Here is a 72,089-nt window from a genome sequence, read left to right as displayed (position 1 = left end):
CCTGCAGGACCCCCTCCTGGTCGAATAACCGATGGTGATTACCAGTTTCACCGCCAGTCTAGTGTATGATCCGGCAGTGAACGCAATTTTGCCCTTCGCCGCCGTGTCATCCGCCAAGCTAGCGGTAAAAGGGTTTTCACTGCCAGCTGCTCATTCTATGTCCGACACCCAGGAAACTGGTAGAGATAATAGTTTTTTCCCATCGGTACCAAGATGGACACGTGCACTATAGTAAGATCCGGAGGTGAAGCAAGTTACCACTATCAGATTACCGTATGAACCGGCGGTGAAGCAACCATTATTTGAATGGACGCACTGGGTATGCTGCTAGGCAAGGCGAGAATTGATGTCTAATTCTAGATTCATCGCATAACAGAGTTCATCTGGTCAAGTTTGGTGTTACATTTTTTGTGAGGAATTAAATTAAAAGCCAAGCAGAAGACAGTACATGTGACCATGTCCCTCTATTAAAAGCCAAGCAAAGGATCCATTTGTGTTGAAATGTTATTGTAACACCACCGTAACACATGTGTGCACCAAATAAATAATTCAATTTGCAAATAAAACAAAGATGACACACTAGTTTAGCTAAAATAATGATAACATCCATCATTGAGGAAATGACATCCTCTGTGAGGCTAGCCAACGCGTTCATCTTGTTGCAGGTCTCTTCCATTTTGAAGAGCCTGCGATCATCAATGTGTAGTAGGATTAGAGCTTTCTTAGTAATGAGATCACTAAAGCAAAAAATAATCCAACAAAGATCCATCAATGAAGTCCACAACTCATACCAAAGTGCAACTTTAACAACCATTAACAATTTTCATGGTACGACCTCATCAAAATTTAGAGTAGCACCACATAGATATATATAACTCAAACTAGAGTAGCAGTTAGTGGAGCTAAATCAAGTCTAACCATCCCACTTACAATCAGTACACTAGCTCAGAGCTTCTTCTAAAGGAGTCAGACAATGATTAAGAGGACTACAATTACAATAGTTTTGAAGGAGAAAGAGGGTGGAGCAGCTGTTAGGTTTTGAAGACAGAAGGGTGGATTTGAGTTGGTTCTTGACTTGAAGGTAGCAATTCCATCTTCATAGGAGTTGTAATTTTTATAACAAGCACCATGAAAACCATGAACTTGTTCCTAGCAGTCAGGCCAGTTGTAGTAAACTCCTGGCTAATGACCATTGAACACAACATAGCAAGGACTCATCTCAAATCTGCACAACCCAAACAGGTTGCCTCAGTTTTCACAAGTAGAATGTTAGTGAACAAGTGGTTGTCATCATCATTGGCATCAATAGCAACATGTGCAGCTTAAACATTAGTGGCCTCAGTTATCTGAATGATGGACACAAAGTATTGATTTGCTTTTGATGCCTTCCTCTTGTTTGGAACCAAATGGATAACTATAATTTGGTTCTCAACAAGGAGAAGACACAGAAAGCAAATATATGAGCTGCATCCTAATACATCCAACAACCATGTAGACATTATTGGCATAGAAATGTGGCCTCAGATATGTTACAAGTTCAAAATAGGTATAATCAAGCAAGCACTTGACAATTAATAGGCCTAGTTGCACACATCCATTTACAGTAAGAACACTAAACATATGCAAAAAACCAACACATCGGTAGAAAACCAACCAGTGCCACCTCCTAGTTCTTTTCATCATCATTGGCCTAACTAGATCTCCAACGCTAGAATGTTTGTTGTATACCTCATGTTTAAGAAATGACCAAAACAGTGAAGCGAACAGGAAAAGGTGAGAAAGGAGACCCATAGATCGGAACTATCTCCTCTGCCACGGCACATAATAGACATGAACACCAATGCCAATATGCTTCATTGGGAAGTCCCCCTACCTAGCCTCCAAAAGGATGTCTGAGCGACCATAGCGCACCGGGATCCTCCGCTACCTTCAATCTCATCTGTTGCCTTCAATCATCGCCTCCATCGAGCTAGGGTTCGTCGAAGAGAAGGGGAATGGGAACATAGAAGGGGAATGGGAAATGGGTGATGGTGGCCTGGTTTTAACGGTTAGGTGCTGACAGTGGGCCACTAGGGGCCCACAAGGGGCAAAAAATTGTATGAAATGGCATAAAATTTTGGAACACGGGAATGAGAATGGAGAAGGGGAATGTGGAATAGGCCACGGTGGCCTGGTTGTAACGGTTAGGAGCTGACAGTGGGCCACCAGGGGCTCACAAGGGGCAAAAAAATTGTACAAAATGGCATAAAATTTTGGAACACTAGGGGCTCGAAATGGACACCTCAGGCTTCACAGGCTCTTTACTTGAACAACGTGACAAGCTGGTGAGTTCGTTAGAGTAGCGGTTTTAATTGAAAAAAAGACAACAATGATCTGATGGCACTGGTTTGCGATTTAGGTCCATTGGCATATGAAACTATGTACATGTGTGTAATGATCTGACGGTGTCCATAGGAGTTAACACAAAATAATATTATCAAAATTTTAATATTATTTACAGGTTGCAGAGCAGAGTTCATAAGCAAGCTACTCCTAATCAGGAGCATTGCTGATGATGTCCGCTACATGCACCACCGCTACCACAGCCTTAGCCGCCTCAATGTATTCGCCTACCATCTTGTAGAGGTCATCCCACAATGACTTTTGCTGGAACCCTGTCTCCACCTTTTTTAGGTCGAGGCCAGATCAGAGCTAGGTGGTGGCTAGGGTCGTGGTAGCCCCATGATGGATGCCATGGGTAACCACCACCACAACCCATGTGGGCAAGGCGCAGAGGCTCTCCTCGAGGTTTGCCCCCATAGGCGACATCGTGTTGACGATGGCGAGTGCCCTGTCTTGTAGCACGTCGAGTTCAAGGCAGCACTCCTCCATGCGGATCATTGCATCATGTGCCAAGGCACGCCACTTCCCCTCTAGTTCATGCGCGGTGTCCAGCTCACCTTGGATGTCGCCCAACTACTCCTAGACGGCAGCTAACTGCTATTGGATGGCAACCCACTACTCCTAGACACCTAAAAAGAGGAGCAACAAAGACCATCACACACTCAAGCCCGGTGTCACATGGAATGCATAATTGAGAAGACACCAATGCTTACCAGTGACCTACGCCTAGGCTTCAATGACCATTGCCTCTACTGCAGCCATCTCCTAGTCGGCTATGGTGAGTGCCGTCTCCATGGCAGAAAAGCACTATCGTAGCCGCTCTAACTTCTGCCTCTCGGTCCTATCCTCGTCCAACTCGACCCTCGGGTGCTTCCTGTTCACCATGGACCAATCTTGAGGGTGGAGTGGAGGGATGGGATCTATAAATTGTGGTTATGTACCCTTGTTCATTATGCTTCCGCTTTTATAGAAGGATTTATGATGAAGCGGTTATCTACGATTACAATGATCCCTCATCTACATCGCTCTTATCAATACGTGTTCATACGGTGTACGTCGGCAAATCTGAACCGCATCATATGGAACACTGACTCAGTGTGTGAGTAATGAATGTCCCAACTTCCAACATTGTCTCACCACTTTCCCTGGGAACCGGTGTCTTCAATAGATCACGAGAATCTTAACTGCTCCTCTCCACTTCTCCATCTTCAAGGGTGGCCTATTTAAGTCGGGGTTGGATGTGCTTCTTGGTAATCCACACACCCCTTTCTCCTTTGATATAGATAGATATAGACAAAGCTCTTGAGCCAACCATCTATATTTTCTTCATCGCCATGGTTCTCATTCTTCAACTTCTCCAATGACAGCACCGGTGATGGAATAAGGTCTTCAAGATTGGCTTTCTTCCGTGTTTAGGGTGTATCAAAGGCTGCTTGTCCTCGGTGCTAGTGGAAGTTTTGGGAAGATATAGGGGGGATCACTGCCTTTGGTATGTCCGAGGGTGCTGATTACACTTTGTAATCATCCATCTCATGGTATTCCCATGGTGGGCTTTATGGGGCTGCCGTGGTGCCAAGGTGTTGCCATGGAAGATAGCTTCCTTGGTGGCCCTCAGTGACTACGCGTTGCCTCAGGGTGTTTGGAGATCAACACACCGAGGTATACTTGATGGAGCTACCGATGCTGTGTGTATCAAAATTCAACGGCTTAGGGCACCAGGGTGATCCTCTCTTCCATTTCCGTGGAGGAGTTAGACACAGGTTAGGTCTTCTTGTGCTTTCTGCTGTAGCCCTTGCCTATGGGGGATGCTAGTGGAAGCTTTGCAAGGTGGGTGTCGCGTTGGCTCTCTTCATTGGAGCACCTACGACTACAACTCTGTCATTTCAAACTCTGCTCCATGCCCCTTCTTGGGTGATGTTAGTGGAAGTTTTGCGATGTCACAGTCGAGTATAGGTTGTTTTCTATACTCGATAGGTCTTTATTGTTGTACACCCAATAGTCTTCGATACATCTTTGTTATTGTACACCTTTCGAATGTAACCTACTGGACTCATGAATAAAGATTTACTTTGTTAACGAAATGTTGCCTCATGTGGTTGTGGTACTTTTAACTGTATATCGTTTCATTTTTTAACATTTGCCTTCCCCACTCGTGTTGTATCATATGTTGTACCATTGTATAAGTTGCTGTTGTTAGGCAACTCACATTCTGGTGTATAATTGCTCGAATAATTTTCTCTCTTGTGTATACACGTGCTTCCATGTACCCTTGTTCGTTCTGCTTCCACTTTTATGGAAGGATTTATGAAGAAGCGGTTATCTATGAGTACAATGATCCCTCATCTACACCGCTCTCATCAATACCCATTCATATGGTGTACGTTGGCGTATCAACTTCAAGTTCCCATGTACACATGCGCCCATCCCTTTGGTCTACCAGATATTGTGAGTCATTAAGTTATAATGCTAGTGAATCTGAACTGCATCATATGGAATGATGACTCAATGTGTGAGTAATGAATGTTCCAACATCCAACACTGTCTCACCACTTTCCCCGAGAACCAGCGTCTTCCATAGATCACGTGGATCTTAACTACTCCTCTCCGCTTCTCCATCTTTAAGGGTGGCCTATTTAAGCCAGGGCTAGATGCGCTTCTTGGCAGTCTACACACTCCTTCCTCCTTATAGATAGATATAGACAAAGCTCTTGAGCCAACCATCTATATTTTCTTCATCACCATGGCGCTCCTTCTCCAACTTCTCTGGTGGCAGCAGCGGTGTTGGAAGAAGGCCTTCAAGATTGGGTACTACCGACATCTAGGCGCAGCAGGGGCTGCTCTTTCTAGGTGCTAGTGGAAGTTTTGTGATTAAGGGGGTTCACTTATTTGGGATAGCTAAGGGGTACTAAATTCACTTTGGTATCCCTGGTTTGGTATCCGATATGCGCAGGGCCGCTAGGGAGGTGATATGTCTGTATGTATAGTTGCCACCTTTTTCCCCTGTGCATTTCTTGTACTGCCACCGATTCTTCAGTCTCGATGCCCTGGCGATCCTCCTTCTAGAGTAGCAGCAATGATGGCAGTGCTTCTCCTTCATGCCTCCTCTTCTTGCCTCTATCTCTCTCACGCTCGTGACCGTGAGAGGTGCAGCAGGGAGGGTAAAGCACCTCACTGAGATGCTAGTGGAAGTTTTGCGAGGTGCTACCTCGTCCTTAGCTTGCACTGCCTATCTCTAGCCTCGACTCTAGGATGTACCTATACTCAATAGTTCTTTGTTATTGTACACCTAGTAGTCTTATTTAGGTCTTTGTTATTGTACAACTATGGAATGTAACTGAAGTTATCAATGAAATTGTTGTGATGATTGTTACTGTGTTGTTCATGTATAGTTTTTTCCTTATAGAACAATTAATAATTGAATGGCTACAATGTGAGCGGTTTACGTAAATCGTCATATCATATGGTGCACTTCTACGCAATTAGATCAAACAACACTGGTTTTTGTAGTAACTAACGGTGATTTGATTTGGAGAATAGGTGTATCATACGTTGTACATGTGCGAGGGTATTTGGGTTATACCCCATGCCCTCTGACTTCCCATGCATGTGTCCTTTGATCTACCAGATATTGTGCATCATTAAGTACTGTTATAGATAAGGATGAAATGTGGCAGGGAATCAAAAGTGTCAGGGAATCAAATGTGACAGGGAATCAAATGTGGCATCATGTTCACCGCTCCGTCACCCGTGATTCGCGTGGGGTGGCCACGGATGTCACAGACCTTGACTGTTGCCTTCCCCACACGCGTCTTGAGGTGTGGCTATTTAAGCCAAGGTTAGGGGAGCATCTCTAGCAAACTCAAATCCTTCTTCTTCCCTTCGCATTAGAAAAATGAGAGAAATGAGAGAAAACACCTTGAGTTGCTAATGCCAACTTCTCATGAGGTTAAGAGGATGACCACGAGCATTTCTCATGAAGCTTTTGTGAGCTGTGCCAAACAAGCCCTGTGAGCTATGCCAAAAAAGTCTCCCATCGCCATGGCCTTGCTCCTGGTCAGCCTCTTATCCTCATCAGAAGTTTGCATCAATGTGAGATGCATTGTGCTATTGCCAACTTCTGGTGAGGATAAGAGAATGTCCATGAGCGTTTCTCATGAAGCTGTTGTGAGCTGTGCAAAACAAGTCTCCCATCGCCATGGCCTCCCTCGTCTTGTATCGACTCAAGCACCACTAGGAGAAGGCCTTCAAGATCACAACTTCTTCCGCCAATACCTATGCGTGGCTATATGTTCGCTCGTCTAGGGTGTTAGTGGAAGTTTCGCGAAGATAGGGAGGAAAGCATGCTGCCATGGTGCTCTGTGATGGCGAAGCAACCACCATGCCTGAGTGCCTCCATGCTTGTAAGCTCCTCCTCCAACCCGCGGTGGACCTTGGCGAGTGGGGCAGTCCATGGGGTCCTAAAACATCATAAACCCATGCCCCGTGCGGCCCCCGTGTATCGATTTGATGACTTGGGCCTTGTTTGGATGTAGTTAGATTTGCATCAACCCATATGTGTTGGGGTGGATTAGAGTGGAACTTGAACTAAATTCCATCGCAATAGACCCGAACACATGTGGACTCAGGTGAATCTGACAACATCCAAACAAGGCCTAGCTTGGTCGTCCGTCGACACTGGGTGATCCTCTCTCATGTGGAGTAATCGACTGAGGGAATAGGTGTCCTTTGTAGTTGGGTTTGGGTAAACCCCATACTTGAAAGGTCTTTGTTATTGTACATCTGGAAGTATTCGATAGGTCTTTGTTATTGTACACCTATCGATAGTAATGGAGTTTGTCAATAAAAAGTTCATTTACCAACTTTATTGTTGTATGTTCGACTCCATTAGATCAGATGACACTGGTTTCCAAAGTAACTAACGGTGATCAGTTTATGTAAACAGCCATATCAAATGGTGGACATGTGTGCTATTAGATCAAACAACACTGGTTCTCTTATTAGTAAGTAACGGTAACATGTGTAAGGGAATCTGAACCGCATCATGTCCTCCGCTACATCACTTTGTAGTAGCGATATATTAACCGCCATGATCTCATACGCAACTCCGCTTGTATTCCTTCCTTCTTGGAGTTCTCCTTATTCCCACAGCAGATCTAAAATCACCAGGAACATGAGGTTGCCTTCTCCAAACCTACTTCTCTCTTAGCCACCGCCATGGTGAAGGGCGAGCCTTCTACAAAGCATGAATGGGAGGGTGATGACACCGTGCCTGTGGTGAAGGAGGATGACACTATGTCCATGGTGAATCAAGATGAAGCTCCGATGGATCCCTTTGGAGATAGAGACGATTGGGCCATTGGCATCATGAGTCAGGCTTTCTTGAAGATCAAGCATGTGCTACCGACCACCGGTCTAGGCACCCTCAACCTACCTTGGGAGGAAAAGGTGAGCAGTTACGTCTTCATATTTCACCAACTCGATGATGTCCTGGAAGGACTAGCAACCTACCTGAACAAGAATCACGCGGACAACATGGAGTACATCATCGCCTGCTACTAGAGCCAGATAGGTGGCTTCGACACTAGCGTCGTGACACAAGGAACCAACACCACCCACAACACCGAGGAGCACTGGCACAACCTGGTTCGTGCCGATGCTGAGCAGGTGGCCAACTGCATTGCTGCTGACGAGGACGATGACATTGATACCAATGATGAGGACGAGGATGAGGACAAGGATGGTGATTCTGATGACTAGGAGTAGAGGTGATTGGTTATTTGTTATTTGTTCAATGACTTGTGTCAATGGTGAAATAGAGTGAGACTGCTTAATTGTCGTGCTACTTGGTGGCACTAGTTTGTCATACTACTTTGTGGCACTATGTGTTCAATTATTTGCATGTATTATCATACTACTTTGTGGCCCTGGTTTCCTCCTCAACTTTGCGTGGTTTAGGTACATGGTCATATAATATGGTACATGTACGCTATTAGGTCAAACGACACTAGTTCTCATAGTAAACAACAGTGATTTGATTTGAAAAATCATCATATCTTATGTTGTACACGTGCGAGGGTATTTGAATCTTCCCCATGGACTCTGATTTCTCATGTATGCATGCGCGTGTTGTTGGGTCCACCAGGTATTGCGCATCATTAAGTCATGTTTAAGATGAGGATGAAATGTGGTAGGGAATCAAATGTGCTAGGGAATCTGAACTGCAATGTGTTCTATGCTGAGTCACCCGTGACTCATGTGGGTGGCCGCGGAAGTCACCCACCTTGACTTTTGCCTTCCCCGCTTGCATCTTGAGTTGGGGGTGGGGCTATTTAAGCAAAGATAAGGGGAGCCTCTCTAGCAAACTCCAATCCTTGTGCCTCCTAGAAAAACTAGAGAAAACCTAGAGTTGCATGTAGTCTCACGTCGCCATGGCCTCCCTCGTCCTGTATCGACTCCAGCGCCGCTGGGAGAAGGCCTTCAAGATTGAGAGGAATGCAGCCAGCGAACGGCCCTCCACCAGGACACCGGTTGTAGTATTACAGCTAGAGCACCGATGGTGGACCTCAGGGGCTAGGGTATTTTGCAATGGTGTTCCTCTCTTCCCCATGGTTTCCTGTGCAGGTTGGTCTCCTCTTGGGGCTCCTTCTCCGCACTAGATTTCATCAGGTATGTGGCAGAGAGCGCTTGAAGGGGTTCTGGTGTCCGCTTGGTACAAGTGACTAGTTTCTTGTGCATAAGCGCAAGCCGCATTCGAGTATGGGTTATCCCCATACTCGTTAGGTCTTTGTTATTGTACATCTATTGTTCCATAGGTCTTTATTATTGTAAACCTGTTTAATGAAATGGAGATTATCAATAAAGAGATACATGACTTTATTATTGGGTAATGTTCGCCTCGTTCGAGTCAGGCAGATGATACAGTGTACATGTGCGCTATTTCATCAAGCGACACGGGATGCCAATGTAAATAAAGGCTATCTGTTTAGTACCATAGGCACATCATATGATATACATGTGCACAATTAGATCCATGGTACTTGGATGCCCTACTGCTGGCGCTCCACCGTGTCATGCGGTCATATGTGTCAAAGGCGCAGAAATAGAATGTTCCAGGCAATAGTAAACCCAGAGATGTTCAAAGTTCAAACTTAAAGTACTTATCTATAGTAGTATGAACATTTTTTGTACAGAACGATGGAGAGGTAGGTTACAATCCAACTACTCACTAGGAGCATTAAGAATGATGTCCTGTACATCCATCAATGTCGAGACGGCCTCGCCCGTGGGCAGAAAGTAGCCGACAAGCTCCTCACTCATGAAAGGACAACCATGGTGGGAAACTAGATCTAGCCCACGCAGGCCCCCACACCAAAGCTGGGCGGTGGCTAGGGCCCCAGCGGCCCCTTAGCGAATGCCATAGTTTGTCACCTCCACGACCCGCGCTGGCAAGGCATGGAGACACTGCTCCATGGTCAACACCTAGGCACCACCGCATGGACGACAGCGACTGCTGCCTCGTTAAGGTCGTCGAAGCGTCGCCTGTTTTCTACCGACAGTGGGGCGGTGACATGGGAGTTGTCGTCGGCATCTCGGCAAAGGAGGATCCCCTCCGTCATCTGTCGGACTAGGTCATCATTGGCCCGATGCAACTCTATTGTCTGCAGGACCAGGTCATCATTGACCCGATGCAACTTCGCTGCGTCAGCCTGCATGTCATTCAACTGCTCCTCGACACCTAAAAAGGTGATAAGAAAACCCTACAACTGAGCACACGACGTCGCATGAATTGAAAGAGTAAGATCGTGGCCAATGCACTACTAGCGAGCTGCGTCTGGCCTCGGTGGCCACAGCCTCTGTCATGGTCGTTTTGCGTTCTGACGCGAAAAGTGCTGTCTCCACGGCGTTGAGGCGCAACTGTAGCTGGTTCGCCTCTCGGCTCTCCTCCACAAGGGTGGATCGGGGCGCCAGTTGTGGCAATGCTGAGGTGCCTACCCCATCAGCGGGGAAGCACGCCGCTAGATGCGCCATGGAGATAGCATAGTACAAAGGGGAAGCATCAAGACCACCAGAGTAAGATGAAATGCAAGATCCATACTTACCCGTACTCCTATCGCATCCTGTCATGTAGGAGGGGAGGACCTCCGAACACCCACTCCTTCGTCGAGTCTTCCCTTGGGCGCTTCTGCCGCTCCGCCATTGGATGAGATTTGGAAGATGGGGTGTTGTGGTGGAGTGCCGAATGAATTAGAATATAATGAGAAGGATGGTAACTGTAACGAGTGTAGAAAAGAATTGTACTTGCTTCCCCGCCTTAGCCTCCGCTTTATAGAAGGATAGGCGTATAATACGGTGCGGTTATCTAGTTGGAGGTGTATCATCCGGCCATGAATTGCACTGTAGCACTTGATCTTGGACGTTGCACATGATGTGGATGACTCATCCCAAAACAATGTGGGTCTATTCCCGAGGTGACCCATGGTGTGGCTGCGTCGGCACGGTTGTGGTTCCTGAGGCATCGCCCAAACGTTCCCCATCATTTCACATTGAAGCAGCGTTGGAAGTTGGACGGAGAAAATTTACTCCACCATAGTAGCAGACATGTAAAATATATAATTAATGTTTTGTTTATTTTTATGATAGTGACAAATTGCTTCATTATCTTGCTTTATTATCATTTTAGTTTTCCTTTGTGTGCGCCCAAAACTGTATTGACGCATGAATCTCTCTATTCTTCCCTTGAAGGCCAAGAACGATGCAGCACCACACAAGACATCACCCTCAGTGAGGTGCTCTACCTTCCATCTTAGAACCCTCATGGTCAAGGGATGCAGATCTGCTTCTTGACTATGAGAAATCCTAGATGGACTATAAAGCACCCAACCTTGAAGTACTTCTCCCAACACCGCTTTGCTGTCGTTGGAGGAGATGGAGAAGGAGCACCTCACAAACTTGCACTAACATAGGTGCTTTACCTTCCATCTCGCAGCTCTCACGGTCGATGGTTGTAGATCTGCATCTCGACCATGAGAGGAGTGAGATGAAACATAAAACACCTAATCTTGAAGGCCAAGAACGACGCAACACCTTATAAAACTTCACCCTCAGTGAGGTGCTCTACCTTCCATCTTGCAACCCTCACACAGTCAAGGGATGCATATCTACTTCTTGACTGCGTGAAAGATTCAAGATGGAATATAAAGCACCCAATCTTGAAGTACTTCTCCCAACGCCGTTGTGGAGTTTGGAGGCATTGAACAAAAGAGCATCCCAACGATTGCACATCATCTGTTAACAAAAGATCTAGAAAGAAGATGTGCAATCATCTAGGTGCTCTTCTGTTCAGCACCTTGCACCACCAGTACTAGGCCGTAGCCCGAGAGAGCAAGGACAAGGAAGAGTGTATCTATTCTAAAAGATTAAAGGAGGAAGAGTGTGTGGAATGAGGCTAAGAGGTGCACCTAGACCCGGCTTAAATATGCCAACCTTGAAGATGGAGAAGTGGAAAGGAGCAGATAGAGCAAGGTCAATAATAGAGCTAAGTGCTTGGCTATAAGCTTATAAGTTATAAGAGGTAAGTTATACAATAGTTGTTCCTTATTTGTCTGTAAATTTTTTTCTCTTTCCTATTCCCTCACAACACTTGCTATTTGGGTCCACTACTGTATATGCATTCGTGCCCAGCTTGGTGCTTGCATGAGAGCCAAGCTATCATCTCTCTCATCTCTTCTCTCCTTCACATCAGCATGAGCTTGGCTATAAGCCTATTATTGTACTCGCTCTTAAGATGCGTGATCAAGGCATTCGACTCCCGTATGTTGCACTGTTTCATAGACTGTTCATTCTGTACAATCCGGTGCACGTGTCGTGCTGCATCAGATTGACTTGTTATAGTGATGTGGTGCGTGTATCTAGTGGGACGCGTATCATCCGGTCATGAATTGCACTGTGGCACTTGATCTTGGACGTTGCACACGATTGCTTAGCCCAAAACAATGAGGTTCGGTTCCCAAGGTGGCCCACGTCAAGGCCGCGCTGGCCGATTGTGGTTCCCGAGGCAATGCTCCAACGCTCCCCATTATTTCACATTGACTAGTATATTGCCCATGCTAACGCTACGGTAATGTCTAGAAAAAAATAAAACATAAAACCAAACAAAATAGCCTCTTCAGGCTCTTGTGATTCCCTTCGACTCAACATCTGTACCCTATGGATTTTAGGACTAACTACTAAAGCCCTCAATGCCATCATCTTCTAGTAAAACCATAAAGTTTTTTAGCACCAATTGGCCCATATAAGATGTAAAGATCTTGCAACATTATTAAAGAATCTCCAATAGAAACATTGATAATCACATATTTATGAAAACAAAAGGAGTACAATATGTATTAAAAATATTTGAGTATACAAAGACCAAACTAATATAAAGGAAAATATTGGAAAAGAAATAAAGTGCAGCATACCTTTATGTTAATCACTTTTATGCTGCTTGGAATTTTCTATATAACAATAGTTATCAATTAGAAGAAATATAATTAACCACACATGAACCTGGGCATTTGACACTCAACAGGTGCCTAAATCAATATCATGGCATCATCACTAACCACACATGAACTTGGGCATTTGACAATAGAGCATTTAGTCAGCTTTCAATTCCACGGTATGATCACAACGAAATTGCATTTGACACTCAACAGTTACCCAATACCCGTACATGATCAGCACCAAATTAGCAGCTAAAGCAACCATCAGAGCATGGAATATGCAAAACAAATCAAATAATTGGAACCAGAGAACAACAGTGCTTACGATCCAATTCCTGATTTCGGTAAGTCCTTGGGCGAGCCCATGGGTGCAGTAGGCAACATCTAATACCAAAGACACGAACGGAAGGAGACATAGATGTGGAAGGAAGGGATTGATGAAGAGAGGACATCGCACCCTGAACAACATTGCCACCATACACATGTGCTAGACAATAACCTGTATGAAGATAGAGGAACAAATTCAAGCAAAAATAGTATGTATGCAAGTATGTATGCAGATTCTTGACGTTGCTATTCCATCTAGAATGTGTGTTATCAAGTAAAGCGCCCTCTAACACCTGGGATCGTAGACAGTAGTGATCTGGGAGGCCAATTACAAATACTATTAAATTTTGCACCAAATTACTACCATGCATACATAAAAAGCTACTTCGCATGGGTTCAGAGATCAGAATCAAGGGAGGCCTGAGAGAGGGAGGGCAGCATAAATCGCATACTCCATCAAGGATCTCATCTATATTAGTTATATAGCACGAGGGAAATTACAAAAATGAAATCATCTGCACCTGTACACAGTCACCTCCATGCCGGTTCAAGAAGTTGCTGCATCTAGATACTAATGCTCAAGTACATGTCCACGCAGTCGCCGGGTGCCACTGGCAGGCCGCGCCTGACCGAGCGGCGTGCCACCGCCTGGAGGCTGCATACGGTCACCTCAGGGTCACCGCTGGTGGACAATGGGGCGCCACCGCCACCAGATCCACCATGGGCTAGAGACGGGAGCTGCCATCAATGACTCTGAGGAAGTGACTGCTCGTGGCGCGACTGATGGTCTCGCCGCCGCCGCTGGAGGAGAAGTGGCCTTCGTGCCCTCGGCGTCGGGCGACTGGAGCGCGTCCGGCCTTCTGCTTGGCCGGCGGCCACGCTGTCAGTGGGCTGATCTCGGAGGTACGACGGCGCTGATGGGAAAATGAGATGAATATATGGTGAGGACGGGTAGGCCGTACCCCGATGGCAGCGCCCCCGGTAGGCCCCCGGCGGCTGCGCCCTCAGCCAGGCCAGCAGCAGCCGTGGCCAGGGCCAGCGGGTTCGCAATGGCGGTAGGGGGCGATCGCGGCAGGGCCAGCTGGTTCGTGAGCGCTAGCAGCGAGCGGGTGTGCCATCATTACAGGGGGCGGCGAGACCTGGCGAGCGCGACCGCTAGGGGAGATCGGGCGCGTGAGTCGCGCGCGGCAATCGCGGTGTTGCACACGGGAGGATGAGGAGGACAAGGAGGTTGATACACTAGGGGTTGTTTGGTTGCCCCTTCTAAATTTTAGTCGCTGTCATGCATAGAGTATTAAATATAGATTAATTACATAGTTTACGATTAATTTGTGAGATGAATCTTTTGAGCCTAATTAGTCTATGATTTGACAATTTTTGGTACAGTAAACATATGCTAATGGTGGATTAATTAGGCTTAAAATTTTGTCTCGTGGAGTACTGATGGATTATGTAATTTATTTTTTTATTAGTATCCGAACATCCTATGCAACATCCTCCCAACACACCTCCTAAATTTTAGTAGCCGGATCCAAACACCCCTAAATATGGACCGTTCGATTTGAGTGGGTAAAGAGAGAATGCCTAAAAGTAAATCTAGACGGTCTATTTTGAAGATGTTGTTTTTCTATATATACTTTTCTGAGTGGATGGAGGGGGGCTTCTCAGCGGGAGACATTTTTTGGTGTGGATCTAGGAAAGAAAATGTCAGTGGATTAGTAGGGTAGATAGAAGCGGAGGGCCGCTCCCGTTATTAAAACGCCCAGTACCAGTTTCTCCACCCGCACACGCCAGGTCCGGTGAGAAACCCCATTCTTCTCACCCTCTACTGCAACTCCGCCACCCACGCCCTCCTCAATCCCCATCGTGTTGCCATGTCGACCTCCCGCTCTCGCTCTCGTTCTCGTTCACCTCCCAACCGTTTGCGCTGTTCTCCGGCACCTCCGTCGCCCTCCCGCTCTCCCTACTCGCAGCTCCCTTCGTCGCCCTCCCGCTCTCCCTACTGGCAGCTCACTCCATCGCCCTCCTGCTCTCCCTGCTCGCAGCTCCCTCCGTCGCCCTCCAACATGCTCTGTGGTTCTCCGGCATCTCTGGCACCATCGACCTCACCGGCACTGACGGTCCTAGCGCGCTCTGGTTTGCCCTCGCCGGCACCGATGGTCCCGATGCCCTCGCCGACGCACTACCCCTCACCGGCGATGCTACAGTCCATTGCTGACGAGGAGGAATCTAGCGAGTAATGAGGACGCCATGCATCGTTGCTAGGAGTTCTATGTATCCGCTTGACGTGTGCCAATTCACACAGGAGCTATATCTAGATTAGCAATCATGACTTCGATCAGTGGGATGTCATTGATCTTATATTGTGAAGTCATGTAGAAGTAGGATATATGAAAATGACTTCCAGCAGTGGGATGACATTGCTCTTATAATGTAATAGAAGTCATGTTATATTAATGATATTAACTCTCCTAAAGTACTAGCTAGTACAATGTTTGAGTTGCCGGTTCCTACATTAGAATGCAAATTTTGGCAACTAACCAATTAGACAGTCGCAAATTTTGGCCACAAGCAATATATTTCGTAATGGCAATTTTGGGTATCAAGTATAAACCAATCAAGTTGATTTGGCAACCAAAATTAGAGTTTCTAAAGTGCCTTGAAAACATGGCAATTGGGTATCAGCGTTTGATACGGACGTTCCTCTCCCTAATTTGGCTGAGTGGAAAACATCACTGCTGGTTTTGGCAAAGTGTCCGCTTCCATTCGTTTGTTCGCAGTCCACGGTGGGACCAATGGTGATGTTTGACGTAGCACCGTCGTCCTACGGTTTTGACCGGCGGTGTAAAATGAACCGGTATATAAGTGCGCGCGGCAAAAACTTTTCCCAAAATTTTTCATTCCCACCTGCTTAGAATGGAGCCGCTCCCCGTTCGCCATCGCCTTGCCCGTCGCTGCCGTTCCGCCCGCTCTCCGCCATAAATCCGGTTCGCAGCGCCGTTCGTCGGCTCCCCCCACCCCGCTCCACCGTTTCTCCGGAGCCGCTTCCCTCTCGCCGTCGCCCTGCCGTTCCACCCGCTCTCCTCCATAAATCCAATTCGTAGCGCCGTTCGCCGACTCTCCCTACCCCTCTCCACCGTTCGCCGGCTCCCCACACCCCCGCTCCACCGTTCGCGGGCGATAGTCGAGCCCGCTATCCGTTTTGCTGGTCGTCCAATTCCATCTCTCCGACTGCCGTTTCCCGCACATCTAAGGTAAACAAACTTTGGATTGACCCTGGTCCCCTTTGAGTCTAACCTATCCTCCACCCTGTTGCAGAACGACAACTCTTTTTGCTCATTGTGTTTGTATTCCATTTAGGACCAATAGTTAAAGATAACATTTTGTAGACCTCTTTTTGGAAGTAGAACTATCATATGGAAACATCTGTCACAGCTTTTAGTTTTCATTCAGTACATTTTAGAGAAAAACTAACGGGCATTTGGTTGTTTTGGACGTCCCCATCATGTGATTTTATGACCGTAAAATATTATCGGCGTTTGTTCTTTGAGCTTCCGATCCATTGCATCTATTTGCATCTGCGTTTTAGTATGTTCTGTTTTTCACATTTGTGAACAATTTGGCATATATTTCTCTGAGATCTACAATCCATAGAAATAATTTGTATTTTTTTCTAAACAATTTGGCATATATTTTGCTGAGATCTGCAATCTATAGAAATAATTTGTAATTTTTTTCTGAACAATTTGGCATATATTTCTCTTAGAACTGCAATCCATAGAAATAATTTATAATTTTTTTGAACAATTTGGCATATATTTCTCTGAGATCTGCAATCCATAGAAATAGAAGTTCTATTATCCCTAAATTACATCACTGTGTCCAATAATATCTCTAAAGAATTCATTGTAAATGTAGTAATAATGTATTATGAATATGTAAAAAGATATTATAAATGCAATCGAGTGCCAGACATGGCCAGAACAATCGGTTTGCTCATATTTTATTGAGTTCACAGCATTAATATGTACTCATCTGGAGCTTGGGCATGCATAACAAGGCTTGCTTTATTTGTGCAGGTCCAAAACACCTTGTACAACACCTTCATCGCAAGGTTCGTCATCACCTATGAAGTTCTTAGTTTGGTTATGTGTACACATATTTGAATAATCTCGGTGGGAGCTTGCTAGTTAGCATCAAGTCATTTTTTGCTATGTCTTGACTTTTGAATTAAATGGGTTGACAACATTGTGTTCTATTAGGACTTGTTCAAGAATGGCAGGAGTATATGCACAGCTCATTTTAAAAAATGCCATTAAGGGGGAACCCCTCCTGTTTTATGCAAAAAAAAACAAGGCTCATTGTGGATGGTGAAAAAGCGACGAGTCGTTCTCCACCGTCAATGGAGCACACACGAAGCAAGCAGAGAGAAATCGCGTGGAGCAGAACCCGAGCTCTCTCCGGGCTTAGGAGTGGACACTGGACCGGATGGTCATGACCGAGGGCGTGCTAGTCAATTTGACCCTGCAATTGATAAGGAGAGAAAGTTGATCAGTAATTTAAGGTGGAATATGCCAGTGTTTGTCCAGACAGTTTCAAATATATGACCAAATGACCAGCAGGAAAAGGCTATCAACTAGAGAGTCGATATCCAGCATGGTCATGATGTAATGTAAGTAAAACAAGCATATCAACAATTATTATTTACTCGGTTACGTGGATCTTAACTTAGTCGATGAACATGAAAACGTGTGAAAGAGGTGTACACATAGGCGTGTAAACATACATATAAGAAAACATACTAGCTTTAACTAAAATATAAACAAATAAAAGCATATAAATAGTCAGTACATCCTCGACAAATAGGGCTATCGGCTAAAACAGACGATTCCGATGATCTTGTTGTATAGCATGCTATCACTCATTCGCTGAGTATAAATAAACCTACAAACAACTAGACTCAATCTACTGTATCGTCAACAGCTCGAGTCGTCTCATGCAGCATTGATAGTAGGACCCTAGATCAGAGACCAGTAGTCGATAGATCTATTTACATAACAAAGAAATCAGGAAGGCATGTTATACGCGTGGAAGCTTAGGCTATCGGCTAAATAACCGATGGAGAAATAGCGGTGGCTTGACGCCATGCCCTTCTTAATAGATAGATTTATTAACCGACAATGTCTAATCTGACACGCTATCAACAGGTCGAGTTGAATGATGTAGCATTGATAACGGAGTCATACCGAATACTGGCGATCAATGAATCTATCTCTTAATAGAACACGACTTCAAACACCCGCCATGTACGATCAAGATCGAGTTAGATTAGTCATCAAACAAGATCTAATATCAAGAATTGAATTCAACTGTGATAATAATCAGCAGACAAGAGATTAAAATAGTAAGACCAATAAATCTCAATCTAGATCGAGCAATTGGTGATATTATATTAAACAGTAAACTATTTAACACAATATCGATAACTTTGATTAATACCAACATTTACAAGAGATCAGTCGTCTGTTGCAGCCTTGTAAAGGTTGATACGAATCGATAACTAATCTATATCGCCATTTGTAAGAGATCAGTCGTCTGTTGCAGCCTTATAAATAATAATATAGATCGATAACTAACTTATACTACGACTTGCAAGAGATCAGTCATCTGTTGCAGCCTCACAAGTAACAATATAAGTCGTGACGGATACTCACAAACAAACCGGAGGTCAGGTCGTCCGATACAGGCCTGCTTGCCCAAAAAACCCATCGAAATCTACTCTACTTCTGCTCATAAGAGTTGGTATGGGTATTTATTTGGTTGATCGATAAGATATGTCTATTACAATGGCTAGAGGTTTATATTTATACCCTGAGCTGACACAAAATCCTAATTAGATACGACGACCTTCCCTACGAGGTACGTAATTTTCTCTTGGTTGCAAATGGGATAAAATATTCTAAAATACTAGTCCAAAAGGCATACGACTGCTCCTTGCTTCGGCCAAATAATCTGCCGACGTACGCATGTATATATTTCCTCTTGTTGAGCTTATCTTTCCTTGCTTGCATCTTCACTGCGTCAGCAACCAAGAGACGTCAATCAAATTCCTTTCCTTTCGTGCATGGACTCAAGCACGGCCTATCAGGAAGCTTCACATCTCCATCAAAGATATGTTAATTCCTTCTATAGGTCGGCCAAACAATATTAAAGTATTTCCTTTCTCAAGTATTAAAGCTGAACTCTCTCCTTCCTGTTCCCTTCTTACTTCCTATTCCAGCACTAGCTGCATATATCCATATATTAACTGATGAAGTAAATAAAATAAACGTGGCCAAATATTAATTGGCCGTACTTGCATGAGTACCTATAATAGCCAAACATCTGGTGATCACCTATACATATATATCCCCTTTGCTTTAATCTTACTCTTCTTCTATCCTCATGATGTACTTTTGTCGTTTCTTGCCATATTGTGTTTTGTGCTCGAATAATAACCGAAGAAGAGTAAATAAATTAACATTCAAGCTGGTCTTAGGTTCAGCAGTTGGCCCATCTCCATACACACACACGCAGGCAATATCCACGTGACCCAATTAATCACGTCTCCCTTCTTTCGCATAAAGTCCAGTTTGCATGTATCTCCAAATATACTAAAGAATATTTTCTGGCCAGCTCGCAAATATCCTTTTCTTGCTTTTGACATCATTGGTTGATCTCCTTTCTAGGGCAAGCTTGCTAAATTTTGGTGTCAACACATGCCCCTCCAATCCGGAGTATGAATTCTTCATGCTTCAAATTGCTTCCAGTCCGGTGATATTCTTTTTCTGAGCCGATGACATCATATTGCAAAAACTGCACATTTGACGACTTGCTTGGATTCAGTGTCTTGGCGGTTCACCTGCTTTAGCCGATTAGGAACTGGCCTCCCGAGCTTTATATAATTATAATAAGGCTTTTACATAGGCTCATTCATGAAAATCAAATGAATTTGATGATTATATGGTACCACTATTGCTTATATGCTTATTTTGATCTAGTGGTAGCATATGACATGTTTGTGAGCTTGTAAACCTAGTATTTGATCTAGAAAATAAGCTATAAGTGTTTAACTCAACATGGTACAAGATAACCCTTATTTGGAGGTGTGAAGAAGCTTGTCCTTGGATCAAACCGAGTTAAATACCTTTAGCAAATGATCTAGATTGAACCAAATTTGGAAAAATGATCCTCACCCCATTGATTGACATTGGTAATCTCAACCTATCTACATTTTGAACATTTGTGGTCATTGATGACAAAGGGGGAGAAAAACAAAGATATTAGTGATATTAGTACATGGTGAGAAAAAACAAAGATATTAGTGTACTAAGATAATGAAAAGACAATAAAAGGGGAGAACTTGACATAGGGGGAGAAATATGACAAAGGAAATGAATCAATTAAAATTTTGAGCACACAAGTAGGGGAGCAAGCTCATGAACTTGTATGGTGCATTTGAATGTGCATTTCATATGTTTGCTTGCACGGCACAAGTTTTAAATTTCAATATACATGCTTGTGTGGTGTATGCTAGTTGTAAGTTTGAATGATAAAATAAAAAACTAGCATGCATAAGTTATCTAGTGATTTCATTTTCTAGTGGTATTAAGCTAACCATGGTGCTAAGGATGGTATATTGGTGCACTCCAATTGGTATCACGCTTCAAAGGTCCATCTTTTATACCTTAGCATCATTTGGTAGACATTGTCTCCTAAATTTCCTATCTAAGCATATGTGCAAGCTACAATCCAAACTCTTAGCGCATATGTAGGGGGAGCAATTGCTACCATTAGGAGTTCATGAAACTTGTCCATATTCTTTTACACATGGTAAATATGCTTGTACAAGCAACATGGATTCAATTGAATTTCAATTCATATCTTTGTTAAAGGGTTGTCATCAATTACCAAAAAGGGGAGATTGAAAGCTCTAGTTTGGTTTTGGTGAATTGATGAAACCCCAAGTGCTAACCTAGTTTATCAAGTGATCATAAGATAGATAGCACATTCCAAGTGGTGAAGCAAATGAAGATCATGACATGATGATGGTGATGCCATGGTGATGATCAAGTGCTTGGACTTGAAAAGAAGAAAGAGAAAAACAAAAGGCTCAAGGCAAAGTTATAAATGGTAGGAGTCTTTTTGTTTTGATGATCAAGACACTTAGTGAGTGTGATCACATTTAGGATCGATAGCCGTACTATTAAGAGAGGTGAAACTCATATCGAAATGCGGTTATCAAAGTGCCACTAGATGCTCTAACTCATTGCATATGCATTTAGAGTGCCACTAGATGCTCTAACTCATTGCATATGCATTTAGGATCTAGTGGAGTGCTAACACCCTTGAAAATGCTTGAGAAAATATGCTAACACATGTGCACAAGGTGATACACTTGGTGGTTAGCAAATTTGAGCAAGGGTGAAAAAGATTAAGTTGAAAAGGAGTTAGTCACGCTAGTCACGCAGTGACCGGACGCTGGGGTTCTACGTCCGGTCAGTGGAAGCATCGAAGACGATGGTGTCGGTCTTCGATCGGACGCTATTAAGGGAGGTGAGCGATTAGTGGGCGAGTGAACGGGCGGCGCATGAAACAAAGCGGGGGAGCAGGTAGCTGAAATGTTCTCCAGGGGCAAACATGTCCGAGTAGTCCATCTTACGGCCTTAGCGACATGCTTTGAGAAAACGGTGGCAAGGCCCAGGACGACTTCCTTTCTAGGTACGGAGGGAGTATTCATGAATACATCAATCCCTTTTCGTGATGAAATCACTTTGTAAACGATGAATTTGTGCAAAAATAAATATGTTCTCAAATTTTGTTATGTCAAACAACTTTTCAACTCTTCTCCCTCTTTTGGCAAAAGAGGTTTAATGACTTTCGATCCTTCCCATAGTTATGGTCGTAAAAGACTCAGAGTGCGGGTGAGTCAATTCTGATCATGCTGGTGAGCAAAGAGACCGTAGCCACTGGGGCGTGGGCTTCCCACAGTCCTACCAGTTATACTCAGATTTTGTCCCCAAAATCCTAGCCCTTAGGACTTACCGTGAGAAAAGAGGAAAAACACAGAGAATGTTTGCAAGACAACACAGAGAATGTTTTTGCAAGGTAAACGTGCTCATACCAGCCCTCGAGTGAGGCCCGACCCCTCGCACTTGCAGGGGGCGGATGTCACGAAAGATTAGGGATTTTGATGACAAAACTAATAAGAGAAAGTATGTGTTTATTTAAGGGTAAAAATGACAGCTGCTCAATGTTCCAGGCATTGGTGAAGACCTCGCCGTCAATGGTTTTCAACTTGTAGGCGCCTGGCCAGAGTATTTCTGCGATGACATACGGTCCCTCCTAGGGTTGGGAGAGCTTGTGGCGGTGCTTGTTGCTCTGCACGAGGCAGAGAACTAGGTCCCTGACAATGAAGGCTCGATCCTGCAACCGTCAGCTGTGGTACCGTCGCAGTGCCTGCTGGTACTTGGCCGAACGTAGGAGGGCGACATCGCGGGCTTTGTCTAGCTGGTCCATGGCATCTTCATGGGATGCCTTGGCTCCCCGTTCATCATATGCTCTGATTCTTCACACACCATAGTTGAGGTCGGTTGGGAGGATGGCCTCGGAACCGTAGATCATAAAGAAAGGTGTGTAGCCGGTGGCCCGGCTGGGAGTCGTCCTTAGGCTCCAGAGCACCATAGGGAGCTCGGTGACCCAGTGTGCACTAAACTTGTTCAACTGGTTGAAGATCCTAGGCTTGAGGCCCTGTAGGAGCATGCCATTTGCGCGCTCGACCTGTCCATTTGTTTAGGGTGCGCGATAGTGGCCCAATCGACCCAGATGTGTTGTTCATCGCAAAATCGAAGGAGATTGGGAAATTGGGAGGGAATCCAAGTGCATTGCTTGAGTGTTTGCATCTAGAGGCATTTGGTGTTCATGTTTCGCTATGGGATTCCCTTGTTACTCTTGGTGGTTGCCACCACCTAGATAGCTTGGAGTAGTGAGGATCATCGAGCGGAGGTTGGTGATTGTCTCCAGCTCCGATCGTGGTGATTGTGAGGGGTTCTTGACCTTTCCCCGGCGGAGAGCCAAAAGGTACTCTAGTGAAATGCTCATGGCTTGTGTGATCCTCATCTTGTGTTGGTTATGCAGCACCCTATTGAAGGTTTAGCATGTGATGCCAATTAGTGCGTGAACCTCCAAGTGAGTGAATCGCCACAACGAGGACTAGCTTGCCGACAAGCAAGTGAACCTCGGTAAAAAAATCATTGTGTCATCATTTGATTCTGAGGTGATTGGTCGTCATTGATATTGATTTTTGTGATTGATTGGTTCATTCCTCGACACGGTGGTATAACCATCTTGCTCACTCTCTTTACATTACCACAAACTAGTTATCAAGCTCTTTAGTGTAGCTAGTTGTGAGAGCTTGTTAGTTTGGTTAGTGTGGCTCTTTAGTTAGCCTTTGAGAGCACACTAACTTAGTATAGTAGCATATCCATTGTGTGGTTAGAAACTATAGAAACTAGAATTGTGGTTGGAGGCTTGCATTTTTAGTAGGCTAGCGCAACACTCGCTTCGCCTCATAATTGTCTAACTGGTTTGCTAAGTGTTGTTGTAGAAATTTTTAATAGGCTATTCACCCCCCTCTAGCCATTAGGACCTTTCTCCTCTGGAAGGCCATGGAGCAAGGCTATCATGGTGGCGATATTCTAGCTTGCCCGGGCGAAGCAAGGAAGGGCTTCATCGTTGGTGATGATCCTTCCGTTCACATCGCGGGCCCTAGCGCTTGCGCCCACTGTCTCTGCGATGTTTGATCTCCCGATCGACCTCTGTGCATTCCTGCACAAGCTGGATTCTGGCTTCTTCGATCTCCCGCTTTTGGGCTCTTAGCTGCTCCACCCCTACGTGAGGTGGGGCCACTGTCTCCCCTTTGGTTCCATCGCCGAGGTTGCCTACCAGGGTAGCCTCCTCCGTAGAGATGCTTTCAACGTGTCCCTCGGGGGTACTCGCCATGAAACATTTCTAGGAGGGGTGATGGCCCCCCTGCTAGAGTTAGAGCCAGAGTCTGACCCCGGCCCCTCCACGAGGAGGCCATGGAGGGATTCCGTGACGCTTTTGATCATCCCCACGAACTCGTTGTTCATGAGGGACGGGATCATGCGCTGTGCCACAAGGTGACTAACGGTCGCCGTGGTGTTGCAGAGATTGAATGGAAGCGCCATCGGGGCGCTCCATGTAGAGTGTTCTAGAGAGAGGGTGAGGCGGCATGGGTTCTCCCTAGATGGCTGGGGTCCAAGGGAGATGCCGGGCTGGCGCTCAAACCTCCTATAGTTGAAGCCAATGGAGAGAAGAGATTGGATGGCCACATGGGCCAACGCCAACTCTCCTCCCGCCGTGACTATGAAGTCCAAGTCACTGAAATGCACGTGTGCACCCGGGACCTAGCTGATTGTGTGGCTAGCCATCTAAGGCCTGATTTAGAATGTGCAAAGGCCCCTACCTAGTGCGTCAACTGTCGGTATTTCGAACAAACACCAACTAGTAAATTTATATTTATTGCGCGTTAGGCTCGGATGGTGTACTAAAGGACACAAGATTTATACTGGTTAGGGCAGAATGTCCCTATGTTCAGTTTGCTGCTACTTGTGTTATCAGTACCAAAAATGGTTCATAGTAGGGGGTATAAACGGCCGAGAGAGGGACAGGTCCCAAGTCTCTGATGAAAAGGTCGAAAGGATACCAAGAGCTTGGTTGCTGCTTGGTTGTGTCTTGTGTGTGGAATTGATCCTGTCTCCATGGGGTGCCCTGCCCTCCCTTTTATAGACCAAGAGGGAGCAGGGATTACAGATGGGAGAAAAAGGAAAAACCAGAGGGTGGAGAAGGTCCTTCAAAGGAGTCGGGTCTTCCTTTTCCCTTATGCCTGCTCTGCTGACATGACAGACCATGTCCGGGATGGTATGTTCGCCGATCCTTATAAGTCCGTGCCCTGGCCTCATTCAGCAAGTGGGTATGTCCCATCCCACATCGGTGGACGGTGCGGCGTGCTAGGGAACCAAGTTGTGACCCTACAGGGAGTAGACGGGGAAGTGACCATATGTCTATCACTATAGACGATGTGAGTTCTCTCCTAGACTGTAGTGGTTGTCGTATGCCTGTGTTAGTATCCACGCCCGAGGGCAGATGGTGGTGCCTACAACACTGTAGGATAAAAGTTGGCGCCTACAATACTATTTGGGCTCTACCATGCCTAGGAGGGCTTAAAGCGCTTGTCCCGTCGTATCCTGACGGTACCTTCTAGTAGGTGCGAAGGGCATGGTCCTCGGTACTATGGTTGACCTGAGTGTCCTATCTTACCATGTGCTCGTCATTATGAGGGGGCAGGGTGTAGATGTTGGGCGGGCCAGAGCTAGCCCCGGAGCTTAGACATCAGGTGAGGTGGAGCCTGATCCAAGATGTCGGGTGAGGCGGAGCTAGCCCTCAGCCGTTGGGCGAGGTAGAGCTAGCCCTCAGGCATTGGGCGAGGCAGAGTCTGCCCTCAGCCATCGGGCAAAGCAGAGCCTGCCCTCAAATGTTGGGTGAGGCGAAGCCAGCCCCTAGACGTCGGGTGTGGCGGAGCCAACCCTCAGCCATCGAGCGAGGCAGAGCCAGCCCTCAGACGTCGGGCGAGACAGAACCTAGCCCTCGGGGGTCGGGCGAGGCGGAGTCCAGCCCTTGGGGGTCGGGTGAGGTGCGGCCAACCTTCGGTTGTATGGACAAGGAGTGTAGTTGCGCTCCCGCTTGTTCGGAAGCATCAATGTTTGATGGTTATTAGCTCCACCTCATTGGGTACCCCGGTATTAGGTCCCTGACACCTGGGTTGGCGCTCTGTCTCACCCAACCCCTCGGCCACACTCGACGCCTGGGTTGGCGCTCCGTCTCGCCCGACCCCTCGGTCGTGCCCGACGCTTGGGTTGGCGCCCGACACTTTGAGTTGGCGATCCATCTCGCCTGACCCCTTAGTCGTGCCCAACGCTTAGGTTGGCGCTCCGTCTCGCCTAACCCCTTGGCCATGCCTAACACTTGGGTTGGCGCTCCGTCTCGCTCGATCCCTCGGCCACACCCAACGCCTGGGTTAGCGCTCCGTCTCGCCCGACCCCTCGATCGTGCCTGATGCTTGGGTTGGCACCCAACACTTCAGGTTGGCGCTATGTCTCGCCCGACCCCTCGGTCGTGCCTGACGCATGGGGTGGCGCTCTGCCTCGCCCGATGGCGACCCACGATCTTACACCCACCAGGTGCGCTCGTAAAACGAGTGTGAACAACCCCTTCACGACTTCATAGAAGTCCCAAAAGGGTTCGGGGGCTCCTATCGGGTTCATAAACCCGGGGTCCCTAATGGGCCCGCTTCCTAGCAAAAAACTTGGCCCAGCAGACAGCATAGCGACAACGTGCACCTCCCTAGTCGGCCCAGTTACCTAACGACCGACCCAGAGAACGATCCGATCTCTAACCGGAAGGCCTAGCCAAGGAAGGAACATGATCCAACTCTGACCTTCTTCTCTGACCGGGAATATGCCGAACCTCTACTTGCAGCTCTTCTCCGACTAACACGGTCGGAACCGACCGTGGACGCCCGCTCGGTAAGGGCCTGGGGATCAGGCGGAGCAGATAAGGTAAGGCGCTCAAGTCAACTATAATACCAAGGACCATACCCTGTGATATCCTGCACACCTGCTGGACAGTACCATCAGGCCATGCCAGAAGGGTACTATGCAACCTTCCAGGCATGTCAGAACCCAAACAGTGTTGTGGGCGCTGACATTTGCCTTACAGTGTTGTGGGCGCCGTCATTTGCCATACCAGGCAAACACGGTAAAGCCTGCCACATGCGTCTGACATAAACAGTATTGTGGGCACTGACGACCGTCTTGTACCCGATAGCGTGGGCAACAAGTTAGGAAGCACACATATACATTCTCTCTCTCTCTCTCTAAACTTGTAAGTCCATCCCCTTCACCTATAAAAGGAGATGCGCTCTCTCCCAACAGAGGACGGTCATTTAGACTCTCTCTGGCTGGCTCTAGACAATCTGAGCATTCGAACAGCTCCATAGCTCTAGAACTCTAAAGCTACATAGAGTTCATACTCCAATACTTAGCGCATATTAGAGCCCCAGTCACTGGGCCTTGAATACCCTCCTTATTCCTACTCGTTTATTACCCCACAGCAAACTTTGAGCACCTGGGCTCAGGAATAAAGTCTCCGACCGACTAAAATTGGACGTAGGGTACGTTACCGGAACCAGTATAAATCCTGTGTCATTGAGTGCTAGGCCACATCCGATCACAACGCACGGCAAAACTACAAATATTTACTTGTTGGTCACTTTTCGCACTGACATAAGTTGTCTTGGAGAGTAGCCATAGAATACATCAAATGGAGATTTTCCCAATGCAGAATATGTTGATGTGTTGTATCCAAATTCTGCCATGGAAATACATTTACTCCATTGTCGTGGTTAGGATCACAAGAATGAACTGTGCAGCGAAGAAATCCTTCCACACACAAATTGAGACGCACTGTTTGGCCATTCGTTTGAGGGTGATATGAAGAGCTCATTATCAATTTAGTGTCTGACAAGAGGAAGAGTTTTTGCCATACTGCCGTGGTGAAAACTCTGTCTCGGTTAGAGATAATAGCCCATGGCAATCCATGAAACCTATATACCTGATTCATGTAAAATATGTGCAATATGCAGTATTATAAATGAATGTGTGATAGGTATAAAGCGCCGATACTTGGTGAGCTAATCCATCACTACCAGCAATGCACTATGGCGATCTGACTGAGGAAGTCCTTCAATGAAGTAAAAACTCGTAATGTCACATGCTTGAGAAGTGATTGGGAGATGTTCAAACAATCTTGGTAACTTGATGCACTATGTTTTCACCAGCTGGCATGTCTGACATTGCTGTACAAAGTGTTGTACCGAATGTTTCAAATTTGGCCAAACAAAAAGTTGTTTAATCCTAGAATATGTTGCACTAATCCTTGAGTGTCCTCCAAGACCACTATTGTGTAAAGCTATCAAAATGTCTCTTTGGGCAGTGGTATTATTGCCCACCCACACTCTTATACCTAAGAACACCATAATGTAACAAATAACCTTTTCCTGATTTTCTAGTGATTCTGCGTGTTCGGTTAACAATTGCTTAGTGAAGGAGTCTTCATCATAACCTTTCTTTCAGCTTCTGAATCCAAGTTGGAACACATGCTGAAATGACATTAACATCCTCATGACATTCACAACATGATAAGGCATCAGTAGCTATATTAGTAGCCCCTTTCTTATAATGTATGAAGATCCATGAGTTTAACCATGTAATTTAGAAGACACTCGTTTCTCAGTCAAGTGTTGTAAGCTCCCATGATCAGTCCTGATGACAAAATGCTGATGTTGTAAATAAGGTCTCCACTTATCAATGCCCGGGAGAATTGCAGGGCACTCCTCATCAATAGAGTCTGGTTACGAAGTCCTAAGGGTTTGCTCAAGTAGGCCATTAGGTGTCACAGAACCGTCCACTCTATAAGAGCACAAGTGTAATGGCAACTGTCGAGATAGTCGTTCTCTCACACTTGAGTATATATAAATCCGGTAGTCCGTCGAGTATCACGAAGGATCTTGAATTAAGCCGCATACAAACAAAGATCATACATGATTCAACATACACACATCACATGTTACATAATGTTCACAAGTAGTTCAACATACATCGGAGTTCAAATATAATAGTTATTACAACATGAGTTTAAATTCAGTAGCGGATGCAACATAGTTCTGAAACACATAGACCACTTAGTTCAAATACATGCTAGTTCCATGACCAAGTCCCACAAAAGCAACATAGGTGAGTCAACATAGAGGGGCCGTGCCCGCGGCCTCACTCCTCGTCTACAGCTAGAGAGAAGCAGTTCTTGTAGTAACCGTGATATACCACGCCATCTGCAACAAGGAGGAATAAACCCTGAGTATGATGATGTACTCAGCTAGACTTACCCATCTTAAACAAAAATAAATTGACACCAAGGAGAATGCAAGGCTTTTCATGGTGGAGTTTGGCTTGACAACAATTTTGCATAAAAGCTTGCTAAAGTGAGCTCTACCACTTTTAATTTGCTAGCGTCAAGTTTATTAGAGCTATTTTAAGCTAAGTTTGCATCTATCCTAAAGCAACCACTTGATTAAGACAAAAGCATCATATTAATAACCATATCCAATTTAGCATGATCAACCACTTACTACGATGCTGGAGCTAGTCAAGTTTCTCACTATCTGGAAGAGACGACGATTCGAATCGATTGCAACCAGCTGAGCAGAAATCCATAACACAAACCTAGGCAGACCAGATCATTAGTCGTCTTAGGTCATTAGCCTTCTACCGTACTCCTACGGGCTACCACTCACATAACACTCTGGCCCAAAGCGGCTCTAGCTACAGCCGTATAGCTACATGACACTTTTCCATCCATCACCTTGTGTGCCTTGCCCCGCCGCGGGAACCCCGCGGCCCTTGACGCCGCTGCTATCCGGAAGCGCGACCGTCCTTTTCTCCCATCTCCATTCGACCTACGCCTTGTTTAGTTAGCGAAATTTTTGACGAAATGGTTCTGCAGCACTTTTGTTGTTATTTGGTAATTAGTGTCCAATCATAGTCTAATTAGGCTTAAAAGATTTGTCTCGTAAATTTCGTCTAAACTGTGTAATTAGTCTTATTTATATTTATATTTAATGCTTCATGCATGCGTCCAAAGATTCGATGTAATGGAAAATCTTGAAAAATTTTGCAAAATTTTGGGAACTAAACGGTACCCTAGTTTCCCTACCTGCATTTGCTATCTTATTTTATTTGCATGTTTATTTCAACTTGTTGGAGCAGGTTTGTCTGAAATGGCCATGATGGCGGAGGCAGAGGTGTGCTGGGTTTGGACTCTATGACGTACAGGGTGTTTTTTTCTATATTTTGTTCTAATTCTGGGAGCTGATTCAGGTGGCTTGGAAGTTGGAACTGATGGATTAGGTTTTTTTTTTTTTGACAAGTTAACTGATGGATTAGTTGGACTTTAAGCATAGCTACGGTATAGAGTAAACCTGGTTGTATGATTTGTTTTCAATAATTTTTTCTCTGTGCGAAGTACACTGTAACAGCGTTAAGCATCAAACATCATTATGCAGATTTGCCTAAGACTACCCACAGTGTGCTCGAGGGCTCGAGGCTGAATAATGCTATTTTTATCGATGGTTGAGAAAACATCTCAACAGCACAATGTTGAGCATCGGTATGTATATGTGGCTGTGGGACCAATGTCAGAAACACATGAGCCTGTTCACTTGTTGGTTTTAACAAGCCCAAACCAGCCAGTCAACAGTATTTTCCTCTCACAAAAAACCAGCACCAACCAATTTAAACCAGCACCAGCCCCAGGCCCAGGATTTCTTTCCTGCGCACGCGAGTGCATCAACGTCGGCTGAGAAAAAAAAAATTACTTCCACCGCGTCGATGAAAGTAGATGACTCAATGTTGACCTTTTTTTTAACGTACCATAGTTTCCGCAGTGGTACTACCCGGTGCTGAAAGAAGAGAGGGTTTCAGCATCAACTTGTACCAACGTTGTGGGTGTAGTATAATTGACTTGAAAGAATACAAAGTAGGGAAAGAAAATATCAGAGGCTCCAAATTTTAAGCTTATAAACACTCTCACCTTTATTTTCTTTTCAGATGTTCTCCTGCATTAATCTTTCGTTTATTCCTTGACAATTTTTGTTTGTTACTGGTTGGGGAACTGCTCAGTGCAATCATGAAGATGGTTCTTTATTTATATTTCAGTTTACACAGCATATAATAGTATTTTATTAACAGGAAGATGGATCTTGAGGTTGAACAAATCACCTTCCACTAGGCTCCGTTCGGCTTGGTGAATCTTGGCTGAAACTGGCTAAAAAAAACTGTTCTGGCTGAATTGTTGTGAGAGAAAAACACTATTCCAGCTGAAAAAACAAGCCGAACAAATCGAATATGGGGTAAGCCGAACAAGCCGAAGTGTCTGATTTATCTTCTCGATGATCACAAAGGATTTCTATTTTTGAATGAATAGAACAAACTCAGTCTGTACGATCCTACAAACTCTTGAAAAAACTATAAAACATAAGGAATCATATGTTATAATCACATCCATACAAATTAGTGTGTGCATTTGTTTCACGTGCTAAAATGAATTTAGGGGCCGTTTGAATCTCTTTATTTTGGAGCATTTGAAATTTACTTAATGAATTATGTTATTTGGCTTGAAATTTGACATTTTATAACATTCTTAAACTCACAAATAAGTCTATCTTAAATTCATAGGGTGGGAAATAGAAATGAATTCTATAAATCACTATACTATTATTCTACTCTCTAACTTATAGCACACTCTTCAACTCACTTCCGTACAGTAGAAATGCGACATATAGGTATATCCTTTGTATACCTAACAATAAATATACAAACATATTGTAATTATTAGAATGAATTCAATTTCGAGGATCAAACCGGCCTCAGTGAAAACTTGTAATACGACACTACCACTGTGTGCAACTTAATGCAGTCTGAAATCCTGCAGAATAACCGGGCAACAAGATGGGGCTAGAGGCTGTAGTGGAGGTAATTAGATGGTATTTGGTTCTTTAGTCGCTTCTAAAATTTATGTCACGTCGAATATTTAGATACTAATAAGGAGTATTAAATATAGATTAATTACAAAACTAATTACATAGATAGAGGCTAATTTGTGAGAGGAATTTTTTAAGCCTAACTAATCCATCGTTATCACATGTTTATTGTAGCACCACGTTATCAAATCATGGACTAATTAGACTTAAAAGATTCGTCTCGCAAATTAGTCGCAAGTTGTGTAATTAATTTCATAATTAATCTATATTTAATACTCTATGCATGTGTCCAAATATTCGATGTGACAGAAATTTTAGAAGGTCCTGCACAACCCAAACAGACCCTTATTCGCTTCCTGGATAAGGCAGTGAAGCCAACGCTTTTTGGCGGCCAAATTTGCCTATGGCAAACGTACAAAGTCATTTGTCGATCTGGTAACGTGCCAGCAGCTATTGGCATGCATGTTGCACCCTTGCAATGCATGTTCACTATGTGACTGAGGAACATAAAACGATTATGATTCCTCGTTTATTCGCTGTGTTCATAGATTTAGCAGTGAGAAAGTCTCCAACCTGTTTGCTGGCTGCATGCTGGCTGAATTTTTTCTCTCCAAAAAATTTTTGGAACAGTATTTTTCTGAAGAAATTTAGAGGCACTACTCGATGCTCCAAAAATGCAGCCGGAACAGTATTTTTCTCTTCAAAAATACTGTTCCGGCTGCAGAAATCATGCATGCATCGAGTAGTGCCTCTACTCTGCATGCAGCCAGCATGCTAATGAAACGATCAAATTCAGATATTAGCAGAAATCATGTCTCAAAATCACTAGTGTTCAGGAAGTGCGAAATAATGGTTTTGGGTAATGGTTGCCTGAATGTCGAGGTGCATGAAATTAAACAAGGGTAAAATGCCACTTACTCTATCCAAAGAATACAACTAATATAGCACCTATATTCAGTGTAACCTAAGGTAATCCCAGATTGAACACACTAAAGCCATGTTCAGTTAATCCCCATTCGAAACAAACTGGAGACTTGCAGGAGATTCAATCCCCCAAAATTGAAGAGTAACCGAACAAGCTAATGGGATTGAGAGATTTCAATAGCAAATTCCATTTCCACAAATAACAGACCACCATAACATCAGCATCAGTGCAAGATAAACAAGCAGGTTACCGAGCGACCGAACAACTCTCTAGGACTACGAACAAGCATAATGTTACCAACATGCCAGTGCCACCAGAAGGAAACCAAGACAAGCACAAATCCTACAAGCAGGCACGAAGCAAGCAACGACGACGACGGCCTCAATGGGAGGAGGAGCTCGCCTCGCTCAGGCCCTCTCGCCCCTGATGCGGCGCGCGAGCTGGATGTCCTTGGGCATGATGGTGACGCGCTTGGCGTGGATGGCGCAGAGGTTGGTGTCCTCGAAGAGCCCCACGAGGTAGGCCTCGGCGGCCTCCTGCAGCGCGGCGACGGCGGAGGACTGGAAGCGGAGGTCGGTCTTGAAGTCCTGCGCGATCTCGCGGACGAGGCGCTGGAAGGGGAGCTTGCGGATGAGCAGCTCCGTGCTCTTCTGGTACTTGCGGATCTCCCGGAGCGCGACGGTGCCGGGCCGGAAGCGGTGGGGCTTCTTCACGCCGCCGGTGGCCGGCGCCGACTTGCGCGCCGCCTTGGTCGCCAGCTGCTTGCGGGGCGCCTTGCCGCCCGTCGACTTGCGCGCCGTCTGCTTCGTGCGGGCCATTGGGAGCTTTGGTGCTTGGCGCGGAGGACGGCGAGCCGGAGGCGGCGGTGGATTTGGAGAGGAGTTGGTTTGCTGGGGTATTTGGGAGTGATGTGATGCGTTGGGATGGAGCGGATCTTTATAGGTGGGGAGCGGAGCCGGGAACTTTTTCGGTGATGGGCACGGTGACGGAGTGGCGTTGGATGGGAATGGACGGCGCCGATGAGGTGGAGGCGGAGTCACGATCCGCGTGATGGGTGGTGCTGGGCTCCTATTGGCTAGGAATGAATTGGGAGGATCGGAGGGCCTACTGGTCGGTGGGTACAGATGGTTTTCGGCTTCTTTTGAAACCCGCGCCACCTCGCCAATTTGTTTTGACCGGGGCGCCTCGGTGAAAACGCGAAAATGAGGCTGGGCGGACTGGCAGTGAAAACGTGAAAATAAAGAGGCGGGACAGCTGGAGCGGATTGCGGAAATTTAAAATAAAAATAAAAATAAAGAACGTGTTGCAGCGGTAGATTAATTGCGTCCATAGTCGGAGTACGTCTCGGCACCGAACTCCCGTAAAAAAAAATTCTCCATCGCATCAAACTTACGGTGCATATATGAAGTGTTAAATGTAGATGAAATTAAAAATTAATTGCACAGTTTAGTTGTACTTTACGAGTCGAATCTTTTGAGCCTAATTAATCAATGTTTAGATAATAATTCACAAATACAAACAAAACACTACAGTAACACATTAATTATTTGGCCACTCACAAATCCGGAAACTAAACGTGCTCTGAAGTTTCTCACGTGACACTGATTCTAGTTTTCACTTGGAAGCCTTGACGTGGACTGTGGCACCTAGATTAAAAAAGTGGACGTCATAGCATCCTAAGAAAAAAAATATCCCTCTGTTCAAAAAAAAAGACGTCATAGCATCCTAAACAAAAAATAGCAAGAAAAAATATTTAGACCTGTTCGTTTCACAGAAAAGCCAGGTTAAAAAGTACTGTTCGTTGATTTATTGTACGAGAAAAACACTATATCATACCTGATAAACCAGGTTGATAAGTTCACGGCTCCACTTTACTGATGGATCAGTTTTTTCAGTTCCATGAACACCTCAACCGGTGAAGCTAAAGCTGTTTTTAAAAATCGTTTAGGAAAATAGCTCATCGTAGTGAATAGAAAGAGCAAAAAGACCAAAATACATTTTTTTTCCTATTTTCCTATTTCTTTCCTTATCTGCTCGAACTTTTCCCCATGTGCTTCTTCACATCTTCTCTGTGTGGGGAAAATGGCCCTTGGTCCTCGCTGAGGCTCACCTGTGCGAGGTCGAGCTAAGTGAAATCACCATTTTTAGCTCCACTTCTGCGTATTCTTTGTTTCAACAATTCAACACGTTTTGGGGCTCCTTGGGTCAAACCGTTTGATTTTACTCCGTTTGGCACCAAAAGGTTCCAAACAGTTCCAGAGGCCGGTGTGGAGCTGTGTCAGACGGGACTTAAGTGTTTGAACGTGTCTTTTCACCAAATTTCATTTAGAGCCTAGATGCTCTTTTTATGTATGAGTGGATGATAACCATCGGATCCAAACTCATTGCCATCCCTATCTATGTCAGTATAGTAGTTGTCCTAGGCGGACAATATGCTAATGTATGTGCTTGTACAACATGGCTTCATCCACATGACTATGTCATTAGGCTATTCCTACTTTCTTTTGTTTACTCAATCTCATTATAGGTTACCTCCTTCGTCTCAAATTATGTCATTTTGACTTTTCTAGATCCATAGCTATATGAAATGGATGGAGTATATGTTAAATGCCACAAAACATTACATAATAATTTCTACCTGTAAATATTAAATTGATTGATATGAATAACTGATTTTAGATGTGTTTTTTGTAATATTCATATGCTTATGTCACTATTATAATATTTATTTTTTAAGGAGCCGTTGTCTATAACTTTGCTCCAGTTCCTCAAATCTTCAATACCGGCACTGCAACGTTACTCTGATATGCAATGTGTTTTAAACTTTTAATCAAGCAAACCCGGTTTGATCCACTTTTTTTCGTCCGAAACAATGTTTTTCTCTCATAAATTCCTCCAGCATTCCTCCAAACTATCTAAATTTCTTCAGAATTCCTCCAAGCGAACAGGCCCTCGCTTGGAGGAATTCTGGAGGAATTTAGATGGTTTGGAGAAATGCTGTAGGAATTTGTGAGAGAAAAACACTGTTTCGGATGAAAAAAGAAGTGGATCAAGCCGGGTTTAAGGGCACGCAAATGGGGCAATATGTGAACATGACATGACACCGTCTTTCCTGCTTTGTATTGGAAGGCAAGGTTAGTGTAGACTAAAAAATGTCCAATGAGATATACTCCCTCCGTTCTAAATTATAAGTTGCTCGACAAGGTTAGTGTAGACTAAAAAATGTCCAATGAGATATACTCCCTCCGTTCCAAATTATAAGTCGCTCAAGTGACTTATAATTTGGAACAGTAGCAAACTAACATATCCAGTGACTCATGCATGATATTTAAAAGGTCTTCATTATGTTGCAAATCTTTTATATAAACTCCTTAAGAAATTGGAGGGCCCAATATATGGTGATTTCTCTTTTGCTAGGCTCAACGCTAATAAACTTACTTTCTTATCATTACAAAACAACAACAACAAAGCCTTTAAGTCCCAAAAAAGTTAGGGTAGGTTAGAGTTGAAACACAGCATAAGCAATCAAGGTTCAGGCATATGAATAGTTGTTTTCCAAGCACTCCTATCTAAGGCTAAGTCTTTGGGTATATTCCATCCTTTCAAGTCTCCTTTTATTGCCTCTACCTAAGTCAACTTCGGTCTTCATCTGTCTCTCTTCACGTTACTATCCTGGCTTAGGATTCCACTACGCACCGGTGCCTCTGGATGTCTCCGTTGGACATGTCCAAACCATCTCAACCAGTGTTGAACAAGCTTTTCTTCAATTGGTGCTACCCCTAATCTATCACGTATATCATCGTTCCAAAACTCGATCCCTTCTTGTATGACCATAAATCCAACGCAACATACGCATTCCCACGACACTTATCTGTTGAACATGTTGTCTTTTCGTAGGCCAACATTCTACACCATACAACATAGCAGGTCTTATCGCCGTCCTATAAAACTTGCCTTTTAGCTTCCGTGGTACCCTTTTGTCACATAGGACACCAGATGCTTGGCGCCACTTCATCCACCCTGCTTTGATTCTATGGCTAACATCTTCATCAATATCCCCGTCTCTCTGTAGCATTGATCCTAAGTATCAAAAGGTATCCTTCCTAGACACTACTTGATCTTCCAAACTAATATCTTCCTTCTTTCGAGTAGTAGCGCCGAAGTCACATCTCATATACTCAGTTTTAGTTCTACTGAGTCTAAAACCTTTGGACTCCAAAGTCTCCCACCATAACTCCAGTTTCTGATTCACTCATGTCCGGCTTTCATCAACTAGTACTACATCGTCTGCGAAAAGCATACACCAAGGGATGTCCCCTTGTATGTCCCTTGTGACCTCATCCATCACTAAAGCAAACAGATAAGGGCTCAAAGCTGACCCTTGATGTAGTCCTATCCTAATCGAGAAGTCATCTGTGTCTCCATCACTTGTTCGAACACTAGTCACAACATTGTTGTACATGTCCTATGTTTGTCCAAAGCCCACCACATAACATTTCTTGGTATTTTATCATAAGCCTTCTCCAAGTCAATAAAAACCATGTGTAGGTCCTTCTTCTTCTCCCTATACCACACCATAACTTGTCTTATTAAGAAAATGACTTCCATGGTTGACTTTTTAGGCATTAAACCAAATTGGTTCATAGAGACCCACGTTATTGCCCTCAAGCAATGCTCGATAACTCTTTTCCATAGCTTCATAGTATGGCTCATCAACTTAATTCCTCGGTAATTAGTATAACTTTGAATATCCCCTTTATTCTTGTAGATCGGTACCAATATACTTCTCCTCCACTCGTCAGGCATCTTGTTCGATTGAAAAATATGGTTGAACAACTTGGTTAGCCATACTATAGCTATGTCCCTGAGGCATCTCCACACCTCGATTGGGATACCATTTGGTCCTATCGCCTTACCTCCTTTCATCCTTTTCAACGCCTCTCTGACCTCATATTCTTGGATTCTCTACACAAAACGCCTATTGGTGTCATCAAAAGAGTCATCCAACTGAAAGGTTGTGTCCGTATTTTCATCATTGAACAATTTATCAAAATACTCTTGCCATCGATGTCGGATCTCATCCTCCTTCACCAAGAGATGCTTCCTTTCATCCTTAATGCACTTAACAGTAACACCCCTGGTGTTACGAGCGTGTTTAGCACCATGATTTAGGCCTAAGTAAAATTTTTGAAACAAGTTTCTCAGAATGTTTGATTTAAAATGTACTTGATGCGATAAGCGAATCCCGTATGACTTAGTTTATGGACTCAAATAAACGCGCAAGTTAAAATTTTTCTATGCGTAAAGATATTTAGGAATGTCGGGCAACAAATCTAGCCAATAGATATTGAATGGTTTGTTCTATTAGATTAAGCATGAAAAGCAACTTTTATAAATAAAATAAAATCCATTAATAAATAGAACGATATATATATAGCCTTGGTCTAGTGATGTGTTTAAGTATAGACTCGTTTTAGTCCCTATGATAAGTTGGTAACGTACCACGACAGCTGCCCGTCTGACCGCTTCATAAATTTATGTGGTTGGTGTGAAACATGTTAAGGACGTGAGATAGCGCAGCAGTTTAGCAGTCTTCACTTACATTTTTGGACATGGCTTCATCGTACTCGCCTTGCTTTGCAATTATGCATCGTTACGTCGTCCATCGTGGCTCTGCCGTGTACTGCTTTGCTTAAAATTCCCCCAGGAGAGCACGTGGCCCTGCTCTGCCCACGTCGTGTCTTTTCCTTCTTGTGCTCGCCGCTACCGGCCACGCTGTGCCATCCTGTCCTGCTCCCCTCTTCGTGCTTGAAATGGGTGGCAAGTCCACACATGTCTCCTTGCTTTTCCTCTATTTGCGTTTGCCTCTGCTACTGTCTTGTCTGTCTTGCTTGTCTCAGCCTACCTTGTTTGTTTCTGTCAGACATGGCTGAGCTTTCTGTTGTTTCCTCCTTTCTTTTTCTTCTCTGCTGTCGAAGGGAGGCGTCCTAAGTTTCGCTCGCTTGCTCTCTCACAGCGGCACCTCGACCGCATGCACCAGCGCCCATCACCTTGCAAAGCCGAAGCCCCGTACTCCACAACGCCCGAGCCTTCATCCCCCGGCCTCCTTTTCCTCGCCGCACCACCAAGCCCTAGAGCGTCGTCGTGGTCACCTCATGGGGAAGCGCTGCGCGCGTGAGCCTCTAGGCCTGCTGTCGTCGAGGCATCCTAGCGCACACGCTGCTCATCTGTTGTCCCAGCCCCATCGTGTCTCTGCCATCGTCAGCCCGAGCCGTGCTGCTGCTGCTGCCATGGGGTCCCGCCTCCACGGCTCCTGTCATGTACCATAGTGCTGGGCCACGATGCTAGGTTCGCCCAGTGCCGAAGGGGGCCTGCCCGTCACTGGCTATCGTGCGTCGGTGCACCTAGATCCCACGCGCGCGTCCCTGCTCTGGACCGTTGCCGAGTCATCCTGCTGCGCCGCCTTGGCCTGCTTCCCGTGCCCCAGCCACGCAGTGCGCCCTAGGCTCTCACTCACCTCGCACCATGTCGCCTACGGCCGAGGAGCCAACTCGTCGATGCTACGGCTTGTGCGGGCTGGCTACTAGGGACCGGCTCAGGTCTCGTTGTGTCCAACATGAGGCTGTGCGGGTTCCCGTGCAACTCCCTAGCAAGACTCCCACTGCCGCCGCCGTGCCTTCCTAGCCAGGTTTGGTCGCGCGGTTGGAGCTCCTTTGCCCGGTGCTCTATTTGTGGGAGATGAAGAGAAAGGTGAGGAATGAGAATAAAATTAATACAGGGTTCTGATTGCTAAATACGTGACTCATATGAATAGTACATGTTGGGCTGATGGTTAGTTTCGAGAAAGCGTAGGGTCCTTTTTGCATAATTATGCGTCCTCTCTGGACCCTAGGCGCGTGGGCCGGCTGTTGGGCCACGGCTTGTGCACCTGGCCCGACCGCGCCAGCTACCGGCCTATCGCCGCCTGCGCTTGGGCCGCCGCATCACTTGGGCCATGCTCGCCTGTCTGGACCGGCCTTGCGCCGCTGGGCCACGCGCGCCGCACTGCCGGGCCTGCCGCGCGCGTCTATGGACCGCTCACGCCCACACCCACCTAGGTTGGCCTGGTGCCTCCCACGCCTAGGCCGTGCGTCCGTTGGGCCGAATAGGTGGTCGTTGGCCCAATTAGTTTTATAAAGCAAGTGTAAATTAGTTTTGGAAATAAACTTGTAAAATCATTATAAAATTGTGTAGGTGTCCGAAAATGGTGAAACCAATTTTGTTGAGTTTCTAAAATCATGATCCATCCAATAGTGTATTTTGTTCACATAGTTTGATAATATTCTTAGAAACTATATAATTAATTTAAGGTACTTAATATTGTAAAAATATAAACTTATAGGAATTGTTGTGATAAATTGATAATAGTATTGAATCTGAAATTTTTACAGTATGCTCCTAGCAATATTAGGTACTCATTGTAATTTTTGTGGCTCCAGAATAATCAGTTTGCTAGGTAGCTAATGATGCTCTATTTCGAACAAGTATTAAATCGATAGAATGAAATAAAGAAACAACTTGGGATTGTATAACTAAAACGATTGTTGGGAAATAACGCCTTATTCGACAACGTGTATATGTAGCCTAAGTACAGTCGTCGTTAGAACTAACCCGTTAACTTGAGAGGCGTAAATCATATTTTATGAGTCACGATTGCAGTCGATTAATTACGTATTTGCATTGTATCGCATTGCATATCATATAGGTATGATGATGGATCAACGGATCAAGTGAAGGATGAGTGAGAATCTATAGATGGTGTGATGGTATTCTCTCTAGGAGATGATGCGATGGACTTTCTATTCAGATGATATGGATGATCTGAAGATGCAAATACTAACTTTTGGTTATATTTTACCAGGCAAGCCCCGGTGCATAACCCCTTATTTTGTTGCACTTTAAATTATATTTGTACATTAAGTTTTAAGAAGTTGAATGAAACCCAATTACATATATATATCTTTATCCTATAAGTCTTACTAGTATTACAGGATCGTGTAGAATGCTATGCTATAGGACTCCGGTAGAAGTCGAGTGATTGCCTGTCACTCGCGAAAGATAGGAAATATATTACTGTATTATTATCACTTGAAAAATATAAATGGTGGAAAGAAAAAATGGTGACCGGACAGGGATATGGTTTGGGTATTGGTGGGTGTAAGAGGTTGTGTCGCCGCGGACGTAGGGCATAGCTTGGTTTACACTGCTTTCCCTGTCTATGTCGGTTAAGGACTGACCGTTGTATAAGGCTCTAGGCAAGTCACAGACTTATTATCCTGAGCACATACTTGGGTATGGGCGCTTAGAAGACTTATTGCTCTCTTGTCGTGGATCCAGCTCTTTCTAGACTGACTATTAGGGTGGTTTTTGGGTTAGGAGGTCCTTACACCACACTGAGTCCAGGACTCAGGGGCGAGGGCTTGGAGTCCCAGTTTGGACAGGGACCTGGAGACCCAGGATAGGAGGGTGATGGGTTGGTCCTGCTTGTGCTTTGGGTACAAGCGGGGTGTGTGTTTTCGGGGTACCAAGCTGGGGGCATTAATTCGTGAATCGCCGGGCGATCCGGTATGGCTTGTCTGTGGTATAACACTGTAGTAAGAACTAAAAGATGAAAGAAGGAAAAAGGAAATCTGATTGCTTATCACCTGCTTGAAAGTAGCATAGGTGCTTATATAGAATGGTTAGATAATGAACTAACGCACTGCTAATAAAAATCAAATATAAGGACGCACTTTTAGTAATGCTTCCTACAGATGCAATAAACCCACAATCCAAATAGCCTTGCATATTCTTGGAGTCTTTTCTTTCCTCCTATCGGGTAAGTCTTGCTGAGTACAATTGAGTACTTAGGGTTTTATTCCCCCTATTGCAGGTAACAGGTGGATGCTAGAGATGACCCTTGTGTGTGGATTCCTCCTGGTAGGCTCAGAGAGGATTTCCTTTATGCTGCGATCATAGTTTCATTTATAACTCTCACTAAATGTTTTCTAAATAAAAGTTTTATAATCTGCTGTCATAGTTTATATATCAATGCTTCATTATGTCATGAATAGATATTTATTCCCACTATAATTCTAATAACACGTTATATTCTGCTGTAACTTAAATTGTTCATAACTCTAATAATAAGATTACATTCCGCTGTTATGCCATAAATATTGTACTCTGATGTTGTATTAAAAGTGATGTAAGAAATGGTTAAGAATGATGTAAGCTTTATTCTCTCATTTATGATCCTGATGGAAAAATATAGATTTTCGAGTTCTTCCCTGGGGTGTGCCCAACGGAACCGAGTAATTTGGTGTTCTCCTTTGGGTGCTTAGTGTCTAATGGAAGACGACCACTCCTGGAAGGCATTAGGTTAGACGCTTCTGCCACATTAACTTAGTTGAAGTCTCTTGTCTTTCTCTTACGAACCCTAGCCATCCTATAAATGTCATTTTCTCCTTCCTTCGTACTCAAATGTTGGTAAAGATCCTCGTACGCTCTAACCTTAGCCACACTTACAGCTCGCTTTACAGTCTTCTTTGCCACCTTGTACTTCTTTATGTTGTCCATACTCCTGTCATGATACAAGCATCTATAACATTCTTTCTTCTTCTTAATAGCCCTTTGGACTTCCTCGTTCTACCACCAAGTATCTTTAACCTCGCCTCCACTTCCTTTGGTTACTCCACACACCTCTGAGGCCACCTTTTTGAATGTTGGTTGCCATCTTCTCCCACATGTTGTTTATGTCCTCTTCTTCCTTGCAAGAGCTGTCTTTGATAACCATTTCCCTGAATACCTCCAACGTCTTCTCTTTCAGTTTCCACCACTTTGTTCTTTCAATCTTAGCTTGTTTATCCCTATGGGCACACACCTAGAAACGAAAGTCTGCCACCAAAATCTTATGTTGAGAAACAACACACTCCCCTAGTATTACCTTGCAACCCAAGCATGCTCGTTTGTCCTTTCTTCTTGTGAGGACAAAGTCAATCTAGCTAGAGTGTTGTCCGCTACTGAAGGTCACTAGATGAGATTCTCTCTTTCTAAAGAAAGTGTTGGCTATCATCAGGTCAAAAGCTACTACAAAGTCCAGAACTTCCTCCCCCTCCTTATTCCTACTACCATACCTAAAACCTCCATGAACTGCCTCGAAACCTGCGCCTATAGTACCTACATGCCCATTAAGATCTCCTCCTATAAAAAAGCTTCTCACTACTAGGTATAGCTCTAATCAGGCTATCTAAGTCTTCCTAGAACTATCTCTTAGCACTCTCATCGAGGCCTACTTGGGGGGCATACACACTAATTACATTCAAGACCATATCACCAACGACAAGCTTGACTAAGATAATCCTATCTCCTTGCCTTCTCACTCCCACCACACCATTATTGAGGCTCTTATTAATCAAAACTCCTACTCTATTTCTATTCATGACTGTCCCTGTGTACCAAAGCTTGAAACATGTATTGTCCACCTCCTTCACCTTCTGACCCTTCCATTTAGTCTCTTGAACGCATAATATATTTATACGCCTCCTAGTCGCGGTATCAACTAATTCTCTTAACTTACCTGTAAGCGACCCTACATTTCAACTACCTAAATGGATCCTAGTTGGTTCGACTAGCTTCCTTACCCTTCACACCCATCGACTCAGATGTGAAGACCCTTGCTTATTTTTTACTATACCCGGACGCCGATGTAGCGCGCCACTAAGAAAGCAACGACCTGATCCTTGCTCACTTGACACCATGCCCAAATCACGACATGGCGCATCACTAGGGGGTGTCGACCCAGCCCTTGCCCATTTAACACCATACCCAGGCTCCAATATGGCGCGTCGCTAAGAGGGTTATGTCCTAACGGTTTTCTTTCGGGTTTCATCTTCATTAGAATGGCTAGATTTAACGTTGGCTCGCCGCGCCTATCATAACCCTCCACCTTGACCAGGGCTTGTGACCTGCTATGTTGAGACAACATATGCGGAGTTACTTTCTTACCATTACAAAGTTTGTACAAAAATGAAATTTCATGTTGTAACCATAGATTTTCTCCCTTTGTTCCACCCAGGCTTTGCAACATTTCAAAATTACCTATACATGTCCACGTATGGACATGGTCATCAATCATTATCATCCTATTATTCATAAGTACCACACCACGTGAATCATGATCGGCTCGGCACCTTACTGCCTCATCAATTTGTTTAGACCAGTAAGCATTCCAGTTCTGCCAAATTTTAAAAGGACTCAGGCCCTGTTTGGCTACATCTTATTTTTTTCACACCTGTATAGACTTTCCATTTGTAATTTTCTGTGCACAACAAAACCCCTCTGCCCTGTAAAATGTTGTTTGGGTAATCTTTACTCCTGAATTATCTCTAGCTTCTACTGTCCATCCCCTTGTGAACCAATTAGACATAAATCCAAAATTTCCTATCAAACAATATAATCTGTGCTACGAGATATGAGGTTTCCGGTCCAAGAAATCATGCCATCAACCAACTAATCTTTTTACAAATCATTGAGGAAAGGTCACAATCATCAAGAAGAACTGTTGATTGGTATCTACCATTCTACCTTTATTCCTATATACCAAAACAACAACCTCCTTCATCCACGTCATCGTTTTATTCTGCCTGTCTGATCAGGCCCCCTTCAATCCTCCCCGTCCACCTCCGCTCGAAGCTTCGCAAGCCGCAGCATGTGCCCTCCCAACATAGAAACGCGCCGTCCCTGCTCGATCCTTCTCGAACCCTCACGCCCTCCCCACAATCACGCTGCACGAGTGCACAACGGTCCCCAAGAGGGGATAATTAAATTTTTACCATTATAACGGATGACGCCACCTCAAATAGCAGCTTTAGATTTGGCGCTACGCTTTTAGCAGCAAAGAGAGAAAAACGATACATATTTACCACTTGTGCTCACGTGGCATGCCAGCTCCGCTGTCCAGCTCGGATCCGAGTCATCAGCACCATGCAAAAAGTCAGTCATGCCCCTCCCCTTTTCACGCCATCTCCCTCACGGTGCCGCTGCAGGCGGAGCTTCACGCGCCACGCCATGCCGCTCTAGCTCCCGGACTGTTCCTCGTGCCGCCATAGGAAGTCGCGCCGCTGCAACGCTCTTGTGCCATGCCGCCATTCACGCCTCCCTAGAGGGGGCGTAAGTCAAAGCCGAGGAAGTCCCGCGCCCAGCCTTCCTACGCCACGCCGACATTCGCGCCTCCCCGGAGAGCACAGAAGTCGAGCTGAGGAGGACCCGCACCGAGGCACAATGGAGGAACTCTCTGGCACCACGCCGTCCTGGAGGAGACGGAGCTCCGCACTGCTGTGATGGAGATGGTAGCAGACATGGATGTCCAAGAGGCATGCCAGCGCTGTGGAGGAGCTCTCTATAGGGACTAGATTCAAAGATCCATTGCTTGACTCTATGGTTTATGTAATTAGATAAGAAATTACTTATTGTAACCATGTAGATTCTTCATATCTGTACAATGAAATTAAGAGGCCCATCTTGAGGTATTGCATTGATAAAACTTGTGAAAATTGAAACCTGAACTGCAGCAGATTTGCAGCATATTGATGTTCCCTTTATGTGTTGACATATTCCCTCTATAATGGAGAACACCACTTTGCATCATCAGATTTGCACAGAAACAAGCCATTTTGGCTCTGGAAATATATCAGATTTGCACATAAACAGAACATTTTAGCAAGCATACGATTGGTAAAGAGATAAGCACACTTCAGATTTATGTGCTATGTTCCAATAATATTTGGTACTACTGAAGCATTTGATATGTACATTCAGGCCACAAAAGACTATAGTAAGGCCGTAAAAGATTACATTTAGGCTGTAAAATACTATAGTTATCCCTGTCCAAAATGCTATCTAACTAGCCTATACATACTTAGAACTGAAGGTTATCATCGACACAAGTTGTAGCTGTTATGAGTTGAGTACAACTGCTAATGACATTGTATTCTTGAGACTGCGGAATTGCTTCTTTGTTGCTACCGTCATTCTCCGATTGGACTTAGGGCTGAACAACAGCATTTTTCTTTTGTTGCTGTAGATGAAATTAAAATGATTAATTTAGATTTAGATTGACAAAAACATGTATAAATGTATAAGTTATAGGTTTGTAACATGCCACCCAAAACTGCCAAGCCTCAAAAGAATTTTTAAATCTCAAACTAACTTGAGGTTTTTCCTTGTCAAGTTCTTCCATTGTCTTTCACATAAACCAGATTTGTCTTTCACAATGCTTCTGTTGTAAACAATAAATAACACATAGATGAAACATATTAATTCTAAAGCAATAAATAAGTTAGCCTATCTAAACTCCATGTGGTGAACTACTGAACTATCTGAACTGAACTACTGAACTATCTGAACTAAACTGCTGACCTATCTGAAAGAACTGAAGTACTGAACTATCTGAACTAAACTGCTGACCTTTCTGAACGGTGTCCCTGCGTCGGTTTGTGCAGCTAGACGACTCGGCCCCTCCGGACGATGGGCGGCGGCGCAGGACTGCTCGGGCCGATGTAGGGCTGCTTGGCTCGGGCCAGCGGTGACGCTGCTGACCGGCGTCGTCTTGTGCAGCTTGACGGCTCGGCCCCTCTGGACTACAGGTGGCGGCGCAGGACTGCTTGGCTCCTTCAGACGGCGAGCGCTAGCGCGGGTTCATGCAGCCCGACGAAAACTAGCGCCCGCCTAGCTTCACGGAGGAAAACTAAAGTATCCTATGAGAGAAAGCCGGCAGCCGTTGGATGATGTTTCAACGCTGGATATAGGGCTGTACGGTACGATGTGACTTGCCGAAGGAAAGTTATCATGAGCCGTCCATCCTTTAATCTATGGCAATAAGGGGAGGGGCATGACTGACTTTTGGCATAGGGCTGCTGACTCGGATCCGAGCTGGACAACGAAGCTGGCGTGCCATGCGAGCACAAGTGGTAAATATGTATCGTTTTTCTCTCTCTGCTGCTAAAAACGTAGCGCCAAACCTAGAGCTACTATTTGAAGAGGCGTCATCCATTATAAAGGTAAAAAATTAATTATCCCAAAAGAGACGGGAAAGAAAACCCCCCGATCCGCACTGCCCCGGCACCCTCCGCCGTCTCACAGCCTGTTCGTTTGGCTGTGGCTTGTCGTAAACGATCGTAAATTTTTAGTCAGAATAATATTTTTCTCTCACATAAACTAGACAACAAAACGAAACAGCCAACCGAACATGCTACCAGTCTGTTAGTCCACCGCCCCAGGCTGCCATCCGCGTTGTGGCCTCGCACCCACGCGTGCTGTCCCGCGTCTGCAGCCGCCTCCACGCTATTCCCCTCCTCCGGCGCCTCCGACCCCCTATGTCCTTTGCCCTTCTTCGTCTGTGTGCAGTCCTCCTCAAAGTCTGATTCATGATGTGGTGTCTTCTCCGCCGAGCAGCCTCTTTCTCATTTTCTTCACAAGCTTCGGCTTACAAATCTCATTCTTTGGGGCTTCTATCTCCTTTTTCAACGTTTCTCCAAATTAATTTCCTTCATTGGTGCGTTTCAGAATGACAGCCTGGAGGTCATGGTGCCTGCTCAGATGCCTACAAAGGTGAATACCAGCATAAATTTGTGTTCATAGCACTGTTCTCCTTTCCTGCCACATTTGTTGGGTAGCTTCCTGTGCTAATTAGTTCCTTTTTTTTGGTTCCTCTTTACCTTGCCGTTGCCGATGCTTCTTTGATTGTTGCTTCAGCTTATGGGCCCCAAACATGATGAGGGTTGTCCAGCATACGGCCTTCTCATGGTATGAAACAATATGGATTCTTGATGTGTCCAGCATATGGCCGTCTCATGGTATGAAATAATATGGAATCTTGCGGTGCTATCCAATTTCCAAATGCTTGCCAACTGACTTGACACTGAGTTCAGGAATAAGTATTTTGTAGAATCATGTATATTTTCTCCCTTCATAACCATGGTCTGCATACGCAGTCCTTTATGTTCAGTTGCCTTTTCTGAAGTACAAAGTCAGCTTCTATATTTGTATGTTGTACTCATAGAGAAGAGATCTTCGTTAGGGCCTCGTTTAGATTGAGGTTAGGAATCAGTATTTGGCATTGTAGCACCTTCGTTTGTATTTGATAATTATTGTCCAATCATGACCTAACTAGGCTCAAAAGATTCGTCTCGTAATTTACAATCAAACTGTGTAATTAGTTATTTTTTTATCTACATTTAATACTCCATGCATGTGTCAAAGATTTGATATAATAGAGAGAGAGTGAAAAAACTTACAATCTAAACCAAGGCCTAGATATTGCTAACATTTTTTCTTGGCTCTCTCCTCGCAGTTGTCGTATGTGCAGATGTTCTCCTCACAGTTGTTTATATCTGCAGGCGTACGCAGAATTTTCTGAAAGCACCTTCAATGACTTAAAAAGTTCAGATTAGGTTTCTAACATGCCTATGGTCACTCATCCTATCATTATTTGCTTACTGGTAGATTCATTCGTATGTTACGCAGTACCAAGGTTTGTTGAAGAATGAGGACACCCATGAAATTTCGAAGCGCCAGCTGCCAAAACTACACACATATATAATTTCAAAGGTATGCCACATAAGCGTACACCTATTATGAATTTGTGATGTATTATATCTGTTACCATCTGTATCATTATGTATCTACAAGGGCTCAGGTAGTGTGCCACTAAATTAGTCGTCACTTATTTTATCCCTGCTTTTTAATAGAACCAATATGCTATACATAAATGCTTTCCGTTCTCTCAACGTAGCAGCAAATAGAAGTACCAGCTAGGGTCTGTTCGCTTAAACTTATCAGCCGACTTATCAGCTAAAATCTACAGTATTTTTCTCTCACAACAAAATGGCTTCAGCCGGCTTATCAGCCGACTTTAATACCAGCCGAACAATATTTTTCTCTCACAACAAACAACTACAGTATTTTGCATGCCATGGTAGCATATTTCCTCATCAGATGATTAGGGGGTGATAGGTTCATTCATTTTTATGGTACCCAACAAGCCTTCTTTTAATTGCTATCACTTTCTGCTGCAAGGATGATTTACATCCAGAATTTAAGATTCTACGATTTAGACTTCCTGCATGTATATCGAAGAAAACATTTCATAATCTATGATTTAGACTTCCTGCAAGTATATTGGACGGAAATATTTCAGTTCGATGTACAGTAGAAAAATCTGCATATACTGATCACCTATCCACCCAAAATGTAGCTTATATAATATAGCAAGATGGTTAACAGATCACCTAGCGGAATTGAATTTATATGCTCACCTATATTACAAGGAGGACCAAACTTTCTAGAGTACATGAAACTTAATTGTCGGTGTTTCGTACAAGCACCGGCAAGCAAATTTATAGTAATGTGCGCTAGGCTCGGATGGTGCGCTAAAAGACACAAGATTTATACTGGTTCGGGCTAAATATCCCTACGTCCAGTTTGTTGCTGCTCGTGTTATTAACACCGTGAATGGTTCGTAGTAGGGGGTACAAACGATCGAGAGAGGGACAGGTCCCAAGTCTCTGATGGAAGGATCGAAATGAGGCCAAGAGCTTGGTAGCAGCTTGACTGTGTGTGTGTCTTGTGTTGTTTTTTTGTCCCTTTTTGTTGGAGGAAGCGCATCCCCTTTTATAGATGAAGGAGACGGCTTTACAAGGGTGAGGGCTTATGATGCGTGCTCTACCTAGCCTTGTGGCTCACGTCTGCCTAGCTCGGTTACCCATTCTGATGGGTGTGAAAGAATGATAAGCACCTACAATATTGTCGATGCCTCTGTGGAATATCAGGTCGGTTACAGAATGCTGCCCTGCGCAGGGTACGGGCTGTAGTACAGTGGTTTTGACTTATGAGCCTCCCCCAGCCTTGCTCCGCACGCCTTCTGGTTCCTATGAGTCTCTGTCGGAGGGACGCGGGGTCGGGGTCCGGAGTAGCATAGTGGGCAAGGTCTTCTGATTTGGTGGACCTGAGGGGTCGGGAAGCGGGCGCCGCTCCCTTGGGTCCATAGCGTGGTGACGGAATATCCGTCATTCGTGGAGATAGCAAATCCTTTTCTGGAGCGTAGTGGTTGTCGTATATCTTCATCGGGTTCCGTGTCCCAGAGCTGAAGGCGGCGCCTACAACTCTACAGGGCAAGAAGCACGCGCCTGCAATACCTTTTGGGCTCTGCGGCGCCTGGAAGGGTCTAAAGCACCCATTCAGTCGCTCCCTGGCAGTATCTTTCCTGCCGGGGCGCAGGGTATTATCCTTGAAGCCGTGGTTGACCCGAACGTCTTGTCTTGCTCTGTACCCATCATCATGAGGGAACGGAGGAGAAGTTATCAGGTAAGATGAAACTAGTCTGTGGACATCGAACGGGGCGAGGTTCGTCCTCAGTCGTCGGGCGAGACAGAGTCCAGTCCTTATCCCTTGGGCGTGACTGAGCCCACCTCCTAGAGGGCGGGTGAGGTGGAGTCTATCCCTCAACCCTCGAGCGAGGCAGAGCTGGTCCGAAGGCGTCGGGTGAGGTGGAGACTAGCCTTCAGCCCTGAGACGAGGCGGAGCTGTCCCAAAGGCGTCGGGCGAAACGGAGGCCAGCCCTTAGCCCTCGAGCGAGGTGAGGCTAGCCCAAAGACGTTGGGTGAGGTGGAGACTAGCCCTTAGCCCTCGGGCAAGGCGGGGCTGGCCCAAAGGTGTTGGGCGAGACGGAACTTAACTTCCGTCATTCGGGCAAGGAACGTAGCGGCGCCCTTGTCCGTCCAAAAGTTTTTAACGTTCGATGGTTATTGGTTCCACCTCCTAGGATACCCCGGTATTAGGTCCCCGACAGTAGCCCCCGAGCCTCTAGGTGATTCGGATAGAACCGCCTGGAGGGTGTTTTTGATTTCGTTAGAGTTACTTTGCCAGAGGGTGCGCGCGAGCGCACCCGATGGGTGTAGCCCCCGAGCCCCCAGGTGATTCGAGTAGGGTTGCCCGGGGGGTTGTATCGGACCCTTCACGGGTAAGGCTGAAGGACTTAGTTTTTCGTCAACTAGATATTTTTTTGAGGGGGTCGTGGTATCCCGTTCGCGGGGATCTCATTCAGGGCTGACCTAACTGGGGCTTGACCATGGACCGAGATCCCAGTAATACTTGCACCCTTGATTTCGGATCGTTCGCGGACCCGTCCTTAGTTGGGCCGGCCGCTGAGCTTCTGGGCCCTAGGTGGGCCAAAGAGAAAAAAGTCTTCGTGACCTGCGTTTCCTAGGTGGGTAGAGAGTCCGGATTCGCCTAGGGAAGGCGAACTATCCACCGTAATTTTTGGTGGGAGAGGATAGGGACTACAGGCGCGTGTCCCGCGACATGACACGGCGGTGCGCGTGGCAGGCCCGGAGATTGAGGCAGACGGTTGCCCTTCTCGCGTCCGTCGCCCCTATAAAACCACGAGGTTCGCCCCCAAGGTTCCGTATTTCGCTCCCTTGCCTTTGCGTCTGAAACGTCCACCGCCAATTGCCCCAGCCTCCTACGCCCGCACCGCCACCATTGACCGGCTTGCATCCGTGTTGCAGCCGCCGTCAAGCTTGCGCCTGCCTTGTAGCCGCCATCGAGCTCGCACCCACCTTTCTCCTCAATCGCTTTAATGGAGTTGTGGGGCAGATCTAGCATCACCTCTCGACGTTTGGAGGGCCTCGTCCGCCGTGGCCTTCTCCGTCCACTGTCCGCCGTCTAGGAGTGGCTGCTACCTGGTGACGAGGGTGAGTCGGTGCCGCCCGAAGGGTATGTCGTGTCTTTCGCCATCTTCCATGAGCGGGGATTTGCGGTACCCACGCATAGATTCCTTCGGGGGCTGTTGGATTATTATGAGGTGGAGCTGTAGCATCTAACTCCCAATGAGGTTCAACATATGGCGGCGTTTGTTACCCTATGCGAGGGTTTCCTAGGAATCGATCCCCATTTTGATCTGTGGTGGTATTTCTTTACCGTCAGTTTGTCGAAGAGGCGGATCGGGGGGAAGGAGGTGAATGTGCCGATGGGATGTGCCAGCGTTCATCTGCGCCATACCCGATCGAGGGGTTACCCATTCATGTGTTTGGCGACCTCTAACATGGGATGGCACTCGCAGCGGTTTTATGTCAGGGATGATGTGAGTGCCACCCTACCGAGGTACACCGGGCGCCTTATTGAAGAGGCTCTGGAGTCGTGGACTTGGGGCGTCCAGTTCAAAGACAAGAAGCACCTTTCCGACCTTCTTTCTGCCCTCCAAGTCCTGAAGGAATGGGGCGTAAAGGGGGCGGGGATTATCGGCGCCTATCATGCGAGGAGGGTGGCGCCGCTAATGACGTGCGCGCTTCCCCTGCATCGGATGATGCCTGAGATGTCGTTCGAGGGGACGGTGCTTGTTGATGAGGCGCTCCCTTTCTCGAAAGTGGCGCAACGCATTAAGGAGGCGACAGAGCTGACGAAGGATTCCACAGGCGGCGTCCTCGACATTGTGTATCCGGTGCCCAGACATCCCCCAATGCGGCCAGAACCTGGGTTCTTTGAATTCATAAGCCTTCTTCTCCCGTGCTCTTTCTTTTTCCTGAATCTCCATTTTTTTGATACTCGCTTTTGCGACGTTGGGACCAGCCGGGGGGGGGCTAGTCTTCAAAGACAGTCCGGTTCTGCTGCCAAAGAACAAGGCCCTGGCAGCAGCGAATCGCCTCGCGACCGAGCGGGATAAGAATGCAAGGGAGCAGATGAAGAAGAAGAGACGACTAAAGCAGGAAGCACGGGATCGGGGAGAGGACGTGAGCAGTGATGATGACGATGATGATGATGGCGATGACGACGAGGTAGCCATCGACGTGGATTGGGGCGTTCTGGAGGATGAGGTAATGGAGATGAGCCCCCTGCCTCAAAGCAGGGGGCAGGCTCAAAACGGTCTCGCCCAGACAAGTCGGGGCAGGGATCTAGGGATCCATCCCCAAAATGCTTCCGTCGGCTGAAGGCGTCAGCGTAAGTCGCTGATTCCCCTGTTTTCATCCTTTTTCCCTTTCTATTTTGACCTAATGGCTTTTACCTTTGTGTAGGTTCTTGCGGACGTGTCACTCCCTGGGGCTGGCACCCAAGAAGAGCCTCGCCATTCAAGTGGAACAGATGGCGCTGCCCAACGTCGCCCCTGTTTCGGGCAGGAGTGGTGCCGATGTTGGAGCCATGTTGGTCGATCTGACGGCGCCTATGGTGGCGCCCGTGCCCTTGGTGGTTGCCGAGCAGGCGACATCCTCTGTGGCGGGCGTGGTACAGCCGGCCGAGGGTCGCATATCACTGATGGAGGTGGTCGTGACCGCGCCAAGCCAGGATCATCCGTGCGCAGCCGCGGTGGCGCTCGAGGGCATAGTGCAGTCCGTGCCACCGGGGGCCTAGGTGGATCCACCCGTGGCGCTCGAAGTGGCCCAGGAGGAGGATCCAGTCGGAGGGCCCTCGGGCATCGTGGCGGTGGTGCCTCCGGCCCCTTTGTCGGGAGGCAACCACTCCCCTGCGCAGGGCGAGCCACCGCTTCAGTGGATGGACGCTCAAAACCCAACGTTGGCCCTTTTCACGCTCAATGACCATTCCGAGAGCATGGAGCGGGAAAGTCTCGACTTTGGGTTTTCGACAATGATGAATGCCTTGGACTAGGTCAGAGGGGCCCTGCGTGAAATTGTCATTCCTACTAGCCAGGTATCTGCTCGTTCTTCCTTATTTTCCTCCTTCAAGTACTTTTGTGTTTTTGTATTTTTTATACCAGTCTTCTTTTCAGGTCATCGTTGCTCGTAGTCGGAGCAAATCCTAGTTCCTTCATGAACAGAAGGCGGAATGGGATCATCTTGCCGAGGAGGCCCGGTTGCGAGGAGATGTGGGTGTGCAGCTTGCTGCCACCTAGCAGCGGGAGGTCCAGGCACGTCAGGACATGGAGGATGCCCATGAGATGTTTGAGGACTTGTCGGCGAGGACAAAGCTAGATGAGGAGGAAATCGCTAGGCTTTGAAAGGAGTGAGACGAGCTGCTGTAGAAGAATGCCGCAGCTAGTGAGAAAGCCAGCGAGCTCCTGGTGGAGCTATAGACAAAGCGGGACCTCAAGCTGAAGGCTGAGGAGAGGTCTGTGACATTGTAGGAGAAGGCAAACTAGGATGCCGCAGTGATCGAGCGGACGACCCGAGAGCGCGACGAAGCACGTCGGGAGGCCAAGGCATGCCAGACGGATCTTGGAGTCGAGGTGACCCGATGGTTGGATGCCAAAGAGGTTTCTGCTGGTTTGCGCACCGATCTTGCCGAGGCGCGGCGGCTTCTTCAAGCTGAAGGTGATGAATATGATCGCCTGTCCCTTGCTGTTCTAGCGGTCTGCGACAACCTACAAGTGGCACAAGAGGAGGGGACCAGCTCTCTTGTGACCCATGCCGCTAGTATCACGGCTCGGGTGGGCCAGCTTGAGGAGAGTGCTTTTCACGCTGGGATCACCCAGGCCTTCACCGTCGCCCATGCTCATTACGAGAAGGAGATCAACCTAGAGGTGATGAGCGAAGGTTTCCTGCCTACCTATGAGGATGATGAGCTAGAGGTAATTGAGAAGGTGGTGGCTCCCCTTGCGAAAAACCTGACGGATAATCTGAAAGAAATGGTTCTCCCTTCGCGGGAGTAGTTAGTCGAATAATTTTGAGCACAACTTATATGTAATATATGAACAAGTGTCGGTATTTTTGAGTCTGGACGCAGTTTCATGATTTTGCTTCGTAATTTCGTTTTGTTTGATTTCACCTTCTTCCCGTAGCTGTCTGGTCGTTTGGTTTTTGTGGTCTTACCAATCTGTTCCCCCAAATCTTGCCGCTGGTCTTGACGCGAGGAGGGAATCTAATGTAATGATTGTTTCGAAAAGAGGAAGGGAGGTAGCCGTACCTTAACCAGCCCCCGAGTAAGGTCTGACCCCTTGCATTTGCTAGGGTCGGGTGTTACTAGAGACCGGAACGTTCAGATGGAATCCCATTCCATGGTTTTTGTGACAGGGTCGGCGAAGTCCTTGGATGGTGTCGCACTATTCCCTGCCCTACCTTCCAACAGAATTCCCCAAATGGGATTCTATGGGCTCGGCAAGGGAGGGCCTTCGAACCTATGTCCCTGTATTGAGTGGCTTGAGCCCTCGGGCCTTGTCTAGGTCTGATAGGGGTCGGCCGTAATTTGCGTGTTACCCTATCCTCGATTTTCGCAATCGGAGGGGCTGAGTAAGTGACACTTGCCTCGACGGCTCGAGTATCATGCTCAATGAGCTCGCTAACGGGTACGTTCGTGTGAAATCTAGGTCCATCATTTGCTGATGGGGTTGGCATAGCCTTCTGGTGACACTCCACAACTTCTTAACCCACCTCCTAGCAGATGCCCAAGCCGTTCGATAGGCTCAGGTGGCCCGATGGCCTCTCCTCGATGGAGATTCTATGGGTTTAGCTCAGGGTTAGAATCAAACGAGAAAAGGTTGAAACATCCATGTCCGCTTCTGAGCGGGGTTGGGCAGGGCCGCTAGGGCTTGTCTCAGTTATTTCTTCCTGGCTCTGTTTGGCACGAGGCGGCCTCGAGCCCTTCTTATGGCTAGTCGTTCATTGTTCATTGTTCGTTGCTTTGCCTGGGCCAACCGATCGACCCAAGGGGCTCGTTGGGCCTCCCCCCGGATGGAGGTTCCATTGTTGGATCGTCCTTGGTCCTGCTTGGGGAAGCGAAGAGTTGCCTGTAGGTGAGTGTGCCCCGGCTCTTGCGTCCAGGGCGCGTTAGTGGTAGGCCATGCCCGGGTGACGTTCTGGCTTATCAGGCGACGTCCCGTCGATTAGAGCGCGTCCCATCATTTCCAGCGCGTCACCTCAGATTCCTGTCGGCATTGATTTCACATTTGTATTGAATAGGGGAAGGCAAATATCTTTTCGGCCGAACCTTTCACCTTTCCTCAGCTGCTGAGCCCTTTCTTTAAATAGGGGGGAAGAGTTTTCATCCCCCCTCCTTTCCAACCTCTAAGCCGCCACCCCTTTTCCTCGTTCCTTTCCACCGAATGCCTCGGTTCCTAAGTAAGAGAGGGTGATGCCAGGGGAGAGAAAACTCACAGATCCGCTCATGAATCTGGAGCATGATGTCGAGCCGAAGGTCATCCAATGTAGATGAGATGGTGCGAGCCACCCTTGCTGAGGAGTCGCTGCTGCCGAAGGAGAAGGAGCGCTGGAGGGCGCTGTACGTCGTCGACTTTGCCATCGTTCACTGTGTCCCTTCTTTGGCGGGAGGCGTTTCCTGCCCTGATGCTGTTGTCAGGGTTGTGGTTGACAACAATGGCATAGTCCCTAGATGCCTCAACGGAGGCGTCGCTGTTGGGGTTGTGGCTGATGACGATGTCGTAGCCCCTGGACGCCCCGGCGGAGGCGCTGCATTTGCCTACGTGGAGGTCGACACTGCAGGTGATGGTGCCTTCGAGGACCCCATGAAGTGGTAGGACGCCACCGATGGAGAGCATGGCACGGCGGCCGCAGTAGATGAACCAGCCCATGTACATGCCCTGGGCATTGCCGATGGAGAGTGTGGCACGGCGACCGCAGCAGTACTTGTAGTAAAGCTAGGCAGAGACTGTAATTGAATAAATTTGTGGGGGAGCCCCCGAGTAAACAGTCATATGAATTTACAAGTATATTAGTCCTTTTTGTAATGAAATCACTTTGTAAGTGGCGAATTTGTGCAAAAATGAACAAATTTTCATCTTTTGTTACAGCAAACGGCCTTTCAGCTTCCTCTTTCTGTAAAAAAGGTTTTCGTGCCCTCCGACCCTTCCCATGGTTTAAGTTGTAAGAAACTAGGAGTGCGGGTGAATTAATTCTGATCGCGCTGGTGAGCAAAGAGGTCGTAGCCGCTGGGGCGTGGGTCTCCTGTAGTCCTACCAGTTGTACTCAGAATTTGTTCCTAAAATCTTAGTCCTTAGGATTTTTTACGAGAGGAATCGAAAAACTTAGAGAACGTTTGCAAATATAACACAGGAAGTTTTTGCAAGCGTACCACTTGTATCACTCATGTCAGCCCCCGAGTGAGGTCTGACCCCTCACAATTTGCAGGGGTCGGATGCCACTAAGGATTAAGGTTTTGTAATGACAAAAACTGATAAGGAAGAGTATGCGTTTATTTTAAGGGTAAAAACGATGTAGCTGCTCAATGTTCTAGGCGTTGGTGAAGACCTCGCTGTTGATGATTTTCAACCTGTAGGTGCCCAGACGAAGTACTTCTGCGGCAACATAGGGCCCCTCCTAGGGCGGTGAGAGTTTGTGGCGGTCCTTGTTGCTCTACACAAGGCAGAGGACGAGGTCCCCAACGTTGAAGGATCAACCCCGCACTCGTTGGCTGTGGTACCATCTCAACGCCTATTGGTACTTAGCTGAACGGAGGAGGGCGATGTCATGGGCTTCATCTAGCTAGTCCATGGCGTCCTGGTGGGATGCCTTAGCCCCCTGTTCATCATACGCTCTGATTCTTGGTGCTCCATAGTCAAGGTCCGTTTGAAGAACAGCCTCGGAACCATAGACCATGAAGAAGGGTTTGTAGCCGGTGGCCCGGCTAGGAGTTGTCCTTAGGCTCCAGAGCATGACCGGGAGCTCAGCGAGCCAGTGCATGCCGAACTTGTTCAACCGGTTGAAAATTCTGGGCTTGAGGCCTTGTAGGAGCATGCCATTTGCGTGCTTGACTTGCCCATTCGTCCGGGGGTGCGCGATGGCTGCCTAATCGATCTGGATGTGTTGTTCATCGCAGAATCGGATGAATTTCCTGCTGGTGAACTGTGTGCCGTTGTCTATGATGATGGAGTTCGGTACTCCGAAGTGATGGATGATGTCGAGGAAGAATAACACAGCTTGCTCGGATTTGATCGTGGAGATCGGTCGAGCTTCAATCCATTTTGTAAATTTGTCTATGGTGACAAGTAGGTGGGTGAAGCCCCCGAGCGCCTTTTTGAGTGGCCCAACCAGGTCGAGCCCCTAGACCATGAAGGGCCACATGATGGGGATCGTTTGGAGCGCCTAGGTCGGGAGGTGAGTCTACCGAGCATAGTACTAACATCCTTCGTAGGTGTGTACAATTTGCTCGGCATCGGCTACCACGGTAGGCTAGTAGAAGACTTGTCGGAAAGCATTCCCAACCAAGGTCCTTGGTGTGGCATGATGACCGCAAGCCCCATCGTGGATATCACCCAGCAGGAGTTTTCCCTATTCGCCAGGGATACAGAGCTGTAGGATCCCGATGTGACTCCGTTTGTAGAGTTCACCCTCTACAAGAACAAAGGACTTGGCGCGATGTGCGAGCCGTTGGGCTTCCGTCTTGTCCGCTGGTAGTATGTCATGGAGGAGGTAGTCGAGGTAAAGCGTTCTCCAGTCATTGGGAGGGTCGAACTCTGCTACTGGGTCATCTTCAAGCTCCATAACCTCGGGGTCGGGCGGAGCAATTGGCAGATCAGCCCTTGGGGTCGGACTAGATGGGCCATCGTCAGCTTGTTTCGACCCCGCGTAGCATACCGAGGGTTTGTGTTGATCGCTAGCAAAGACGCCTACTAGGACTGGCTCTCGGCCGGACACTGCTTTCGTGAGCGTGTCGACTGCTTCGTTGAGGCGCGTTGGGATGTGATTGAGTTCAAGGCCGTCGAATCTATCCTCTAGCCATCGGACTTCTTGATAGTATGCCTCCATCTTGGCGTCATGGCAGCTCGACTCCTTCATGACCTAGTTGACAACCAGCTGGGAGTCGCCCCTGATGTCGAGGCGTCGGATGCCCAGCTCGATGGCAATTCGTAGGCCGTTGATGAGTGCTTCGTATTCTACGATATTGTTTGATGAGGGAAAATGGAGCCGAACCATGTACCTCATGCGGACCCCGAGTAGAGTTACGAAGACTAGTCCTACACCAGCGCCCTTCTTCATTAGTGATCCATCGAAGTACATCGTCCAGTACTCTTGATCGACGATTGCTGGTGGCATCTGGACCTCAGTCCACTCCGCGATGAAGTTAGCCAGCACCTAGGATTTGATCGCTGTTTGGGAGGTATAAGTAATGCCTTGATCCATCAGCTCGAGTGCCCATTTTGTGGTTCTTCCTGTAGCGTCCTGGCTATGGACGACCTCGCCGAGGGGAATGACGTCACGACTGTCACAGGATGTGACTCGAAGTAGTGGCGTAGCTTCCTCTTGGCGATGAGGACGGTGTAGAGGAGTTTCTGGATTTGGGAGTAGCAGGCTTTGGAGTCGGATAACACCTTGCTGATGAAATATACAGGGCGTTGCACCTTGAAGGCGTGCCCCTCTTCCTCTCGCTCTACCACTAAGGCGGAGCTGACCACTTGTGTGGTGGCCAATATATACAGTAGGAGGGATTCTCCATTGCATGGAGGAACTAGGACTGGAGGTTTAGTTAAAAATTGCTTAACCATGTCAAGCGCCTCCTGAGCCTCGACTGTCCACTCGAAGCGGTCAGATTTCTTCAAGAGTCGATAAAGGGGGAGTCCTCGTTCGCCGAGGCGCGAAATGAATCGGCTGAGGGCGGCAAGGCACCCTATGATCCGCTGAACCCCCTTTATGTTTTGGATCGGGCCCATCCTTATGATGGATGATATCTTCTCTAGGTTGGCTTCGATGACGTGCTCGGAGACAATGAAGCCGAGCAGCATGCCCCTTGGGACCCCAAAAACACATTTTTTGGGATTGAGTTTGATGCCGTTTGCCCGGAGTTTCGCAAAGGTTTGTTTAAGGTCAGCGACAAGGTGGTTAGCTTGCTTGGACTTGACTACGATGTCGTCGACATAGGCCTCAATGGTTTACCCAATGAGGTCCCCGAAGCAACTAAGCATACAACGCTAATAAGTTGCCCTAGCGTTCTTTAGACCGAACGGCATTGAAATGTAGCAGAACGGTCCGAAGGGGGTGATAAAAGACGTCATGAGCTGGTTGGACTCCTTCATCGCGATCTGGTGGTAACCAAAGTATGCATCAAGGAAGCAGAGGATTTCACACCCTAAGGTGGAATCGACTATTTGGTCTATTAGTGGCAAAGGAAATGGATCCTTTGGACATGCCTTGTTGAGGCCTATGTAATCGACACACATTCTCCATGTTTCACTCTTTTTTCGCACAAGAACAGGATTTGCTAACCACTCTAGGTGGTGTACTTCCCTGATGAACCCAGCAGCTAACAATTTTGCTATCTCTTCACCGATGGCTCGGCGTTTTTCCTCGTTGAAGCGGCGCAGGCATTGCTACACTAGCTTGGAGTCTGGGAGGCTTTGGAGGGTATGCTCAGTGACCTCCCTCGGGATGCCTGGCATATCTGAGGGTTTCCATCCAAAGATGTCTTTGTTATCGCGGAGGAAGTCGACGAGCACGCTTTCCTATTCGGAGGAGAGCGCGGTCCCGATATAGACTTTTTTGCCCTCAGAGTTGCTAGGGTCCAATAGGACCTCCTTGGGTCCTTCCATCGATTCGAACAACCTGGACGACCTCTTTGCATTGGGTGCTTCTTCAACGACCTCCTCCCTGAGGGTGGTGAGCTCTTCGGAGGCGACGACTGCTGTGGCATGGCCGCAGCATTCGACTTCACACTCGTAAGCGTGACGAAAAGAGGTGCCGATGGTGATGACCCCGCGGGGGCCCGACATCTTTAGCTTAAGGTACATGTAGTTGGGGATGACCATGAACTTTGTGTAGCATGGTCGTCCTAGGATGGCGTGGAAAGTTCCTAGGAACCCCACTACGTTGAAGGTGAGGGTCTCAGTCCGATAATTGGACCGATCCCTGAAAGTGACGGGCAGATTGATCTGCCCTAGTGGCACGGCCTACCTACCAGGCACGACGCCATGGAAAGGCACTCAGACGGGGCAGAGGTTATTTCGGTCGACGCCCATCTCGTCGAGCGTCTTGGTGTACATGATGTTGAGGACACTGCCTCTGTCCATCAGTACTTTCGTGAGCCGCTTTGGGCCAATGATCGGATCGACAACAAGCGGGTACCTTCCCAGGTGTGGGACGACATCCAAATGGTCGGTCTGGTTGAAGGTTATGGTAGATTCCAACCATCGGAAGAAGGCAGGCGTGGCCGGTCCGGCTATATAGACCTCGCGGCGTGAGACCTTCTGACGGCGCTTAGAGTCGTAGGCCACTGATCCTCTGAAGATCATGAGCGCGCCGGTCGGCGTTGGGAAGGCATCGTCCTTCTCCTCTGCGTCGTCCGTAGTGGGGATAGGTTCCTTCCCCTACTCCCCTTTATTGAGGCCCCTGGACAAGTATTTGCGCATGAGGCCGCAATCCTTGTATAGATGCTTGGCCGGGAAGGCATGGTTTGGGCATGGCCCCTCGAGCATTTTCTCAAAATGGTTTGGAGCGCCCTCTGCGGGCTTCCGGCCACCCTTGTGATCGGCTGCGGCCATGAGCGAGTTGTCGCGCCGTTGCTTCTTATTCTTTCTTTTGGCGGGATGGTTGGAAGCACCCTCGCCGGTGTCCTCGTCCCGCCTCACCTTGCCATCGGAACGGTCGAAGATGGCTCTGATCGCCTCCTCTCCTGAGGCGTGGTTGGTGGTGATGTCTAGGAGCTCCTTGGTGGTCCGTGGGCCCCTATGCCCTAGCTTGTGTACCAGGGACTCACAGGTTGTCCCAGATAGGAAGGCTCCTATCATGTCGGCGTCGGCGATATTTGGGAGCTCATTGCACTACCGAGAGAAGCACCGGATGTACCCATGGAGGGTTTCATCGGCCTTCTAGCGGTAGTTCTTGAGGTCCCATGGGTTTCTAGGGCATTTGTACATGCCCTGGAAGTTCCCCACGAAGATCTCTGTCAGATCCGCCCAACTTTGAATGGCGTTGGACGGTAGGTGCACCAACCATGCTCGTGCCGAATCAGCCAAGAATAGTGGGAGATTGCGAATAATGAAATCGTCATCACTCGCACCACTTGCCTAACATGCAAGCTGATAGTCTTCGAGCCAAAGCCCGGGGTTTGTTTCCCCAGAATATTTAGGGATGTTGGTAGGCGGTTGATACCTTAGCGGGAACGCAGCGTTGAGGATGTGTCGGCCGAAGGCCTAAGGGCCTAGCAGGCCGGGGCTCGGGCTTTAGTCCTCATTGCTGTCGTAGCGTCCGCCACATTGGGGATGGTAGCCACGGCGTGCTGCCTCTCCATCGTCACCGTGGGCGCGTTTGCGAGCATCAATGGTGCTACGTATGTCACGATCATGGCCGAGGCGTTGATGCACCAGGACGACGGAGGGCTGCTTGCCGCCTAGCGATGTTTGGTGAATGGATGCGTCCTTGGTGGGATGCACTGAGGGCATGTGCTAGCTGGTGTCAGGTTCGCGTCATCGAGACAATGAACTTTTCGCCTGCTACGTCGCCGCATGCTCGAGCAACGTGCAAATTTCTCGATGGGCACGACGATCCTCAGACGTCGTGGCCTCCGGAAGGCCGTGCAGCAAGGCTGTCGCTGTGGTGATGTTTTGGCTTGCCCGAGCAAAGTGAGGAAGGCCCCCATAATCGGTGAGGATCCTCTGATGTACGGTGCAGGCCGTGGCGCATGCGCGCCCATTGCCTTCACGGTGTTCAATCTCGCGATTGATGTCCGCGTACTCCTGGACGAGCCCTTGTCTGGCCTCATCGATCTCCAGCTTGTGGGCTCTCAGCTGCTCCATCCCCAAGCAAGATAGGGGTGTCACCTCCCCCCTGGATCTGCCATTAGGGTCGTTTGTCGGGGTAGCCTCTTCCCTAGAGATGTCCTCGACGTTCCCCTCGGGGGTCCACGCCATGAAGCACTCCTGAGAAGGGTGATGGCTCCCCCTACTGGAGTCTGAGCTGGAGAATGATCCTGGCTCCTCCGTGAGGAGCCTATGGAGAGTCTCCATATTAGGTTCAATTGTCCCCATGAACTCGCTATCCGTGGGCGGCTGAACCGTGTGTAGTGCCAAAAGGTGGCCAGCGGTCGCCGCGGTGTTGCAGAGACCGAACGGAAACGCTGTCGGGGCGCTCCGTAAGGGGCCTTCCGGAAATAGGGCGATGTTGCGCGAGGCCTCCCTAGATAACTGGGGTCTAAGGGAGTTGCCCGGCGGGCCCTCAAGCCTTAGACGACTGAGGTTGATGGAAGGGAGAGACTGTGCGGCCATGTGGGTCAGCGCCAGTTCTCCTCCTAGTGTGACGATGAAATCTAGGTCACCAAAACACACATGTGCACCTGAGGCCCAGCTGATTGCATGGGTGGCCATCCCAGGCCTGATTTGGAATGCATAATGCCCCTACCTGGCGTGCCAACTATCGGTGTTTCGTACAAGCACCGGTAAGTAAATTTATAGTAATGCGCGTTAGGCTCAGATGGTGCGCTAAAGGACACAAGATTTATACTGGTTCGAGCTGAATATCCCTACGTCCAGTTTGTTGCTGCTCGTGTTATTAGCATCGTGAATGGTTCGTAGTAGGGGGTACAAATGATCGAGAGAGGAACAGGTCCCAAGTCTCTGATGTAAGGGTCAAAAGGAGGCCAAGAGCTTGGTAGCAGCTTGACTGTGTGTGTGTCTTGTGTTGTTTTTTGTCCCTTTTTGTTGGAGGAAGCGCATCCCCTTTTATAGATGAAGGGGATGGCTTTACAAGGGTGAGGGCTTAGGATGTGTGCTCTACCTAGCCTTGTGGCTCACATCTGCCCAGCTCGGTTACCCATTCTGATGGGTGTGAAAGGATGATAAGCGCCTACAATACTGTCGATGCCTCTGTAGAATGTTAGGTCGGTTACAGAATGTTGCCCTGTGTAGGGTATGGGCTGTAGTATAGTGGTTTTGACTTATGAGCCTCCCCCAACCTTGCTCTGCATGCCTTCTGGTTCCTATGAGTCTCTGTCGGAGGGACGCAGGGTCGGGGTCCAGAGTAGCACCGTGGGCAGGGTCTTTTGATTTGGTGGACCTGAGGGGTCGGGAAGTGGGCACCGCTCCCTTAGGTCCATAGCGTGGTGATGGAATATCCGTCATTCATGGAGATAGCAAATCCTTTTCTGGAGCATAGCAGTTGTCGTATATCTTCGTCGGGTTTCATGTCCCAGAGCTGAAGGCGGCGCCTATAACTCTACAGGGTGAGGAGCACGCGCCTGCAATACCTTTTGGGCTCTGCGGTGCCCGGAAGGGTCTAAAGCACCCGTCCAGTCGCTGTGGGGGTATTAACCCCTATACCCTTATGGCTAGGCTTGGGCCGGCCCGGATCAGGGGGTTCGGTCCACTAAAAGATGACGCACGGCCTGACCAACCTGTTCGGAGTCCCACGCAAGGAGTCAAGGTAGATTTGGAGATCAAGCAAGATCCTGGTTGGTTAGAATAGGAATCTTATCCGGCCACCTATGGCAATTGTAACTGGCTAGGATTAGTTTTCAGATCTATAACCCTGTCCCCTGGACTATATAAGGCGGGCAGGGGACCCCTCTAGAAAACATCTCTCATTGACATACAATAATACAATCAGACGTAGGACGTAGGTATTACGCCTTCGCGGCGGCCAAACCTAGATAAAACCTCATGTCTGTCTTGTGTCACTGTCTTATTTGTGGCTTGCGCATCTGTCTGCCAATAATCTACTACCTTGGGCATACCCCTAGGTAGACTACCGACCATATTTTATCGACTGTGGCGCGCCAGGTAGGGGGTGTGCGTACTGCTCTCCAAGCAAACAAGATGGTCATCATCTCTGGCTCCGTGGCTACGCTGAACGGCCTCACGTTCACCGTCGGCCAGATCACCTGGACCACTGGCTCCAACGACTTCATCGCCATATCATGGAGGAGGCGCGGACTCAATCCGCATCGACCACTGCTTCACCTGCATCAGCTATGGCTCCAACCACAGTGGATCTAGCTCCAACCACGATGGACCCGACTCCAACCATGATGGATCTAGCTCCAACCATGGTGGATCTGGCTTCGACCATGTTCGCATCGCCTTCGGCCACACCGACAACCCGTCGTCCGCTTCCCCGCTATAAAGGGAAGCAGATCGATAACACCGACCTGCTCGACTCCATCAATTGGGACAGCACCCAACTTGCTAAAACCCTAGCTCTAGTAAGTTCAGTTCAAAGTCAACCTAATGAGCAGGTAACCGCTATCCACAATAGATCTACCCGACCAACTCGAGCCAGTCATCCTGCATGACTCGGTACAGGTCTCGTGGTCATATCTACTCCTGAAGGGCACTCTGCTCGTCGCTAGCCAGCCTCCGCAACGGGTCTCCTGCTCTCTGAGTATGAAGCCTCGATGGAGAACTACCTGGCCTAGCCCTACGGCCTACGAAACGCCACCTCCAACTACGTGTACAATATACAATGCTGCTCGGATCTGTGTTTTATACTTCAACCTCGGCCAAGGCCATGCAACTTCGTCAACATGGTCTGGATTGAGGATTATCAAGAAGGATCGGTCCACACAGTTCAAGAGGGTGGCTCAAGCTCTTCGTCTAGTACCGCATCTAATGCCTCTATTCACACCGAGCTCCGAAATCACGACGATGAAGGCGTCGAATATGATCTGGATATCCTAGACCACGCCCTAGGGTACCCGCGATTCCCGTCCTTCCCACCAAGGCAAAGAGACATGATCAACATTGTCAATAATGAAGAACCACCAGCAGTCGGTGAGATGGAACAAGAAAGGCTGGTATGCGAAGCATGCAATATTGATCAGTTTAATCACCGACAAATCGAAGCCGAGGTGGAAGAGGAGGCCTGACATATAAGGGTCTAGCCACGTGATCTTAACAACGCCTTTGATAGGGTGGGGGACAAGCAGGTCTTTAGGACTCCAAGCGCCAACGTAGCTATTGCTATGGCGACAATGCAACGACTATCCAATACCCCAGAAACTCAGGTAGTTTGTGATGATATACAAGCTTACCTGATGGCTGCTATGGCCCAGACCGTAGAAATTGTAAATCAAGCCCATGCTCCATCTGTGTCAGTCGAATCAAGCCATAGCCGCTAGTACTCAAGTCACTCACAGTCACCCAACCAACGTGGCTCGCGCAACAATGACTCATCAGACAACCGTCAAGGCAGAAACGGTGGCCATGATGGTGGTCAGGGTGACAACCGTCATCGGGATGACAACCGTCGCGACTTCTAGGATGACAACTGCCGAGACAACCGCGATAATCGCCGTGATAACCACGATCGTAGGGTTAATCAGGGGGGCAACCGAGATAGCCGTGATGGCAATAACGATCTCCGCCATTACCTCGGAGAACGCGATCTGCGTGATCGCATCAACCAAAGAGCCAACGATCGTGCATCCCATGAAAGCTATCACCGTATGGAATATGATACTGCCCACGGCCCTCCGGGTTTGAAGCAGTTTACTCCGCTTCTTCGCCAAGTCATATGGCCCAAGAACTTCAAGCTCGAAAAACTTCAGAAGTACGACGGCAAGGAGAACCCCAAATTATGGGTCATGCTCTATGAAACCGCATGTAGATCAGCCATGGTTGATGAGCACATCATGTCTAACTACTTCCCAGTTGCTGTCAGTCATGCAGGTCACCAATAGCTGGTCAGCTTGCCGATGAACTACTTCGATTCTTGGCAAGAGCTCAAGCAAGCTTTCATCGACAACTTCATTGCCACTTGCGAGCAACCCGGCAACAAATATGATCTGCAGCGGATTCGAGACCGGAAAGACGAGCCACTACGTGAGTACGTTAGATGTTTCTCAGAGATGCATATCAAGGTCCCGTCAATCTCCGACAATGAGGCAATCAAGGCTTTCATCATTGGTCTTCACTTCCACGATGCCCTACGGGACAAGCTCCTCCACAAGAGACCCGAATCAGTCACAGCGCTCCTAGCCACTGCCAAGAAATATGCGGATGCCGACGGCGCTAAAAAGATAATCATCGAAGAAGCAGCAATGGTTCCACGCTCCGACCACCCCCACACCGCGATGACTACAACCATGGTCGGAATGACAATTTTGATCGCCGCAACCAGCGCAACGACCCTCGCGACTACCGCGACCAGTGTAATCAGCGGCGTAACCGCCATGACGATTACAGGGGCAAGCGTGCTCGGGAAGACGACGGCGCGTTAAGAAAGGTGGCGGATGTCGCAACTACGAAGAAGACTACACCAAAGCATTGAAAGGACCCTACCAGCTCCACCCCAAGTCAAACCATACCATGGAGAATTGTCGCGTTCTCAAGTCTATCTACACACGTCAATAGGCTCTGGATACGTCCAACAAGCCTAACGACGTAGGGGAATAGCGCAATGAGGACAACGATGATGAAGACATAGATCCCTGCCACAAGTACATCAAGCCAACCGATCGCGTCCACACCATCATTGGAGGAAAAGTGTCCATCGAGACCAAACGGGAACGCAAGCTACTCGCCCGCGCTTGCTTGAACGTGGCCAACACCGACAACCTCATCACCAATCCGCGGCTCCCTCCTTGGTCTCACCGTGAGATCTCCTTCAGCAAAAAGGACCAATGGGCCACAATACTGGAGCCAGGACGTTTTCCCCTGATCCTTGATCCTTGTATCAACAGGGTCCAGTTCGACAGAGTGCTGATTGACGGCGGCAGCTCCATTGATATACTGTTCAAGAACAGTTTGCTGGCTCTGAAGATAACCCCAGCTGATCTCAAGCCGTATGAGGCATAGTTCTGGGGTGTTCTCCCCGGACAGAGCTCAACTCCTCTCGGGCAGATCACGCTACCTGTGCAATTTGGTACCCCAAACCACTTCCGCACTGACTACGTCAACTTTGTGGTCGTCGACTTCGAAGGCACCTACCATGCTATCCTTGGTCGACCAACGCTCACCAAATTCATGGCCATACCTCACTATAGGTATTTGGTGCTCAAGATGCCTACTGAGAAGGGGGTTCTAACTCTCAAGGGCAACGTGTACGTAGCTTACACCTGCGAGGATGATAGCTTCAAAATAGCAGAGGCTCACGACCTCTCTATTTGCATGGCTGAGACCATGCTCGACGCCAAGAAGACCCCAGCCGACCACCTAGAGATCCCAGACCTTGAGGTCCCACGCAAGAACGTCAAGTCCAAAGAGCACAAAATGATCTAGCTGGTCAACGGTGATTCTAGCAAAATGGCCCTTATCAGGGCCAACCTAGATCCTAAATAGGAAGACGTGCTCGTCAGGTTCTTGAGGAGCAACGTGAGCGTGTTTGCATGGAAACCTACTAATATGCCCAATGTACCTCGGAACTTGATTGAGCACTCCTTAAATGTTGACGGCAAGGCCAAACCTATCAAGCAGAAGCTACGATGGTTCGCTCGCGACAAAAAGGAGGTGATTAGGGTAGAAGTTACATGGCTTTTGGCAGCCAGATTTATTAAAGAAGTGTATCATCCGAAGTGGTTAGCCAACCCAGTCCTTGTACGCAAAAAGAATAATGAATGGAGAATGTGCGTTGATTACACTGATATCAACAAACACTGCCCTAAAGACCCTTTCGGCTTACCTCGCATAGATGAGGTCATAGATTCAATGGCCGGTTGCGAGCTGCTTTCCTTTCTCAATTGCTACTCTGGTTATCACCAGATTGCTCTCAAAAAGGACGACCAGATCAAGACATCTTTTATCATGCCTTTCGACACCTATTGCTACACGACCATGTCGATAAAAGACGACCTTGTCGAGACTTATGTTGATGATGTAGTTGTCAAAACCAAGGAAGCACATACCCTTGTTGACAACCTAGAACGCACCTTTGCAGCCCTTAACACATTCTAATGGAAATTAAACCCAAAGAAGTGCATTTTTGGTGTTCCTTCTATCATACTACTTGGCAACGTCGTTAGTCATGACAGCATATGCCCTAACCCGAAGAAAGTCAAAGCTATCTTGGACATGAAACCACCCAAAAAGGTGAAGGATGTTTAGAAGCTTACCGGATGCATGGTCGCTCTCAGCCGTTTCATATCAAGATTAGGCGAAAAAGGATTACCATTCTTTAAACTGCTCAAAGCATCTGAGAAGTTTGAGTGGTCAGAGGAAGCAGACGCTGCCTTCACACAGCTGAAACAATACCTTATGACACCTCCGGTCCTCACTGCTCCTAGAGAAGACGAAACACTCCTGCTTTACATTGCGGTGACTAATCGAGTGGTCTCCACTACCATGGTGGTCGAGCACGATGAGCTCGACCCGACCACATCTACAAGGTACAGCGACCAATCTATTTCATCAGTGAGGTACTCAATGAATCCAAGACTAGGTACCCATAGATTCAAAAATTGATCTATGCCATACAAATAACATCCTGAAAGTTGAAACATTACTTCAACGGATACCGTGTGGTGGTCATGACTGAGTACCCTCTGCGAGACATCATTAGCAACAAGGATGCGAATGGGCGCATCATCAAATGGGCAATGGAGTTATGCCCTTTCTCATTGGAATTTGCAAGTCAAAATACAATCAAGTCTCAGGCACTTGTCGATTTCATCATCGAGTGGACAGACTTAAGCACACCTGCCTCTCAGGGGCCCGATGAGTATTGGAAGATGTATTTCGATGGCTCTCTCAACATCGACGGCATAGGAGCAGGAGTCCTTTTCGTGTCACCATCTATGGAGCAGCTCCGGTATGTCCTTAGGATTCATTTCCCAGTATCTAATAACGCCACCGAGTATGAAGCATGCCTACATGGTTTGCACATTGCGGTCGAGCTCGGTGTCAAACGTCTCTATGTCTATGGAGACTTGGCTCTGGTCATCAACCATCTCAACAAGGACTTGGACACGACCAGCGAAAAGATGGATGCATACTGCAAATCAATCAGAAAGCAGGAAGGTAAGTTCTACGGCATCGAGTACACACATGTGGTCTAGGACAAAAATCAAGCAGCAGATGCGCTGTCAAAATTAGGATCATCCCGAGCTAAAGTCCCACATGGCGTATTTGTTCAAGACTTGCTCGCGCCTTCCATCGAAGAGGAAGATCCCACAGTCGATAAGCCTCCAGACCAGCTTTTGGTGGCTATGGTTCCGGCGTCAAACACCATCGAACGACCTCCATTCACTAAGAAGCCTGATTGGAGAGTACCTTTCATCAAGTACCTGACATATGGTAGTGGTTACACCGATCGGACAGAAAACGAATGCCTGATGTGGCGTAGTAAGCAATATCTACTCATCGGTGGCAAATTGTGGCGCAAGAACGCAAAGGAGGAAATCTTGATGAAGTGTATAACCCAGGAGGATGGCAAACATCTCCTGGACCAAATCCACTCTGGCTCCTGCGGCAACCACATGGCTTCTAGAACACTGGTTGGCAAGGCCTTCCGAGCAGGGTTTTATTGGCCGTCAGCTGTAGCCGATGTAGAGAAGCTAGTCCACCATTGTGAGGGTTGTCAATTCTTTGCCAAAAGAGTCCACGTACCAGCACACGAGATTCAGACAATACCAGCCTCTTGGCCTTTCGCATGCTAGGGACTAGATATGATCGGGCCCTTCAAGCCGGTTCCTGGGAAATTTACATGTGTCTTTGTGCTAATCGACAAATTTTCTAAGTGGATAGAGTACATGCCTCTGGTATAGGCATCTTTAGAAAAAGCCGTCATGTTCATCGACCAGGTCATCCACCACTTCGGCATACCCAATAGCATCATCACTGATCTGGGTACTCAGTTCATTGGGAACGCTTTTTGGGACTTTTGCAATGAAAGGAGCATAGTGGTAAAATACGTCTCGGTGGCACACCCTAGAGCTAATGGACAGGTCAAGCGGGCAAACAGTATGATCTTGGACGCACTTAAGAAGAGGATGTACAGAGAAAATGACAAAGCTCCTAGAAGATGGCTCAAAGAGTTACCAGCCGTGGTCTGGGGCCTTAGAACCCAGCCTAGTCACAATACCGGTGTATCACCATACTTCATGGTTTATGGTGCTGAGGCAGTGCTCCCAGTAGATATAGCCTTCAGATCAGCACGGATAGAGAACTTCGATGAGGACAAGACCAATGAAGCGAGGGAGCTAGAAGTGAATAGTGCAGAAGAGAAGCGGCTCGATTCTTACGTACATACAACCAAATACCTTGCTATTTTGCGTAGGTACTACAACAAGAACATTAAGGAGCGGTCCTTCGTGGTCGAGGACCTGGTCCTGAAGTGGAAAATGAATCAGGCTGGTGTCCACAAACTCGCAACTCCATGGGAAGGGCCCTTTATGGTCAAGGAAGTTACAAGACCAATGTCTTATAGGTTAGCTCATCTGGATGGTACAAACGTACCCAATTCATGGCACATCGACAAGCTTAGGCGTTTCTATGCTTAACTACTAAGATATGTACTCCCCCTGTACTTTCAATTTAATTCAATAAAGCTGTTATGATTTCTCCGACCACTCTAATGTGTCACTTCGAAGTCTACTATTATTCTAACTCAACCAGTCAAAATCGACCACCATTCCTTCCTAGGTTTTCAGAGCAGGCCCTGTCTTCGGTTTCTCTCAACACGTGCATGGGATCTGCTCTCTACGCTATGGGTGATTGGTAGGTCCCCTCTGGTTTGACTTATCTGCGTCTACGTGTGCACAGGCTACGCACCTCACACTTCGACCATAGGACAAACCAGGGCCATACAAACCTGTTAGGATGATGTGTCGACTAAACTAGTACAATTAAACAAAACATTAACATGTTCTCACTCAGTTACACCAACACAAGTTCCAAGCGTAAATACATTTTATACAAAACAAATAAGCTTATGAGAGATATAGTTACATTATTACAAGCTTACCTGAAAAGGCCCAAGTTTACAATAACACAACTACATCTTCTTCTACAGCTACAACCTATACTATTAGCTGGTCGGGTCACGCGGCACCTACTGCTCGCTGGGTCTGGCATCGTGCTCGAGTCCTGGGGACTCTTGTACTGGTCAAGCTAAAGAAGATGGCCCCACTGATGCCTGGCTGGTCAAGACCGCAGGCTTCGATGGTTGGCTTAAAACCAATTGCGCTTCCAGCTAACTCGTTGATGGCGTACCCTGTACAGGTGCTGTCCCGCCTCCACACAGGTTAATGTCGCAAATTATTTTTGCCGACAAGTCTAGCTAGGTCATCCGAAGCTCCTCAGCCTTGTCTGGATCTACCTCCTTTGAGTACCCAGCCTCTAGGCACTTGAGATCGATCAGGGGGTAGTGGGCACACACCATGCTTAGCACATGTGCGCCTGTGTACTCACCCACCTCCTTCA

At 47.2% G+C, this 72,089-nt stretch overlaps 1 protein-coding gene across 1 annotated transcript; it reads right to left on the bottom strand.

The window, feature by feature from the left end:
• Positions 1 to 32,996: 32,996 nt before the first annotated feature.
• On the bottom strand, positions 32,997 to 33,737 carry LOC136473934 (histone H3.2). Its single transcript, XM_066471552.1, has one exon. The coding sequence runs from the start codon at positions 33,649 to 33,651 to the stop codon at positions 33,241 to 33,243; it is 411 nt and encodes a 136-aa protein (XP_066327649.1). The 5' UTR covers positions 33,652 to 33,737; the 3' UTR covers positions 32,997 to 33,240.
• Between the last annotated feature and the right edge of the window lie 38,352 nt (positions 33,738 to 72,089).

Source organism: Miscanthus floridulus, chromosome 8, assembly GCF_019320115.1.
Source record: "Miscanthus floridulus cultivar M001 chromosome 8, ASM1932011v1, whole genome shotgun sequence".
Classification (NCBI taxonomy): domain Eukaryota; kingdom Viridiplantae; phylum Streptophyta; class Magnoliopsida; order Poales; family Poaceae; genus Miscanthus; species Miscanthus floridulus.
The sequence above is the reverse complement of the archived record's forward strand: the minus strand, read 5'-3'. Positions and strand labels throughout refer to the sequence as shown.

Bases quoted from the DNA above. Each gene is read 5' to 3' on its own strand.
- LOC136473934 (XM_066471552.1), bottom strand. From the start codon at position 33,651: ATGGCCCGCACGAAGCAGACGGCGCGCAAGTCGACGGGCGGCAAGGCG.